This window comes from Diabrotica undecimpunctata, chromosome 9 (assembly GCF_040954645.1).
Source record: "Diabrotica undecimpunctata isolate CICGRU chromosome 9, icDiaUnde3, whole genome shotgun sequence".
NCBI lineage: Eukaryota > Metazoa > Arthropoda > Insecta > Coleoptera > Chrysomelidae > Diabrotica > Diabrotica undecimpunctata.
The window spans coordinates 120894316-120955722 of NC_092811.1; the positions used below are offsets into that span (position 1 = coordinate 120894316).

The following is a 61407-nucleotide window of genomic DNA, read 5'->3' on the forward strand; positions in this document are numbered from 1 at the left end:
AGGTGGGCAAATCATTTTGAAGAACTGCTTAGCGACAGTCGTGAAGAAGACCAAATAGAAATTACTTTGCCTGAAATGGATGAAAACGTTTAAGAGTCGCCCCCCACCGAAAAAAAAATTAAAGAATCCATTTCAAAACTGAAAAATAACAAAGCCCCCGGTTTGGACAATTTTCCTGTCGAACTCTTTAAAAATGGTGGTAACACCCTTTTTGCATAAATTAGTAACTGAAATCTGGCAACGGGAGGAAACGCCCGCGGACTGGAAATTAGGTGTAATACACCCTCTTCACAAAAAAGGAGATATGATGGTATGTAATAATTATAGAGGCATCACCCTACTGTACTGGATCAGGCAACCAGAGACCTAGACTATTAATTGATGATCTGGAACTGGAAGGTGTAGACACTTTCGTCTACCTGGGCTCGCTGCCGAATAAAGACAACAATGTCTTTATTCAGCGAAGAAATTAAAAAAAGAATAGTGCTTGCCAATAAGTGCTATTATGGCTTGAGAAAACAGATGGCCCCAAAATTACCCAGAAAAATTAAAGTTACCATATATAAAACACTAATAAGGCCAGTGTTAACATACGGGTCAGAAACGTGGTCACTTACACAGAACGACCAAGAATTGCTTAAACGTTTCGACAGAAAAATTCTAAGGAAAATATATGGAGGAGTCCAAGAAATTTGTGGCGTAGGCGCTACAACTTTGAGTTATACAGAAATTTTGGGGAACCTGAAGTTGTAAAATGTATTAATGATAGGACATGTAATTAGTCGAGATGAAGATGCAACGATCAGAAAAATTTTCGACCGAAGAGGACCAGTGGGAAGACGAGCCAGGAGAAGACCAAAACTTAGGTATCAAGATAACATAGAGGATGATCTAAAATCCATAGGAGTTAAAGCATGGAGAAGAGTTGCCAGAGACAGCGGCGAATGGAAGGTTGTTCTGAAGAAGGCTTTGGCTCATAACGAGCTGTAATGCCACTGATGATGATTAGGGAAATGAGCAGAGCCAGAAAATCTAGATACCAAGAAGACAGACACACGGTAAACAAAAATCCACTGACAAATTAAACAAGAACTACAAATTCACAAATCTTAGGCTTAGAACAACCATATAAAAGAAATAGAAGAGCATTCCCTAAATATGCAGAACATATAGAAATATAAAAACACCAAAAAACTCTTCAGACCGAAGGAAAACCTATATCCTCACTGGACGGAGAAAACGGAGTATTGTACACCACGGAAAACGCAATTGCTTCAACAGAAAACGTTGGAAATTAGGATGCGAAAAACGGCGCCAGCTGAGGAAGACTCGCCTATTATATATACCATGAAAGAAGGGACTGAAGACAAATCAAAGAATAAGAATAATTATGGTTTACCTTATTTATTTACATTTAACAGGACCTTTTCTAAACTACTTTCATTTGTACGCTACTGTAGAAAACATGTTACAAAATAAAATATTAATATTTAAATATGACAAATATAATTTTCAATACTATAAAAAAATACTTATTAATATGGTATTTGTAAATATGTATGTATTATCGGTTATTGACAGAATTATAACAGTATTTATTTTGTGTAATATTCATTTGATCCCACATTAAAAAACTACTTTCATTATTTGTTTGTATTAATATTTTTGCCCCCAGTAAATAGAAGCCCAGGGCATTTATTTATTCTGTATATTGTCATAAGAATAATTATATATAATCTACAATATATTGTTACCAGTTTAATATCTTATAATTTATTGTTAAAATGTTCTAACACATAGTTTATTTAATCTTTATTTATTTAATTCAGATACAGTCTTACACTAATTTATTTACACTTATTTTAATTTATATTACAATTCCCGACAATAGAAGCTTTACAATTTAGACTCGCTCGATACAATATTCTTTTTAGACTAACTGTTTAGAATAAAGAGTTCTCTATATATTCAATTAACCGTTATCTGAAGTTCCCTTGAATGTACTAGAATCGGAGCGTCTGCCTGCTCGGTGGTGAACCTTCGTGAACCTTCTCGAATGCTGTGGAACCCAGACAGGATTGACGGCAGGGACCTGGCTTTAGTCGTCTGTTCTCAAAGCAGGTAGTTTACCGTTAAGCCGAACTCAAACGAGTCGTGTACTTGGCGAATAATCGTCACTTGCGTATACTTGCCATGTTGTGTGAGTGGGTTACTCGTACAATTATTTGTCACTCGTTGCCACTTGTTAGTTTTCCATATTCTTCTTATGGTGCCTATCCGTTACGGATGTTGGACACTAACATAGCTATTCTGACTTTGTTGACTGCTTCCCTAAAAAGTCCGGTAGTGGTTAAGTTAAACCATTTTCGCAGGTTATGCAGCCAGGATATTCTTCTTCGTCCTGGACCTCTTTTCCCATGCACTTTACCTTGAAGTATGGTCCGAAGTAGTTTGTATCGTTATTCATTGCGCATTATATGGCCCAGGTATTCTAGTTTGCGACGTTTTATGGTTATGACTAGTTCGCGCTCTTTACCCATTCTATGTAGTACTTCTTCGTTGGTAACTCTGCCTATCCAAGAAATCCTCAACATGCGTCTATAGCATCACATCTCAAATGCTTCGAGTCTCTTCAGTGATGCTTCAGTTAAGGTCCATGACTCCACGCCATATAAAAGAACGGAGAATACGTAGCATTTTAGTAAACGAACTTTTATTTCCCATTTTATATCGTGGCTGTTAAAGATTTTTTTCATTTTGACGAAAGCTGATCTTGCATTCTCGATCCTTATCTTAATTTCCGTCGATTGGTCCCACTGTTCATTTAAGTTTGCACCCAGATAATAAAAGTTGGTGATTTGTGTTATAGGTTGCTGGTTAACTAGTAATTGACCAGGTGGTATCCTATTTTTGCTTATAACCATGTATTTGGTTTTTTTGATGTTAAAATCAAGCCCAAACCTGCTACTTACTTCTGCCACCCTGGAGAGAAGTGTCTGCAGACCTTTAAGACTGTCTGCAAAAATGACAGTATCATCAGCGTATCTTATGCTGTTCAATCGTTCTCCGTTTATAAGTATTCCCTCATCTATGTCCGTTAGCTCTAGGTTCATAAGGTGTTCATAAAGTTTTCCATATGTTGTCGATAAAAATGATGCGAGTCAAAGGGATCACGATTATTCGTACACTTGCGAAGTAAGGGAAAAGAGGAATGCTTCGTGCCCTCCAATTAAAATTGGCAGGACCCTGGTCTTCCTGGCCTTTCGGCATACGACCGTTAACGAATCCACTGCCCCTACGAGTCCGACACCTAAATGAAGGTGCCACGCCACGTATACCAGAAACGTTTCGTGGGGCTTCACCTTCCCCGTAGTACCTGTGTTGCGATTACCTCACCTACCCGTTATCCCACCCACGGGCGGATAGGTGACGCAGGCAGAGGAATTTCCACCTCGCACGTAGACAGGTCGCCGCCGAAGATCTCTCCTCTACCACTCTTAAATCTCCTGACGGGTACGTGCCGGGGCACCAACACCACGCTTGATACAAGGCCAAGAGAGGTGTGTACGGGCCCAGCTCGTTCAACCTCGCCAGGTTCTCTTGGAATGAGAGTAGAGTGGTCCCACGAGAGTCTCGTCTCGGATACTAGGAATGTAGGCCGGTGACCTGTAGGTCAAATTGTTAAAATATTAAAAGAACCGCATGTTACAAGAGGGCGTCATTTTTTGTTAATTTAGTAACTGATATCATTTCTTAAAGTATGTATGAATGATCCAAAACGTGTTTTTCTTCTCTTTTCTTCTCTACTTCTAACGAGTTAAAAGAAATATTTCCTAATTTATTTGTTGCTCTTAGAATATTTTTAACTATGCCAGTCAATGTAGATCATGGGGAGCGATCATTTTCAAAATTTAAATTATTAATAAAAAACTACCTAAGATCTACCATGAGCCAATCCAGGCTTACAAATTTAGCTATAATAAGTATCGAGGAAGATATTTGTTTTAATTTAGATGTGACTGACCTAGTTAGGAGATTTGCTATTAAAAAGGCAAGAAAAGTCGATTTTAGTATTTAGACATGTATAGCTACCTAGTGTTTTATTTTTTTTTTCTTTATTTTACTTTATTTTTCGTAAAATAACTAAATATAAATAAATTTTTGTATTTTGGTTATACCAAATTATATTTATGTACATAATGTGTTGTATAAGTTCATATTTATATGATAGACATGTATCTATTCGTTGACTTAATAAATATATTTTTATGATATAAATGTTCAAATGTTCAATGTTTTCTTATACACGTTTTCCAAAACTGCTGATGAGGCGGAAAATTTGGTTCTTGCACCCGGGCGGCAAAACCTCTAGGCTCGGCCCTGGATAACTGAAAGAGTAAATTCTTCTTCTTCTTCTTCTAGTTCCATGACCGTTATCGATCTTTGGATATCATGTTGGCTACCATATTCGCTATCGTGACTTTATTGACAGCCGCTCTAAATAACGATGTAGTTGATTTTCCATACCATTGCCTTAGATTTTTCAGCCATGATGTTCTTCTTCTACCAGGACCACGATTACCTTGGATCTTTCCCTGAATGATCAGATGTAAAAGATGTGATCATAAAAGATCAGGGTGTGTCATAATGTGACCGAAGTATTTCAGCTTGCGTTTCTTTATTATATTGACCAGTTTTGTTGTTTGATTCAGCCGTCTAAGGACCTCCTCATTTCTAACTCTGTCGACCCAGCTTATTTTCAGTAGTCGTCTGTATACCCACATCTCAAAGGCTGTCAAGCGTCTAAGGATAGCCTCAGTTAGAGTCCATGCTTCCACTCCATACAGCAGGACAGGAAAGATGTAGCAAGATGTCATTCAAATTCTAAGGTCAATGCTAAAATCTTGACTGCAAAGTACGTTTCTCATTTTTACAAAGGCGGCTCGGACTGCTAAAAAGTTGGAAGCATTTGAAATGTGGGTGTATAGAAGAATCCTGAAGATATCATGGACCGAGCATGTAACAAACAACGAAGTCATGAGAAGAATCAACAAAAGAATGGAAGTATTGGAAACCATCAAGACACGAAAGCTGCAATACCTGGGGCATGTTATGCGTAATGAAAGATACAACCTACATCAATTGATTATACAAGGAAAAATCCAGGGCAAGAGAAGTGTAGGAAGAAGAAGAATTTCATGGTTGCGTAACTTGAGGGAATGGTACGGATGCACATCAATTGAACTATTCAGAGAAGCAGCATCTAAGATCATAATAGCCATGATGATTGCCAACCTCCGTCGCGGAGATGGCACGTGAAGAAGAAGAAGCTCGGGCTTGTTCTATTCGGCTTTTAATTTCTGTGGTTGGATCCCAGCTCTCATTGATATTACTGCCGAGATACACGAGTTTCTCTACTCTGTCCAGTGTGGCATCTCCGACTTTTATACCGTCATCCTGTATATAATTTTGTTTGCTAACTATCATATATTTAGTTTTCTTAACATTGAGTTTTAATCCATACTGATCACAAGTCTGTTTTATTTTATTCATTAGATGTTAATCTTCTCCGCAATTAGCAAGCACTAAGGTATCGTCGGCATATCTAATATTGTTGACGGTTACTCCATTCACAATAATACCTTCGGTTGTCTCCATTAAGGCTTCCTTAAATATTTCCTCCGAATATAAGTTAAAAAGTAAAGGCGACAATATACAGCCTTGTCTCACTCCTCTTTTTATATTTATTTCATCCGACAGTTCTTGTTCAACCTTTATTCTTGCCACTTGATGCCAGTATAGATTTGTAATTATTCGTAGATCTTTATCGTCCAATCCGGCTGTTTCCAATATTTCTAGCATTTTGTTATGTCGGACTTTGTCAAAAGCCTTTTCAAAATCGATTGCACAAATGTACACATTTTGATTTATATCTCTGCATCTCTGTACTAGCACCTGTATACTAAACAAGGCTTCTCTTGTACCTGAGCCACTCCTCAACCCAAATTGAGTATTGCTAATTATGTCCTCTAACAGCGTGTAAATTCTGCTGTGTATTACTCGCAGGAAGATCTTCAAAACGTGACTCATCAGACTTATTTTCCGATAATCACCGCATATCTTTGGACGATGTTTCTTAGGTATTGTGACAAATGTCGACTTTAACCAATCAGTTGGTAATATCCCAGTGTCATAAATTCTATTAAAGAGATTACACAGAGCTTTAATTCCATGTTCTCCCAAAAACTTTAGTATTTCAGCACTTACTTTATCGGTGCCAAGTGCTTTTCCATTTTTTGCCGTTTGTATTGAACGTGTAACCTCACTTATTGTTATGGATGGGCCTGATATAGCAATCGGTGTATAGTGTTCTCATCTTCAAATAATTCAGAAATGTAGTTTTCCCATTCTTTTAACTGTTCATTGATGTCTAATATTCTGTGTCCGTTTCTGTCTTCTAAACTTTGGGATACTTGTTTCCGTTTGTTTCCAGTGACCTCATTTAATTTCTTGTGCAGATGAAATGTCTCGTGTTTCTTTTCATATTGTTCAATTTCATTACATTCTTTACTATGAAATTGTGTTTTCGCGTGTCTTATCTTCTGCCTGATTATTGCGTGGATCCTTTTGTATTCGTTTTTTTCTTTATTTCTGACTTCTTTTCTTTGATCCATAAGTCTCAGTATTTCTTCTGTCATCCACCCTTGTTTTTTTCTTGCTTTTAGCGCACTCAATTTTGTTTCTTGAACAGTCTTTAAGATGTCTTTAATTCTCGTCCAGTTTTCCTCAGTACTTTCCTCTTTGCTTGATGTTAACTTCATTTTTTGTTCTAATATACTAGTTATTTCTTGTTTTACAGTATCATTTAACATCTTTTCTCTCTCAATAGTAACTGTTTGCTTATTCGTCCTTGCAACACTTTTTAATCTCAGTCTTATTTTTCCTTCTAAAATAAAGAGTAAATTACAATATGTAAACCAGTAATTATATCTGTTATAACCTACAAAGCAGAGACAATGTATCTGACTAGAAGAGACAAAGAAAAGCTAAAAATAATAAAAAGGAAGATGCTCAGAAAAATGCTGGGCCTATTGGTCCTAAAAAACCTATTGGCCATATTAACCAATGTATTGTTGCTCATACCCATATCCCGTCACTAGAAGACACATGCTTTATATGGGATAGTAGTTTCTTCTATTAGAGTTATTCATACATGTTTATATAAAATTGTAGTGAGTTCCTCTTAGACCCCTAAACCAATTGGATACATATTGAGTTTGCAAGATAATACAACAGTTTTATTAAAAAAAACTATTTATTTCGTTTCATAATTAAGCGTGTAAATTAAAAATACAAACAATTCTTGATAATTTATTACGAGCGTGAAAATATTAAATTCATAGACGGTACAAGATATTTTTTCAAGAACGCAGATTCCATCTCCCGAAACGCACAGTCTTTGGCAAAATCCAAAAGCAATAGCCGTGACCCCGGTTGATGTAAAATAAATTCAAAATATAGAAAATCCTATTTATCGAGAAGGCGAATTCCGCAAGAATGCTTCTATAAAATAAAGCGGCAGAATACTTGAGGTTCTATTTTATATCGCATTCCAAACGCAACGGAGGAGCTAAATTCTAAAACTCAAGGAATTGCAGATTTTCCAGGTAATTCTGTATAGATTTGTGCCTGCTGCTTTCTAATAATTCACAGAGAACCGTCTATTCGAGAGGCGCATCCCTGAAGACTTGTAGATATTCGGAAAATACTCCCTTAGTGAAGAAGAAAATCACTAAGGAATCGCATCCAGGCATCCAAGAATTTCCAAATAGGTCGTATCAGGAGAGATTAAAGGGGGTAAAAATCATAGACGTATCAAAAATGTGTAAAAAAAATTATTAGATCTAATAAAGCAATGTAATGATTTTAAATATAATTAAAAACGATGATCGGACTCAAGTATCTAAACTAGTTAATACTGTTCACCGGTCTCTTACCCTGCTATTTTCAATAGTTGTGAAAATTGAGTTATCTAATGAGTGCATTTTGTCCTCCTCCTTCCATAAGCCCTTGTTAAGGTATAGTGAAGCTAATATTAGTAGTTTGATGAGTCCATTAACAACATATTACGTTAGCCATTGGTCTGACGTCATAAGTAGACGAGAAACAAATAAATGGAGGTGTTGTACGATGGACCAAGCCCATTCCAGAATGGTATAGCCACAGAGTTAGTATTCTGTGGTATAGCTGACGGCACGCCGCTTTCCAGAGTATTTGATGGCGGCCGTGAAACAGGTCGAACGAGAACCTGTTACCTGGAGTTCTGTAGAGGATTCTCGATAACGGAACAAAGCAAATACATAGGGAAATTTTTATTGTAAAAATTTGATCTTAAATAAATATTGTATCGTACAAGTCACAAATAAATTAAGCAGTTGCGTATTAAAATTTCATCTAAAGAACCACTCATAATCATGAGCGATTTTAACGCTAAGGTAGGAGAATAAAGAAATGATAATATCCAAAATGTAGGAAACAAGAATACAAGAATACAAGAACCAAATCGACTACATATTGATAAGAAACAGATGGAAGACATGTTTTACAAACGTAAAAACTAGACCAAGAGCTGAATGTGGATTCGATCATAAATTGTTATCGGCTTGCTTCAAGATGAAGCTAAAAAGAACAATGCCGCACCAAAATCAAAACAGGCTGGAGATTTCAAATCCGAAAACATTTAGAGATGCAATAAAAGAGACTAGTATGTTAAACACATAAGACAACCCAGAAGAAATATGGAAAAGCTTCAGAAATGCCATAGAAATCTATGTAGAAAGAACCAGAACCGAAAAAAAGATCATCAAGAGAAAACACTGGATGACAGACAGAACGCTGAAACTTCTCGAATAGCGAAGGAGAATCAAATCTCTCATATATCAAAACGACAGCAACAAAAACGAATTAGCAAGGTTAAATAGAGAAATTAAAAGAGCATGTAGGGATGATAAAAATAAACATATAAATGAAGAATGCGAAGAACTAGAGAGACATGCAAACCGGTATGAATCCCATGAGCTATATGACAAAGTCCGATATCTATCTAGGGAATATAAACCAATCACACAAACAATAATGTATCAAAACCAACATATTATAAATGACGAGAAAGTGATTGCGGAGGTATGGAGAAAATATTGTCAAAGTCTTTATGCAGATGATCCACAGAATGCAAATCACGACGAATTTACTGCATAGAGGAAACCAAATATTCTAAAGTGAGAGGTAGAAAAAGCAATCAAAAAGTTAAAAAATAGAAAATCTAGCTCAAACCAGATCACCGCAGAAATTTTAAAAGAGACTGGAGATGTTGGAGTAAATGTTATGCATATGATCTGCAAAAAGATTTGGGAAACCGGAGAGTAGCCCAACGACTGGACAACATCCATTTTTATCCCTATATTCAAAAAAGGAACTCCGCTAGATTGCAGCAACTACAGAACGGTAACCCTAATTGGATTTACAGCTAACCGCAAAGCATTTCCAACAATTGATGGAATGTTATAAATTGTCGTTGTAACTCCTGGTCGAGTCTTCTTCCAGCCATCCATCTGACTGCTAATAAATGTTTTTAATGATCCAAACATCGATCTGTCCAAAGGTTGCAATCGATGAGAGCAATGCGGAGGCAAAGTCAAGAGTGCAATGCCATTTTCCTTGCAATAATCTATTACCACAACCGACAAATGGGAATCGTGATTGTCCTGTATTAATAATACTGGACTTTCCTTAGAACATTTAATATTCTTAGGAAAATGTTTCACATAAACTAAGAATTACACTTTCGTCATCAATCCAGAAGGATTGCTCGTTCCTATACATCCTGGTGGTCAACTGGAAACAGTATGTTTCCGATAATTTTTCCACGGAAAAATAAACATTGGCGGCACTGAGTTTCCACTGGCATTCACTGCCAGATACACTGTCACCAGTGTTCCTCTTTTCTCCGAAGTGACCGCCACCGCTTGCTTCACACCTTTTAATGCTATTATTTTTGCAGGTTTTTGAACTGTAGTTACCCCAGTTATACCAAGTTGTAAATATCGTTTGCTCCAAGATTGTGCTTATTTAATACATTGGACAAAAAATCCAATAAAATAAATAAAATTGGTTTGTCAAAGGATAAATTTACATTGTGCCTACTTAAGCTTGTGGCTCGCCCTAAGCTCGTAGCCTGAGGGGTACGGATGGATAACTCATTGTGGCGTTTTAAAAAAAATTGTTAGCCAGTCAGCAGATGCAGTCTCAAATTTGGTCCAGTTATCAGGAACAGTTACGTTATTTTTTAAAGCAAATTGAAAAGCAAGCTGTTTAAGATCTTTTAGGGAAAGACCATGATATATCTTTGAACATTCAGTAACATAAGAAGGTAATTCATTTTCTTGTAGATTAGAGATCTTCCAATTTTTTAAATGCATGGTATTAATATTTGAAAAAAAAACAAATTTTGATGAGGCATGTGCTATATATGTGTTCATAGAAAAAAATTTCTTTCTCAGAAATCATTCTCAGAGAGATTGATGATGATTTAATTGCAGACATTCTCTAAAAAAGATAAACATTGTACAAATATATGCACCAACTGCCGACAAAGATGAGACCGAGATAGAGAGGTTCTACATGCAATTGAACGAAATCATAAGATCCACAAAAAAAGATGATATATTGTTGATGATGGGAGATTTCAACGCCAAGGTTGGAAAAGGAAAAGTGGATGGATGTGTGGGGGAATTTGGCTTGGGAGAAAGAAATGAAAGAGGGGACAGACTTGTCAAATTCTGCCAAAGCGAGGAGATGGTAATAATGAATACAAATTTTAAATTACCTAAAAGAAGACTTTATACTTGGAAATCACCTGCGGATTCAGAAGACAACATTGTTCGAAACCAGATAGATTACATTTTAATAAAATCTAGATATAAAAACGCTATAAAGTCTCTGAGAACATACCCCGGAGCTGACATAAATTCAGACCATAATCCATTAGTAGGCGTAATGCAGATAAAATTGAAGAAGATCCAAAAACAAACAAATATACCACGGTTTGATGTCTCGAAGATAAAAGAAGAACCTATACGCCAGAGCTTAAAACAAGAAATAAATGATAACTTAAAGAAAATCAAACAAGACGTGATAAAAACAACAGATGTTAATGACAAATGGAACATGGTACAGGAAACTTTAATAAAGGCAGGAGAAAAGCTACTGCAGACAAAAATAAGAAAAAAACAGAGATGGATGACTTCAGAAATCTTAGATCTAATGGAGTAAAGAAGGAAACATAAAGGCAGGAGTAAAGCAAAATACAAGGAACTACAGAGATTGATAGGAAAGAAAATAAAAGAGGCCAAATCCACCTGGCTTGCTAATCAATGCCGTGAAATAGAGGCATATGCTAAACAGTATGATAGCTTTAACATGCATAAGAAAATAAAAGAAATGACAAATACACTGAGAAAAAAGAAAGATGCCCTTCTGAAAGACGCAAATGGAAAAATCATTATAGAAATTAAAGAGAAATTAAAAAAATGGAAGACATACATAACAGATCTGTTTGAGGATAATCGACAAGAACCGGAAGAAATCGACAGCGTAACGGGGAGATCATAATAGAGGAAATCGAACAAGCAATACGAAACGCAAAAAACGGAAAAACTATAGGTCCAGACGAAATACCTGCGGAACTACTGAAATGTCTAGACGATGAAACTCTACCTGTACTTCTGGACCTATTTAATGAAGTATATAAAACTGGAAAAATCCCACAGGAATGGTTGGTGTCCACCTTTGTAGCAATACCAAAAACAGTATATGCCAAAGATTGTTCAGACTATAGGACAATATCACTAATAAGCCATACCCTCAAAATATTTCTAAAGGTGATTCATGGAAGATTATATAGAAAACTAGAAGATGATATGGATGATACTCATTTTGGGTTCCGCAAGGGACTGGGAACGAGAGAGGCATTGTTTGCTTTTAATGTCCTCTCTCAAAGATGCTTAGATATGAACCTAGATATTTATTCCTGTTTCATCGACTTCGAGAAGGCATTCGACAGGGTTCGACATAAAAAACTAATAGAAGTACTCAGAAACAAAGATATACACAGACGAGACTTACGAATCATTATCAATCTGTATTGGAATCAAAAGGCCAATATAAAGATAGAAGAACAAAAGTCCGAAAATATAGATATAAAGAGAGGAGTAAGACAGGGCTGTGTTCTGTCACCATTACTGTTTAACGTGTACAGTGAAGCCATATTCCAGGAAGCGATAGCGGATCTGGGTGATGGAATCTCTGTAAACGGAAGAATAGTAAATAACATAAGATTCGCTGATGTCACCGTTATAATGGCAGACACCCTGGAATCGCTACAAGAATTGGTAAATAGAATTAACGATTATTGCATTAGATACGGACTAAAAATAAATAAGAGAGAAACTAAATTTATGATTGTCTCAAAAACGCAACATGGAAATGAAAGATTAATGATAGAGCAAACCCAAATAGAAAAAGTAGAGACATATAAATATCTGGGAACCTGGGTTGATGACAAAAATGACCAAAGCAGAGAAATCAAAGTCCGAATTGAAACTGCAAGGCAAGCATTTGTGAAAATGAAGACAATGCTTACCAACAGAGACCTTCAGTTGCATCTTAGATTGAGGGCTCTAAGATGTTACATATATTCTATCTTACTATACGGAATGGAAGCTTGGACATTGAAGAAACAACACATAAGAAAAATAGAAGCGTTCGAAATGTGGTGTTACAGAAGAATATTAAAAATCCAGTGGGTTCAAAGGATTACCAATGCTGAGGTACTACGACGTCTAAATAAGGAGTTAGAAATTATGAACAGCATAAAAAGAAGAAAACTAGAATATTTGGGTCACATAACCAGAGGAGAAAAATATGAGCTTCTGAGAATTATTATGCAAGGAAGGATCCAAGGAAGAAGAAGCATAGGAAGAAGACGCATCTCCTGGCTGAAGAACCTTAGAGAATGGTTTAACTGTAGTTCACTACAACTTTTCAGAGCAGCAGCCAACAAAGTGACCATAGCCGTTATGATATCCAACCTCCGATAGGAGATGGAACTTTAAGAAGAAGAAGAAAAAAATTTACGATTTTACTACATTCAATATCAAGCCAAAATCTTTTTGACGTATCTCTGAAGCGTCATAAAATTAATCCCGTATTTATCCGCTACTGGTCTAAGAGGTCTTTCATTTTCTAGTCAATAATGATTTCCTGTGACGTTTCACCACGCTTAGTTTTTTTTTGTAGGTTTTCATTTTGATCTATTAAAAGTTTACATTTTCATTTACAACAAAATCTAGGTTACTAATAAACCTACATACAAATTTCTTGAGGACAGGACAGGTTGTTACAGTAACAAATTGTATCTTGAAAATAGTAACAACCTGTCCCAGGACGCCATATTAAAAATAAATTGTAATTATTCATCAATCGCAAATATTTAATCTTGTACGTATAGACGATAATAAAGCTAACAGTCAATAAAACATTCTGTAAAAACAATAAGTTACCTTACCTTGTAAAAATAGAACCAGCAAAAATTTAAACAATGTCGGAAAAATTACTGAGTGCTACTAAAAACACAAAAATGGTCGGTCTACGTCAGAGCCTCAAACCACACTAACCAAAATTCGTTAAGATGTAGTGAGGTATGCACCGCATTGGCTACGTCGAGTTAAAGGTGCTGCCATCTAGTTAAGTTGATTAAAATGAAATTTAACAACCTGTCCCGTGTAACAACTAAACCCCGGTCTCCCCTACCTTTAACTTGTTCTATTTCTTCCTTCAGATATCTTTGTTGCACTAATCTAATTAGTTGATTAGTGGCATTACTTTGCACCTGAACAAAAAGCATTCCAACTAATCGTTGATTGACTGATTTTAAGTTACCAAAGAATCTAAGAAATTCATCTGATAGAAAAGATAAAAAATAAATCTTCTGTTTTTAGTCCACATTATGTTTGATAGAATCGGGCAAGGAGAATGACCAGTTATCTTCAGTAGTGCAAAGGTACTCCGGACCAACCCACCAAGCAGGGTATTTAGAAAATTCTCAGGAAAAAGTCCACGGGGTTCATGGTCAGCATTATTTATTGAAGAAGGAATATATCGCCAGTGTTTTGAAGCAACACTGTCTTGACTGTAAAAAATTCTGTTACTAACGAAGGTTTTTCACTTATAATAGTCTTCACTATCAACGTGTCAGGATTAAGAACACCATAAGGATCGAATATGCGAGCTATTTGACTTAAAGAGATTTCGTTTTGTAGGGAAGTTTGAGAGGTAGAATTTTGTAAAAGATATCATCAGTTGTTGGATTCCATCCAAGTCCTAATACCTTCAACGAAGATTGATCTGTGAAACAGCGGCGGCCGGACAGGTGAAGTAGGTGAAGGTGAGGTTCACCAAAAAAATATAATTAAATTGAGACAAATAAATAAAAAATCAAAACAACATTATTATATCTAAATTCTGAAATCAATTTATTTATTCTCTTTTAATTAATCTAAAAATTAAAAAAGACAACTAGCTTTATTAGCGGTACGTACTTGACGGTCAAGTCCTGCCTGTGTCACTAGCCGTGTAGGATTCAGGAATTGGTGAATATAATTTTTGAAATGCGAAATCCATCTGCACAAGCATTCACGGTTGCCATGGCAACGTGACGTCGGCCTATCCTTAGTGATAGCTGAGAAAACTGGTGAGTGAAGTTCCGTCTAAAAATACGTTATCCGTCTTCACCCACTGTTGGATGTGTATTTGGTATTCCTATTTTTCGGAAATTTCTCTCAGCGACAATATTTTGAAATTTAGTCTATTATATAGATATTTTTTATATAGTATATTGTATAGTATAGTATTTATTAGTTTAGTTTAGTCACAGTATTAATTTTATTTGTTTAGTGCACTTTATTAATACATTTCTCTGTGGTTTGTTTCGGATTTCGGATATAAAGTGTTCTCGTGGATGTCGTTTGGACAAAAATAATTTTAGACAGACATGAATCCAATTAATGACTTCTTCTTTTTCTTCCTATGCCGTCTACATTAACGGAGGTTTGCGACGACATTTCTAAAAGTTTCTCTGTCTTTTGCAACGTAGAATAATTCGTCTACAGTCATGTTTGTCCTGTCTTGCATGATGACCTGCATGATGACCTGCAGAACACTATATTAAATGGTGACTAAATTAATGACTTGGTATGGAATATATTAGAGACTCCGTTTAGGCATTGGAAAAATGAAGATAAAAGGGATGTTCTTTTACATGGTCGACCAACCAGTATTTTAAACATCTGCGTCTGATCCAGAGTGGTCGGCTGCAATCAGCATCTGACTCAGGGTGGGCGGCTGAATCGGAACTCACCAACCCGTTTTAGCAGGCGTGGTGTTTTAATCGCCAAAAAACCCTCAATGAAATGTCAAGGTTCAGAACTAAAATACCCCAGGCAAGCAGAACGAATCGTATCTAGTATAAGTGCCCTAAAAAACTGTTTTCAAGTTATTAGGGCCCTAAACTCTATACATTTTTTTAACGAATTTTTAATGAGATTTTGGCGCGAAGTAGGTACCAAAACTCCTTTTGGCTCCGGCAAGCTTTCCTCATCTTCACCACTTTTTTAGACCACGAGCCGCCACTGCTGTGAAAAAAACTGTTGCAGAATATTATCCAAAGGAATATTAGCAAGAGGGAATAATTGAAAAGCATTACTTACCCATTTTGCGTAACCCAAATTAACCGCGTTTCAATAAAGGTATTAATTCTTTTATAGCTATAATACTATTGTGTAAAGAATTTCTTCCTGTCACCACATTATCTGCTTAAGTATCATTCAGGAGTATAGATGAGGCTACAGGTAAGTATGTCTCAGTGCCCATTTAATTTCGCCGAATTAGGACTATAACGAAATGCCATTATCCAGTACAGTAATATTAACTACCCACCCTCGGAAAAAGAAACTTTGCCGCGGAACCGGACAGATAAACACAAAAAACAACAAATGCAATGTAAAAGGACTATGAATATCGGAACTTGGAACGTCAAGAGTTGGTACAGACCTGGAGCTGCTATAAATGCTGTGGAGCAACTGGAAAACATACGAATGGATATACCAGCAGTCCAAGAAATAAGATGGCCAGACGATGGAAATATAAAAATAAGTAAATCCACCATCTTCTTCAGCGGTAACAAAAACTGAAGACATGAATTTGGAATGGGCTTTGTGATTAGAGATAGCCTAGTACAGAATATACTAAACTTCAAACCTATAAACGAAAGGATATGCTACATACGAATAAAGGGAGAACGATACAACATTTCGATTATCTCAGCGCAACGGAAGAGAAGGATGAAGATATCAAGGATGACTTCTACGATACCCTAGAAAGAGAGATAGATACGATGCCCAAACAAGATATGCGCATACTCTGCGAGGACTAAATAATAAACTGTCTGGCAGCTTTGAAATCAACAGTGGACTCAAACAGGGTGATGCGTTATCTCCACTACTTTTTAACCTTGTATTAGAGAAAGCCATGAGGTCGGCCGAAATAAAAACAGAATTGCTATCGGTTCAAGGTCCCAAGCTATTACTCGCATATGCAGATGGCATAGATCTCGTTGGAGACTCCATCATGTCCACCAAAGACATCTTCAACAAGGTGGAAGGAGCAACAAGTGAAGTAGAGCTGAAGACTAATGAAGAGAAGACGAAATATATGTGTATAAATAGAACGACACGAAGAGACAGAATAGGACAAAATGTGACAGTCAACACTATAGATAAAGAATATATATTACTGAATAGATAGGAAACTGTGTAGGTTATTTCTGGACAATGCGCCATCTGGTGGCCTTAGGAAAGCAACATCTTTTTAAAAAATCTTCTCGTAATTCTTCAAATATAAAGATTGATATTGAGGGTTTGATTACAAAAATAAAACAAACGTTGGTTCTTTTTCTACTTTATTTTTTTTCTATAAACATTAATTACATGTATTTAAATGTAGTTGGTTAAACAGTGGCTATTCTGTAAATTCTATAAATTACAACAGAGAAACAGAGAAGGAATAGCATTACATTTCAAGGTGGACTTATATCTCGATCCAACATAGCGGGCTTCTGGTCCAAAATAAATTGTGCAAATGCTTTCACACTTTCGAACCCTGTCCATAGGGTGCACCGTCAAGTCGTCTCTGCCAATTTTATTAATCCAAAAATCATAAAGCTAAAAAATAAATAGTTTGTTTTTAATATTTTCTGTGAAATAATGTTACATAGTATATTTCTAGAGGTGCTTTACAAAAGGACAAATAAACAAAAGTTTTGTAGAAAAAGTTCTTAAAACATTGAAGAATTGCCACATTTTTAATGGCGATAATTTTACTTCCTAAAAAACTTTTACCTAATTCTATATCGGCAACAATTCTAATACACATCATAACGTGGAAGGAAAGAAGTTTGGGACAACATCGGACATTTTAAGGCAATTATTAAAAAATAAATAAAATCTTATATCAGCATATTCTACTTACCGCCCTATCCTTTGGAAAAATATGCATTTGAGCATCCTTATTGTAATTATTACAACACTTAACGCAACAGTTAAAAACCGTAATTATTTAAATATGATGGCAAAAAAGCAAACAATTATTTAATCGCAAATAATACAACTCGAAACACTGTGTCGAAACCACAATAAAAATGGCGTCCTTGTTTTGTTGGTTGCGGTATTGCACAGTCACGATAATGCTACGCCCTCTGGTGTCCTTAGGAAATACAAATTTCAGAGGACTGTCACTCCCATAGGAGATACCCGGGCATGGTCAACACCTTTAATTTTGAAAGAGTACAACGTTTTAAGTATCTGGGGGCAGTAATCACAGCTGGCAACAATGTTACTGAAGAAACGAAAGACAGAATCGAATCTGCAAAACGCTGTCTATTCGCACTGGATAAGCTCATAAAATCAAAAAATCTTACAAGAAGTTCAAAGATCAAAATCTATCAATCCATGGTCAGACCTGTAATAACATACGGATGCGAAACGTGGACCATGACCAAAGCAAACGAAGAAAAGCTCAGACGCTTTGAACGAAAAATACTTAGAAAAAAACGGGTGTGGCAGTCCAGTGTGACTGCCGGTGGAAGTTACACTTCTATACACGCATTCGCCGTTAAAAATTTATTTGGGAGTCAATCTACACAATCATTACATATGTAATTCTATAGGTAAGACATAGCAGAAAGAGAAACAGAATTAATAACAACTTACTAACAATGAAGGATTTAATCAATATTTTGATGAAAATGTATATTTTTATTTTGGTATGAAAGGAGTTGAATGCAAAAATTTTTTTACACATACTCTACAGTAAAATTCATTGTTTATTTTGTTATTAATATACCTAATAATACAATACAAATTAAACTGCAATATTCATAAGTATTTAAAAATGACAATAATATACATAAAAAAAATACACTACAATACAATGCAACATAATTCCATATAATAATACAATACAAATTGAAATGCAATATTCATAAGTATTTAAAAATGACAATAATATACATAAAAAAAATACACTACAATACAATGCAACATAATTCCATATAATAATACAATACAAATTGAAATGCAATATCCATAAGTATTTAAAAATGACAATAATGTAATAATATTAATAAGAAAAGTCCTCCCCGACTGGGAATCGAACCCCGGTCTCCCGCGTGACAGGCGGGGATACTGACTACTATACTACCGAGGACATAACACAAACATATTTCAAAATTGACAGTTCTGGATCATACAGTAATTTATTGAGATTATTATTTTGAAATACAAAAGACTAATATAATTATGAACATTTAATAAATAATACAAAACATATCACCTAAATAATAATATTATTAAATATTTTATTATATGTATAATATTATATGTATATATATCTTTATGTAATATATATAATATTAAATTATATATACAAAAGGAACATTTTTATATTCGGGAGAGGAAGAGAGAGAAAATTTATCTTCTGTCTCTCTCTTACTCATTATCTTACATATGTAATGATTTCACAGATTCACTCCCATACAAATTTCCAACGTGGAGCGCGCGTATAGAAGTATAACTTCAAAAATTTTCGGACCTCACCATGACATCACCACAAACCAGTATAAGATCAGAACCAATATCGAATTAAAAGCACTCTACAATGACGCCGATATTGTCCAAGAAATTAAATCACAGCGACTAAGACGGGCAGGCCACGTGCACAGACTGCATAACGAAAGACTTGTAAAACTGATATGGGAGGAGATTCCACAGGCAAAAGACTACTCGGACGTCCCAGAATGCGAGAGAGAGATAAGATCCAAGCAGATCTCCGGAAAATGAACATTCCATTTGACCCTAGGTGGATGGAAGACCAAACAAATTGGAAAAAAATTGTACAGTCAGCCAAGACCCACCCAGGGTTGTAGCGCTACGTGATGATGATGATGAGTACAGTAATATATTCTTGGCATACCGTGCCAAGGCTATATTCCCCGGAGTTCACCAGCTCTATAAAGCATCGCTTAGGTAACACTTTGTCCCATTACAATACATCCCGTGGACACAGTGTTGTTACATATCACGATTAGTCGCAGCAGTGAAAATGAAAAGATGTTCATTGTTGATTGTTACTCAACCTTCGGTTGGAGAAGATACTACAAGAAGAAAAATAAAAACATACCTAACCACTTTCTGGCATTTTATTTGTTCTTTTTTTTTTAGATTTTTATGACCCTTCAGAAATCATTCATGGCTGTCACTGGCTACCATCTAAATAGATCGAAAACGTACTGGCTCCAGAACCAATTTTATTGTTTCTTGGGGAATACTTACTACAAAAGCAAATATGAAATCTTTTACCGGAACATGAAAGACAAAACGAGATAACTTTCATTGCCAGGATATGGGTGGATGATGAGAAAATACAACAATGTGAAATGCTTCTTTTCCTTTGATCTTCGGTGTATTTTTGAAATCACTTCTAACCTTTTCGGGAGAAAATACAAAGCGTTGTATACCTTTCTAATTTATTTCAATTTAATTAAATGCTAAAAAGTTATCAAATATTCTATTGTGAATAAACCACTGTGAGATTATAAATTCTTTATTTGACGTTTTGGATGGAAGGCGTTTTCTAAATATATTTTTAAAGTAAAAAAAATATTTTGAACTTGATATCTATTATAACAATTGATATTTAATTGATATATATTTGATATCTTATTGATGTAAGAAACGATACTATGATGAAACTTTATTAGACAACAGCCAAACATACTGTAGCGAATAAATTTAAGCAAAGAGATGTTAAAGAAAATGAAATGAATTCTACCATGCCATCATTTTCCCATTCATCACTTACGAACAAAACGTAGTAGAGAGTAAAACCTTGTTAATATCCGTGCTATATTTATAAATTAAGAAAGCCTCATTTATAAACTTATTAAAAAAATTAAAAAATTCACACACATTTTCGTAAAAATAACGTAGAAAAAACTGTCGAAATTATGTGGGTATATTTCCACAAAACCAAATTTGAGGCCTTTTTCCTAATTAAATAAATACACTTTCAGAATTAACGGGAGGTCCTTTCATTACGAAAGCTAAAAAAGTCTTCAAAGCACAATTACGCCTGTTATAAGCCCAAATATCTGGAATAATGACAAAAAATGAACCCAATTTTCCCGCCTAATTGTAAGTGATTGCACGCACATTACCGCCTAACGTTTTTCACGACAATCTGCGTATTATCTCACCTAAATAATCTGCACATACAGGTTGTCGCATAAAAGTGATTATGAATGTTGTGTAGTAATAATAAACGGTAGATGATTATTGTGAAATGTCATGAAATTTAAATTTGGCGCATTCGCATTTCCGGATATGTCCGCCATCAGAGGCCACTTTTTTGGTCTCCTTTTCATAACGATTAGATTCCCTCTTTTGTCTTTTTGCTCGATGCCTAAAATACATAGTAACTTGACAAATGACAGTACCTATTTTTAACTAAACACAGAAATACAAATAGTTATTTAATCAACAAGTGTATTAATAAGGGCGGTTAACAAATGAGATATTTTAACGCGTGAGCGAAGCGAGCGCGTTAATGTTCGAAATTGTTAATCGCCATTTTAATTCACGAGTTCGTTACAAAACATTTCCGTCGACCGAACTTTTCAGAAATAAAAATATCTTAGTTTAAATTTGTATTTACTTAACAATAAATAATGACATACAATGACAGACAGTACTTACAGCGGCTATGTCATTTTAAATAATTTTTTAGTGGGAATATAAATAGGTACCCAATGTTTGGTTGCCTACACCACAGGTTACTGCCAATCACAGAGCGTTAAATGTGGTTAAATTAATTTCATCGAGTTAGAATCTATAGAGAGGGCATCACGTGACTAAAAACGACCTCACTTCGGCCATATTGTGTTGCCACTTTTGACAGATCGTATATGTTTATTTACGTTGGTTGTTTTTCGAATATTTTTAGTTTTATAATACTTTTATAGAAACTGTAATAGTATATTGTGATAGTGCATAATAATGATTTCTTGTTCTCAACGTAGTTGCAGTAGCAGAAGCGGTATTAATAAAAAATCTTCAGGAATATCGTTCCACAGGTTAGTATACAAACATGTAAACAAAGGAATGGCCCGTACTTCAGAGAATAAATTAATAGTATTTGACTGTATTAATTTATCTTTATGTATAATATATCGTGTTTTTAGTGTTTACCGAGGGATAAATAAATCATAGTTAATTAAAAATGTTTGCACTGTTTTAGATTATGTTTAAATATTCTGAATAACTAGTCATATTTTTATAGTAGTTTTAATATTATTGAGTCCGGCCATGATCCCACCGCCATATTGGTTTCACAGTTAGCCACGCCTACCTACGCCGTTTTTAATACATACGTTAATATGCTCATAGCTTCTCCATAGATTCTAACTCGATGATTAATTTATACAAGCAATGTATGTTGTGTTGCATATTCATTAATAGGGGTCATTAATCAATGATTTTGAGGGTGTTAAAATTAATCATAAATGGATGGTCGACGGAAAAGTAACAAAACGCAATTCTTCTTATTCTTAAAACATGAATATTTTACAATAAAGAATGTCAATTTTTATATAGTTTACACAATTTAATATTATTGATGTGTTGGGAGGATAAGTGTAAGCTTAAATTGAAGTTTGTGGGGTCAAAATTTTAGGAGCGGCTAAATGTAGCAGACGAATCCAACGTTGCCAAGTTGGCTAGTCACAGAGATTAGCATAACCATAGATACAGTATAGAAAAGATCTTACCGCGCTTTCGATTTTCGATTACAAAGTATATCAATTTATCAATTCTTTATTTTTTTGGTTTATCGTTTATGTGCGGGTTTTTTTTTCGGTTGAAGATAATTATGGTTGTAATGTGCAAAGAATGTTCAAACGTTTATTCAAGCCAGAGTAATCTGAATAGACATTTAAAGGAAATTCATGGCTTAAATGCAATATTTCTTTTAGGCTACGGCTAGAATTAGTACGGTACCTAGAGGATTGTCATAATTTTAAAATGGAACGAGAGATGTACGAATTCTCTACAATTGAAGGTCAGTATGAATCCATTTACGTTCTAAATATCATTAGGTACTTACATTATTATTTTTTTAGACTTTCAGATTTGGTTAAAAAACTTTCAAAGTGTTTCCAACGCAGAATACATTTGTCCTCGTGGTTTAGTTTCTTCAGTTTCCGTTAAAGATGTATATTATGATTGTAGTAGATCAGGTATTCTTGTAAACAAAATAATATTTTTTGTTTGTTTATTTTTAATTTTGCAGGAAAGTTTCCCACATTCGGAAAAGAACAAAGAAGTGTCAAGGATCTAAGAAAATTAATGTTGCTTGTACTAGTCAGATCAAACTTATAAAGAATGAAACTAATTCTAGAGTAAAGGCAATTTTTGATAAGACACATTATGATCATAGCGTTGATATTCAACATTTGTCAATTCCAAAGGAGAAAGAGCCAACATCGCACAAAAGTTAAATAGTGGTGTAAGTGTAACAAGGTAAACTATTTTATTAAATTATTATGTATATGAAGTTAATTGCATACACTTATTATTTTTTAGAATTCTTGATAATAACAGAAATAATTTTAATGATGAAAAACTAAAGCGTATAGATTTGCTTACCAAAAAAGATATACACAATATTAAAAACGCATTTAATATACAAATTCAGGATGGAGTTAGACATGTTCAAGGTACTTTATATTTAGAAATTCTTATGAAATTTAATTATTCTGCTGACATCAACTAAAAATATATTCGTTTGTTACAGATGCGGTTAGTGTTGATATGTATGTACAAGAATGCATGAATTTAGAGCATAATCCAGTTCTATTATATAAAGCACAAGGTGAAGTGGATGAAAACTCTTGCTTAAAAAAAGATGATTTCTGCATTATACTTATGAATGTATCACAACAAAAAATGTTATTGCAGTTCAGCAATATTATATTGGCTATTGATAGTACACACGGTTTAAATGCTTACGATTTCGAATTAACAACTCTTGTAGTTGTCGATGAGTGGGGTTTCCTGGTGCATGTTTATTAACAAATAGAAAAGACACTTTTATATTTGAACTATTTTTTCAAACAATTAAAAATAAAATAGGAGTCTTAACACCAAATGTATTTACGACAGATATAACGCATGTTTTCTATAATGCTTGGAGGTTAATTATGGGTGAAGTTAATATGCAATTGTATTGTGCATGGCACGTAGAAAGAGCTTGGCAATTGAATATGTCCAAAATTAGTAATTTAGAAAAAAGAAAAATAGTATACCAGTCTTTAAAAATTTTACATACTGTAACAGATAAAGAAGAATTTCAGAAACTGTTATCAAATTTTATCGAGCAAACATTTGAAGATGGAGAAACAATAAATTTTGGTGAATATTTCTTGAATACTTATGCTAGAAATTTTCAACTATGGGCTTATTCATACCGTCAAAATGCAGGAATTAATACAAACATGAGATTAGAGAGCATGCATAAAATTATAAAATATGTGTATTTAGATGGTAAAAAGGTTAGACAAAGGACTTGATGCATTTATACAATAAATTCATTAGAGATAAAGTTGTTGAGCGAATCTTAAAAAAGGTAAAAGGAAAAAATTCACCACATATACAGCTTATAAACAAAAGACATAGAACTGCAATAAAAGAAAGTAATCAAATTAAAATAATTGAAAAAATAAATAGTAGTAATATGTGGTATGTATCAGAATTAGGCAGTACTACTTCAAGTATAAAAAGTTATGAAGTGGCAAAAAATAGAGAACCATGCTGTCACCTAACATGCTCTGAATGTCATGTATGTATTCATTCGTTTAGTTGTAATTGTATAGATTTTTTTATAAAACATACAATATGTAAACACATACATAGTGTTGCTTCAACTTTAAGACAGAAGTCGCTTGAACGAAATATAAATTTAGGTATTAGTGACAATGATGATAGTGTAGAAATTATAGACCATTTAAAAACGCTGTCACAAAATAATGATAATATTACTGACAATATTCAACAGTTGAGAAAACATGCTACAATAGAAGTTTCTAAACTACAACACAATATAGAATATGTAAGTACTTACTGTGTGAATGTTGTCTCCTATATTAACAAATAATTAGCATCAGACGATTAAAAATATCTTAATTATAAGCAACTTATTCGCTAAATATGCGAGTAAGTTTATTGGTTTACCACTGATATCAGAAACTTCAATCCTGAATTTTGAAATTCGCGCTATTCTTTTTCTAGCCAACTTGGCAACGTTGGATTCGTATGCTACATTAAAGCTGGATTTTCACAGATCCGATATCCGATGACACGAAATACGAAATTTTTTGTACGAATATATTTGATTGTCGTATCCGAAATTTTTTGACATATATGTCATATACATATATAATGTATCATGTGTCAGATTATTGGATGGATTAATACATAGATAAATAATAGGATAAGATTAATATTTATTTCAATTAACTGTCAATAAATGTTAGCTGTTTTGTTTGATATAATATATATTATACTGAGCTACGTTCTCGTCGTTTTTGCCTCACTGTAGAAGACCCAACTTTATTCATTACATTTATATAATAATTAGGTCTTTGTTCCATTTTAAATATATTTCAAATAGTAAACATAAACACTCCACAAAAGGAAGGTTAAGGTTCAAGTTAGAATGTCAACAATGTCAAAATTCATCCGATTTTCGTGCAAAAGTTAAAATATTCTTCCGATGACTTTTTATTTCGTACGAAAATCCCACCTGTCATTTTTCAACCAATGAAATTCGCTGAAATTTATATCGTATCATCGTACCGTCGGATGTCGGACCTGTGAAAATCCACCTTTAGCCGCTCCTAAAATTTTTATCCCCGGCCGCCATCTTGGAAAAAGAGGGGAAAGAGTTTTCGCGATGTATCTATTATATTCAATAGTATTTGTAACAAATTAAATTATTTATATCTTTATTTTTATCCTAAAATTGAAAATAAAAAAGTTGTAAACAAAAATAACTAAAAATTTTGGAATAAATTTTTTTTTGGGGCCTTAAGTATAACTTTATTTTCTGGTCATTTTGAAATGATATCAGAGTAATATTATAGAAGGTTTTTCATAGAGTAATTTTCACTACAAATTTGTTTAATTTCATTCATTTTCTCAAGGTTTTACAGCGCTGAAAATTATTCTATGAAAAACCCTCTATGATATTGCTTTGATGTTATTATATTGTAAAATTACCAGAAAAAAAGTTGTAACGAACAAATGAAAATTTTTACCAAAGTTTTTACACAGTATAGATAACAACTATACTGTGTTGTTATCTATACTGTGGTTTTTAGTTATTTTTGTTTATAACTGTATAATAATTGTCAATTTTGCGATAAAAAGTAATACGAATAAAGTTATCTTCAAGAGCAATCTCCGCGGCGGAGGTCGGCAATCATCATAGCTATTCGGACTTTTGAGACGGCTGCTCTGAAAAGTTCATTTGGTGTACATCCATACCACTCTCTAAGGTTGCACAAACATGACATTCTACGCCTCCCTATGCTTCTCTTTCCTTGGATCTTTCCCTGTATCATCAGTTGGAGCAAGGTATATTTCTCTCCACGTGTAATATGTCCGAGATATTCCAATTTTCTTGTTTTAATTGTATTTTTAAATTTCCATTTATTCATTCATCCTTCTCAGAACCTCTTTGTTTGTGACGTGTTCTGTCCACAATATTTTCAGAATTCTTCTATACACCTACAGCTCGAATGATTTCAGTTTTTTCATTGATGTCGTATTCAAGGTCCAAGATTCCATTCCATAAAACAAGGTCGAAAAAACATAGCACCTCGCCAACCTAACTCTTACTTCTAATTTTAAATCCCTTGTACTCTATTCTGATTTTGATCTCCTGAATGTAATCATTTGTAGAGTTAATCATTGTTCCCAGATATGCATATGTGTCCACTTGTTCGACGTTGGTTCCGTTTATTAGAAGATTCTCGTTATTTCTTTGCGTTTTCGATATTCTCATAAATTTCGTCTTCTTGACGTTCATTATTAGACCGTACTCTTTTCCATACTCTGCTATTCTGGTCAGCAGTCTCTGAAGATCTTCAATATTTTCGGCTAAGATCACAGTGTCGTTCGCATATCTAAAGTTGTTAATGGGAACTCCATTTACCTTTATTCCAGCTGTTTCACTCTTAAGAGCTTTTTTGGGGATGGAGTAGGCATTAAAAAGAATTGGCGACAATACGCTTCCCTGTCTCACTCCACATCTAATAATACGTACTTTTGCTCGCTGTTTATAGTATCTATAAATTTGATATGATCCTGAGGTCGTTGTAGTCAATCTTCTTTGATTTCAGGACATTCATTAATTGTTCATGTCTTACTTTATCGAATGTTTATATTATTTTCAATTTTACGATAAAAATAAATAGAAATAAAGTTGTAAACAAAACCCTTTGCCCCCATTTTTCCTATATAGCGGCCGGGGGCCAAGGATGGCGACCCCACAAACTTGAACTTAAGTTTATAATAACCACCCCAACACATCAAAAAAAATTAAGCCCTCTTAAAAATGTAATTTTAATGTAACTTTTCAATAGCACTAGGCAACTAAAAGAACTAAAACAACTAAAAGCACAGAAACGTCTATGTGGTCTTGATCTTAATGAAGGAAATTTTTCAAGCAGCACCTCTACGTGATGCAGACGATATGCAGGTAAGTACCTATGACTACAATGTTTTTTTTATTTTTTCTTTATTCTTATTTATTCTTTTATTATCCCTGTTTACGAGTTTCTGTATTTCTATTCGGGGCTTGTGGTTGATTGTTTTTTGACGTACGAAGAAAAGCCCAAAAGGTCACAATACAACACTGAGGTGTTGTATTGTGGTATGAAGAAAAAGAAATAGATAAATAATACAAATTATGATATGTAGAGAAAAGTAAAACTAGGAATGGAGTTGTATAATTTTGCCGATAGAGAAATAAGAGATAACGTAGTAGAAGTTGTAAGAAACAAACAACAAAACACGTCTCATTCAAATAATAAACCATTATTTTTTGTATAAATTATACTTTATAGTTATAGTTTTATTTTATTTTTTGCGATTTTGCAGTCGTTTTTAATGTTTAATAGTTAATTTCAATCTAAATGTTAAAAATCAATATATTATTAATAATATAATAAATTAATATATTGATTTTTGCGAGACTGTCTTTCGGTAGTAATATTGTCGCATCCAGCATCGGTGTCATTCCAACATACTCCTACCTTATTACAGCATACTTCCATCCTTCTTATTACATTACTTCCACCAGCACTGTATAAATAATGATAGAAAAAGACATTTAGAGTTGTGTGTTTAGTGTGAAGTTTGTTTTAACCATATTTATCTTTCATTTGCTATTGTATTGGAAAAGTAAGCTAAATGTTTATGTGCGAAGTAGAATCTCAATGAATCTGATCAATTTTAAACTTAAAATACTTTTTATAGTAGAAAACTATCTTTCAGATATCCCCACTAGTTATACAACCAAGTTTACTTGAAGGAAAATATTCTCATTAATTTGTTGACACTATTTAGCTTAACATCGCGAAAGGTAGGGTTATGATCAATAAAGGAAATAAATGTTTAACAAAATTAGTATAGAGATTAATTAATTATTCTGAACAAATAATTTATTTATCCAATTTATTTATTGATCAAATTTTACCGTTTATACAAGCGTAAAAGCTGTAGTAAAAAGTACCAATTTTTATTAATGGAATGAAGCAACTATTTTGTATATTTTTTAGTTTGTATTTGTTTATTTTTTATATTATTTCATTGATGTTTTTAAATTGCCGCTAGAAATTTCACACATGCGTATTTAAAACACCTCCTACCCTAAATACCGGACATTACAGATTGCAGCAAACGACAGTGGCATCACCATCAAGGAGAGTAGTGTAAGAAAAGGACTTTCCATTTATTTGATTTCGTGAAAATTAGTGTAAAAAATTGTGAAAAAGTGATTAGTGTGGAGACTTTATGGAATGGAAAACTCAAACTCGGAAGGCGTCGTCCTACCGGACATTTCCGAAGCCGAACATCTTGCGAGTGAGCACGATGGCGGCGATAATGGCGATTCTGTTGTCGACTCAAAGAAATCACTCGTGTCGACTGTTTCCGTAAGACATGCTGGTGTTCCAGTTACCCTTCCCGTGGGATCCCTTATCACTAGCACATTTAATGTTATTACCCAGGACCAAATCCCTCATTTTAAGCCTATGATATGCGTGGATAACAGCGGATATTTAGCTGCTGATGGCTCTACTGGGGAACTTAAAACTATTGTTATTCAACAGGAAGATGTTTCAGGGGGCTCATCCGTAAATACTCCCGTGTCTTCCGCTTCAGTGGGAAGTTGGAATGATGCCGCTAATGCTGCTGTTTTACCAGTTCGGTGTAAAAATACTTCTGCTGAACTTCACAAATGCAGATTCGGATCAGGAGGTAGGGGGCGTTGCATAAAACTTGGTAATTCCTGGTATACCCCAAGTGAATTTGAAGCCCTTTGCGGAAGAGCTTCGAGTAAGGACTGGAAAAGAAGTATTAGATTTGGAGGAAGAAGTTTACAAACTTTAATTGACGAAGGTAATCATTAAAAGTTATTGATAACATTGTCATTTACCAGCTGATGTTTTGACATTCACTGTCACTATTTGGCTCCTAAACATCAACTTTTAAGACATAACAGACACACATGTTAAACATTCATTCTAATTTTTAGTGTTACGATTTTATATCATAAAATATATTGCTGTTACTCATTTATTTTGGAAGTATTGATTTTATTCTGGAATTTATAGTCTTTTGTGTGTTCCCTTAGAGACTGGTACATATATACCTGTTGCTTTTCTTCTGCAGGAGATGCAATCTAAGCTTTGAATAGGTTCTAAACATGATTTTGTGGAAAAACAATACTGTGATACTTAATAGAACAGTAAACTGAAGCATTGTCTCAATAAGATTGTTAAGAATGGTGTTCATTGTATTATCAATTACTTCTCCATATTTCTGAGGTTAAAATGTTCTAGAATGTTGCTTCTGATATAAATTAGGAATGAAAACAACTTAAAGACATATATGTGAGGAAATGTTAAAATCTAACATCAGTACAAGTTAGTGGTTTTAGTGGTTTAGTCTTTATATAAATATCCTTCCATTCTCTTACACTACATTAGAGACAATGACCACAAAGATTGAGTATTTTGCAATAGGATTGGATTCAGGTTTGTGTTCTAAGTTTCTCCTTTTTTTTAATCCTTAGGGGTAAAAATGCATGGTTTCTGATATACTTTGTAAAAAAAAATAAAAAAGATGCAATGCACATAGTATAATACTTTTTATTGAAATATGTCAATCTTTGGGTTGAATATTAAAGCAAACCTGATTATTATACTTTGATATACTTGTTTGTGTGTAGAATGTAGAGAAAAATATTTTTAACACCCATATGTTCTAGGTATAATTCTGCCACATGCAACAAGTTGTACATGTGCAGCGTGTTGTGATGATGAAACAGCCACAGGCCCTGTTAGACTCTTTACTCCTTACAAGAGAAAACGAAGAAAAGAAAATGACTCAATCAAAAGATCTAATGGGGAGGACAGTGACCATCAGTGCAAAGAAGAAGCATGGCAAAATTTAGCAGAAGGGCTTGATTCAAATGATTACCAATTAATAGAACCAGTAGGAAATATTGACCCTCAAATGCAGATTAAAAGGCTGGAAGAAATTGCGCTCCAGGTACTGTACTCCTAACTTTTAGGTTCTTTTATGATAGGAGGAAATTATTTATAATCTTTACTAAAATGTTTATTGGATAATAACACATACAATTTGACAAAATGTTTCAATGGTAATTTGATATGTTTCAATTTTGTCCATAACTTGTCTGCTCACATCTTTTTCATTGTTATTATGTCTTAATAATCATATCTTTTGAGACTCAATTAAGCTTCTATAAATTACATTGTCTGTTAACCAAAAAATTCCTGTAGTTCTATAAGAGATCTTTGTTTTGTAGATAAATAGGTTGGCATTGGAGTTCCGAAGAGGAATGGAAGACTTGAAAGATACAATGAACAGGCAGAGTGAAAAGTACCAGAGAGAGAAAGAAGCTGCTATATTGGCCGCAAGAGTGGAAGCTCAAGTAGCTGCTTTGCAACCTGAGGGCAGTTCTGATACCACATTACAACCTTCAATGGATAATGAAAATCATAAGAAGGTAACTTTTTTTAACAGTAGTGTTTTTGATGTTCTTTTGCTATTTCATCTACACTGTACTTCCTAAATTTTTGTGAATATTTCTTTGGTTATTTCACTATTTCTTTGGTTATTAGTCAATCAAAATCTTCTTGCTTTCTCCATTTAGTGTTAGGTAATGGTTCCTTTAATCTTGAATGGTAACTAGCATTGTCCATGACTATTACACAATTATTCAGTAATAAATCTATCATTTGGCTGAAATATTTGTCAAACACATCAGCAGTCATTCCTTCATAGTAGTTGTTCGTAGAATTTGGAATAAAATCTAGCAAGCCTCCATCAAAAAAACCTTTATCTGCTCCAATATGAGTATTAATTAAACAGCTACCTTTACCATTTTGAAATTTTAAGCCTGTAGACAAACCTTCTACAAATGCCTAACAAGCATTTGTAACCAGTTTATCTTGTCAAACTTTTTTTACAAAATGTCCTTCATTTATCCATGTTTCATCTAAATAAAAAATATTTTTGCCCTTTATCCTCAATTTTTTGAATTTCCCTTAAATATTGTCTCCACCATCAAATAATTTCTTCTTTTTCTTTGTGCAAAGATTTTCTATTGTTATTCTCATAAATGAATCCTAATTGACTTAAAGTTTTCCACAACTAATCTCTTTTAATGTTTGGGCAAAGATTCATCTTCATTAATGTCTACTAAAAGTTTATCCAAAGTAGGAATCTTTTTTTGTAGGTAGTAGTAGGCTCTATTCATTTTTTTGTTGTTGTATATTGTATTTGTTCCCCCCAATTCAGGTTCTGGTCAATATGCAGACCAAGAAATTTAACTGATCTAGCAGGTTCCCTGTTTTGTGATATAAAATTGTCTATATCTGAGTATTGTTCACATTAACAGCTTACATTAAAAATATATAGAAAAGTATCTATATCACAACCTCTATATATCAAAAATATGTTTGTAGAAAACTCAAACTACTAGTACTCAAGATAGTACAAAGTACTGTCTTTGGTTGTTATATGACTAAAACTCAAAATTTAAGAATTTATATTATATATATATATATATATATATATATATATATATATATATATATATATATATATATATATATATATATATATATTGTGACGATTGGGGTTTATAGAAAATAATTTATAAGTTATATACTACATAATATTAGATATAAAAAAGTATTTGATTATTTTAAGAAGTTATATACTAGAGAATTTAAAAAAAATATATTTATGTGAGGGCATTTTTAATAAATTAGCATATAATAATTGTAAAAAGTTGTATTTTAATGTTGTAAATATATTTAAGTGAGCCATGTGCATAGGCAACCAACTATACAGTGAGTGATAGACAGATATACTTACTCTCCAAGTGACATTTTAGGAAATAATTGGGAATATAAAGTGGGGTTATAATAATATATTGTTTGAATTGTGTATTTTATTAAATTAGAGTGTTAGTTACTAATTTGAATGTTTATTCTGATCTGAAAAGCCTAAATGTCAACAAAATTATCAATGGAACATTAACGAATTCTCCAGAGTGCAGAGTGTGACCATTGTTTACGGTCGAACATTCTGGAATAATGATTATGTCGGTGGATGGAACAGATATTTTTTCGAGAACATCCATATCGAAGAAATAGAACGAAATCGAACATGATTTCTTACCAGATGATTCTAGAGCATCCAAAAAGATATAAATACCCGTGATTTGGATTCAAGATGGAGTTGTTAGTCAGAAGTCAGGCCAGTTCATTATGAAAGTTAGTAGACACATTTAGTTAGTGAAGTAAATTGTTCAGAATTTTCAAGAAGTCAGTCAGAAAAGTTTAGTAAGAAATATGAAAGTTAGTTGGAGTCAGTGAATCAAGTACAAATAGTCCAATAGTTTAATATAGTGAGTTAAATGAAGATTAAAAATTATGCCTATATTTAATGCATATTTATAATTATACACAAATAATTATTGAAGATTATAAAAGTATATTAGAAGAATATTGGATGGACATTGGAAGGAATTAAAATTATATTATGATTGGAGATTAGTATAAATCAACTTATAATAATTGGATATTGGTATATTGAAAAGAAGAATAAATGTAAATGGTGTTTGCTGGTTTGCTTGGTGGTGTATAAATGCTGGTGAAGAAAACTATATCTTAAATTGGTAGAAGCTGATAATTGGAAAAAGTAATTTCACAAAAACAAGGATAACCGAAGTATGAAGACATTTAGTGATGATTAGAATCTATATAGTGGAAAACAGTTCATTTAGGCATTCAGTGGAAGAAAGGTACAAAATTTTGTTAATATAATTTAGTTAGTGTTATAACAATTTCAATTTTGAAGATAGTTTGTTTAAATTTAACATTGTCTATAGAATTTAATTAGTTTTATAAGAACATCAATTTAAAGATAGTTTATTTTAAATTTACATTGGCTAGGTTAGATATATATGTGTGTTTCATAATAGTTATAATAAAGATAATTTAAAAAAGTACTTACAAGCTAATTCTTTGAGAACCGCGATAAAAACCCTATATATTATATTATTAAAAATACTCATTGCTCATCATTCAAACAAACAATACATCATAACAGTATATATATATATATATATATATATATATATATATATATATATATATATATATATATATATATATATATATATATATATATATATATATATATGTTAGATCACTAATCACGTATTTGACTTTTTAAAAAAGAACTTTATTTGTTACAAATTAAATATTAAATAATAGTACAAAATTAAATTAATTTAAAATGACTACAATAACTGGACTGGTCGAAGTTGCAGCTAAGAGTGGTTCCGGCATCTGAGAATGGTAATTTATATGTTTGGTATGAAGTGCTGAATTGCTGTTCCCATGAATATTGGCCAACGGTTCGTACAAAGTTCTAATGCGTGCTCAGCGGTTTCTATGGGAATGGGATGATGAAATCTGAAGTCGGCGAACTTAAGCTAGTTCAAGGTTAATATTTTCTCATATAACAGCTCCCCTTATTAGTGAAAAGTCAATGCCATTGCTTTGACTTTTACAGAGTAATTGGTGTTTCTGCTTCGCTTTCTTGTTGGACATTGGGTCTTCTTCTGAAGGAGGCTAAGCCCTGAAGTTTCTGTCTAATGGAATTTCTGCGTGGTAATGAAGTTGGACGCTGATCCTGGGACAAGGAGATTGCAATTTTTGGGAATATTTTGGTTCGGTATTTGCAGAAAAGGTATAAGATAACTAGGATAATAATCAGGGATAAGGTTGATATAGTGAATAAGGGTAGATGTTCCTCAATGAATGATTGGCTCATAATATGGTCCAGTTCTTCTGAATATTGGTCCAATTTGTGTTGTGCAATATTTAAGTCGTCTACGTTGATCTTACTGAGTTTTAGTGGTTTCAATTTTGATAGGTGACTCTTTGTCTCAAAATGGTCACAGCATCTGTAGGGTACGTTAACTGGGTGACTTCTATACGTGATATTTGTATATTTCTCAATTTGGTCTCTAGCATGAATTCTGGTACTGCCGATGAATGCAATACATTCGGGAATTAATCTTAAGATTGAATTTGTTTTGATTATTTGTGTAGTGACGTCTTTTCTTGCACATTTGATTGTTACTGGTAATGGATCGGAAATGGTTAGTAACCATAAATTTCGGTCAATTTCTTGTACATTGTAACCTTGTGCCAAGAGCATCGACATCTGGCAAGTTTTTGGTAAGTTGCTGAGAGGTTTCAAAAGCTGGGCTTCACATATAGCATCTGTGTCTATGGGATACGGAAGAATGTCTGTACACATTCTTTGGTTTTGACTGATTTGTTTGCAATTTTCGGTGTCCATGGGTAAGACATATGAAATTGAATCATCATCTCGCGCTATGTATTTATGAACAGTTGAAAGTATATGATGAAAACCAGTTTGATTATCTAATATTGGTATTGAATATAATTGATACAAGGTGAATATTTCGGGATCAACTAACGGAATTTCGAGAACGAAAACAATTTTTGAATCAAGCTGATAAGCTTGCAGTTTTATTATGTCAATATACTGAGCTATATTTGACATATAAGTGGGTAGAGGCAATACGTTATTTTGTAATGACTGTGAGATTTCTTTTAATGCGTCCATTAAGTCTATGGGCGAAATAATAGAACTATGTAGAATTTGCAGGCGAGAGAATGTTATAGAATTTAGTATATCATTTAAATAATTTTCTAAAAATACGTAGCTTTCCATTAAGGACTCACATAAATCTAGTATTTGTAATTGTGCTTGGTAAAAGGATATGTCATTATTAATGTCCAGAAGTGTAGTCTCGATAGTTTTTAAGTCTTTGTTAAAAGTTTCTTCGTCTATTTGCAATTTTTGAATTGTAGTGTTGAAAGTTCTTATAACTGAAGTGGTAACAGATATTTGATTTTTTAGGAGATTTTCAATTTGAGTTTCATCGGAATTTATCTTATTTATACATTTATTAAAGTATTCGCCATCAGAGGCGTCTAAATTTCCAGTAATAGATTTCCAGATTGTTCCAATACCATTTACTAAACCGCGTTTTAGGCGTTTATTATAAGGTACTGTGTCAGAGGTTATTTCTTTATATTTTAAATTAACAGAGTTTGAGATTTGTTTTAGCAGACTAACATGTGTCTGTACTTCGGCTTGAAAGGCAAGTTTTCTCGGTGTATCCACGTTAATAAATTTTTCTAACAGGTTTTCCAAAATTCTGTCATTATTGGATATTGTAGTTTTGATAGGTAATAATTCTTTGTAAACAAGTAAAGTCCATTTGTCGTTAGATATTCGTATAGTTCCTTTTTCATGAAAAAATATTCCAATTGTGTTATTAATTGGAGTGAGGAGAATTTGGGATTGGACGATAGAAAGGAGTCCATAGAATCTGTAAAGGAAAATTATTCAAAATAAGGTTTCAGTCTGTCAAAATTTACTTTAGAGGTTTGGTTAGTTTTGGGATTAAGGATAATTGCGGAATTTGTAAAAACTTCTTGAATTTCGAAAGGTCCATTAAAAAGGTTATCCGATTTTGATTTAATTTGGGATTCTTTTACGTAAACCTTGTCACCAATTTTAAAATCAGGTCTTCGTTCTGAAATATTCTCGTCAAATCTTACTTTCGCCTTTTCTTTCTGTCTTTCTGTTTTTGCTCTGGCTACTTTGTAAAAATATTCCATGCGATTATTCAGGTCTCGAATATATTTACTCATTAGTGTTTTTTGATTGTATAGAGTTTCTGGTGGTCGGCCTGCAGTGTGCCCAAATATAAGTTCATATGGTGTGAAACCGTGGGTCTTATTCTTTGTGTTGTTATAGCATATTATTGCATAGGGAAGTATAGTGAAGGGATGATCGTTTGGGTTCTCGGCTTGATTTGCTCTAATCATTTCTGAGAGTGTGGCATGAAACCTTTCTATAGATCCATTAGATTGTGGATGGTTAACGCTAGAAAATGTTAGTTTAATGTCGTATAATTCGCATAGATCTTTGATTATAGCATTCTCGAATTCTCGACCGCAGTCACAATGAATTCTTAGTGGTGTTCCATAGTGTTGAAAAAAGAGTAGGAGTGTCTTGACTACTGTTACTGCCTTTTTGTCTTCCAAAGGATAGGCTTGCGTGAATTTTGTCAATTCGTCACGAATAGTTAAAGCGTAGTTCCTAGTAGGGTATTCGAATATATCCATATTTATTCTTTCGAATGGTGTTTTTGGAGTTTCTGTTATGACTAGTGGTCCACTTAAGTTTTTCCTGCAAATCTTAACTTTTTGGCAAATTTCACATGCTTTTACAAATTTCTCTACATCTTTTGTTAAATTCTTCCAATTGTATTTCTGCTTTATTCTTCTGACAGTTTCGTTTATTCCTCGATGTAGGTTGTTTTTACCGCAATGGTAATGATCTAAAATTTGAGGGATTTCGTCTTCGCTGGCTGTTTTAATTATATTTTGACAGATTCTTAATTTTAATTCTTTGTCAGCAAAAATATAAGAAAATATCTCTAGGATAGGTAGTTCGAGATTATTTTCGACGCAATATATTTTTGATTCATCGAATTGATCTTTATTTGCAAAAAGTACAAGAAACAAGTGTGATATTACTCGTTCGGGATCAAACGGTAATGGTATAATAAAATATTTTCGATCTTTTACAGTTTTGCTGTGTACAATATTAATTCTTCGGTTACTATATTCCATGTTTTCTTCGAATATGTCATTCATTATTTTCTCGTGGAGTTCTTCAAGTTTATTTTGCCAAAAAAATGTAACAATATTTTTGTTGGATTTGTCTAATAAGTCCGTATTCGATGTTTCAATTTTAGAATAATCGATTATTGACTTAGTTCTATACAGTTCGATAAACTTGTCAAGTTCTTCGGACATTTTTTCTATATTTTCTTCATCGTCGTCTTCGTTTTCTTGAGTTTCCGTGTCATCTTCATTCGATGCAAGTAATGAGATTTTTGATTGAAAGTTTGCACAATCCTTGAAATGGTTAATCTTTATCCTTGAGAGGGCATCTGCATTTCTGTTTATTTTTCCTGCGCGATGTTCTATTTTATAATTGTATTCTTCGAGTTTTAGGCGCCAACGCGCTAATCGGCTTCCGGGGTCTTTTATCGAGAAAAGCCATGTAAGGGGTCGATGATCGGTAATCAGGGTGAATTTTCGGCCAAAAAGATATGGTCTAAAATGTTTGACTGCCCATACGATAGCTAATAGTTCTCTCTCTATAGTCGAATATTTTGTTTCGGCACCGCATAAAGTTCTGGAGGCATAAGCTATGGGTAAATCTTTTCCAATAGGACCTTGCGATAGAACAGCTCCAATCGCGAATGCACTAGCGTCAGTTGTTAGTAAAAATGGTTCCTCAAAATTGGGATATATAAGTATTGGATCTGAAGTTAAAATATTTTTGAGTTCGTTAAAGGCTTCTTTGCAATCAGAATTAAAAATAAAAGGTACGTCTTTCTGAAGTAGTTTCGTAAGTGGTTTAGAAATTTTGGCAAAATTTGGAATAAATCTTCTATAGTAACCGGCTAAGCCTAAGAATGACTTTATTTCTTTGGTGTTCTTTGGTTCCGGGAAGTTTTTGATGCAAGATATTTTAGCTGGATTTGTTTTTACACCATTTTCTGTTACAAGGTGGCCCAAATATGCTACTTCTTTTCTTAAAAATTCGCACTTGTCCGGCTGTATTTTTAAATTCGCTTTTCGTAACCTTTTAAAAACTTCTGTTAGTCGTGACATGTGATCATGAATAGTGGGTGAGTAGATAATTATGTCATCCATATACACTAAGCATCTTTCGTTTTGTATTCCTAAGAGGATGTTGTCCATTACTCTCTGGAAAGTAGATGGAGCATTCATTAGTCCGAATGGCATGCGGACAAATTCGTAATGTCCATTTTCGACGGAAAAGGCCGTTTTCTGGATGTCTTGTGGCTCGATTTCAATCTGGTGAAATCCAGACGCTAAATCTAGTGTTGTGAAGTATTGGCATCTTCCTAGTTGGTCCAATAGTTCTGATATTTGTGGTAGAGGATAACGGTCTTGTACTGTGAGTTCGTTGAGTTTTCGATAATCAATAACAACTCGCCATTTTTGTTTTCCTGACGCATCTAATTTCTTCGGTACGACCCAGACTGGACTCGACCAGGGCGAGACGCTTTTCTGGATTATTCCTTCTTCTAACATTTTATTAATTTGCGTCTTTACCTCTTCCTTATGTATTTGAGGATATCTATAGGATTTAGTGAAGACAGGTTTAGCGTTGTTTGTTTCGATTTTGTGCTTGATTTCGTTTGTGAAGGTCAGTTTGTCGCCTTCGACATAAAATATATCTGCGTATTCAGTACATATATCTAGAATTAGTTCTTGTTCTTCGCAATTTAGATGATCAATTCTTAGTTGTTCTTTAATTATTCGTGTTCTATCTACTACGGGTTCTTCAAAATCATTTCCGTTGTAGGATAGGATTGTCTCAGAATTTTTGAAAGGTTCGATTGAAATGTCTGAAAATTCGATTGTCTTCGGCATAGCATTAGCATTTAGTACTGAAGTTAAGAATTCTCCATTTTCATCTACATGGACTAATGCATGAGGTAATCTAACTTTTTCTATTTCTTGAGCTGATAATATGGCATCTGTATTTGATAAGTTGCATTTTAGTCTGCATATTTGTTCGGTCCGGCTGTCAATGGTAATTCTGTTTTTTCCTTTTATTCGTTTTCTCTCTGGTCTTTCAAGATTTTTGTCTTGATCTCGGTTTTTTACGATAGTATATTTTTCATTTATAGGGTTTTGATATTTTAAATTTGATTCCTGTTTAGAATCTGATTTAATTTTTATTTTAGGTTCGTTTTGTGTTGTTTCTGTAGGGTGTGTCGGTGTTTTGTCTTTAGGAGGTGTGTTTGTCTCGTGCCCTACTTTGTGAAGGGTGACAGTTTTAAAATTTGTATGCAACTGTCGGGATTTGAGATCTATTACGCATTCATAATGATCTAGAAAGTCTAGGCCTATTATGCCATCGAAATCAATGTCTAAATTGAAAATAAAGACTTTGTGAGGATTATTGTCAGTGAAGGGAATCAGGACAGATTCTGTTATTAACAATTTTTGATCGGTTATACCTTGAATAGTAACGTTTTCAGGAAATCTATTATGATAATTGCGTGCTGTGTTTTCTTTGAAAACAGTGATTCCAGCACCTGTGTCGATTAAAAGTTTAAAAGTGTTGGTAGCATCGTTAATGTAATATAAATTTTTGGAACTCATTGTATGAAATGGAGTTACATGAATGTCTGTTCGGGAAAATTGAGATCCGGATGAAAGTTGTCTAAGTTGAGTGCTTATATCCGTTGAGGGGTTCGTATGATTGGGAGGATGATTTTGATTCTGAAGTGAAAGAAAATCCTGATAATTTTGTGTGTTATTGGTTTCGTAAATGTTATCAGTTTGTGGATTATTTTCTGTATAATAATCCGTTTCATAGTTTTCATAGGTATCGGTATTATAATAATTATCTGTATAGTAATCGTCTGTATAATAGTTAGTCGTCATTTCATCAGGGTATTCGTTTAAAACATGTGCTCTTTGGAAGTTTGGGTTTCTTTGAATAACAGATGGACGATTTTGATTTTGAGATGAAAAGGAAGGTCTCTGTTGGTTGAAATTTGGATTATTGGACGAATATTGATTCCTATTAGGGTTCTGATTGTTTTGATAGTTGTTAGGTCCATTATTATATTGGTTTTGGTAACCGTGTGGCCTAGAAAAAGTTTGGTTTGGCTGTACGAAACGTGAAGAGCGGCATTCACTATTTAGATGACCAATGCGGCCACAATTTGTACATTTTGTAAACTGAGATGAAGGTCTTCTCATTGGTTGAGAGGGTTTAGGAATAGTTGATCTAGAATTAGATTTTTGTTCTTCAAAATATGACAATTGAAGTTCGCGTCTAATACGATTGCTTGCTTCAATGAGATCTTTTGGATTACTAGCCCTAATAATTTGTCCTAGACGAGGTTCTAAACCGGTTAAAAGTGTGTTTAGGGCCATGGTATCGATTAAGTCACATTGGGCAGTTTTTTGATCTGGGGATAAATTTGCTACTTGGATCGAGGCGTGCATTTTTGCATTCAGAACTTGTAAACGGTTAAAGAAAGTTAGAGGAGATTCGTTAGATAGTTGTTTTAGTCTTTGTAAGTCTTGTATTAAAGAGGTCAGGTCTCTACTGTCTCCGAAATGTAGATTTAGTAATTGTTTTATTTCTGTATAAGAAATTGGTTTTCTAGAATTAATAAGCTGTGCAGCTTTACCTTTAAGTTTATTTTTTACGTGAATCGTTAATAGAACGCGCTGATCGCCTGTGGCCATTTTAAAAGCACAGTCGCACGCATCTAAAAATGTAGAAAGAGAAATCGGATCGCCTTCAAATTCTGGGATAATAGAAAATATTTCCGAAAGCTTGTATGGTTCGATTTCTTGTTGAGTCTGGGAACGTGTCTCAGGCATTTTTCGAGATATTTTTAAACGAAAATGAAAAATAGAAGTATGGAGAAATATAAAATGTATCAGTATGTAGGGGAAAAAAATGTGGTGGTATATAAAGGGCAAAAATGTATCAATATAAAAATATCAAATAATATATCAACAAAAATGTATCAAATATACCAAATAAAATATATCGAGAGAAAATATACCAAAATATAGCAATTAAAAAAAAATATGTCAATAAAATATCAGTATAAAATAGTATGTAAAGAAATATCAATAATTTCAAATATTAGATAATCAACTTGTATTTTCTTTTATGTATCTTGATTAATTGACTTGCAGTATAGTCAATTTCGTAAATTATTATAACAAAATTATTAACGAGATGATTCAAAATCCACTTACATAAAGAAGAACATCGGGACGCCTTGTTCTCTCTGCTCAGCTACCAGGGGCTTCACTAGGTGTTCCTTCCGTAGATTACAGGAGTGAGGTTGTTCGGAGATGCTTTCTTCTTTAAGGGTTGTCTTGTTCTCTCTGCTCGGCTACCAGGGGCTTCACTAGGTGTTCCTTCCGTAGGTCACAGGAGTGAGGACTTCCGTAGATTCTTTGTTCCGTTAAGGGATGAGAATCCGCCGCTGCCAGTGAGTATACACGTGTTCTAGCAACGTTAACCGGATCCTACTGACTTTGCGCCAATTGTTAGATCACTAATCACGTATTTGACTTTTTAAAAAAGAACTTTATTTGTTACAAATTAAATATTAAATAATAGTACAAAATTAAATTAATTTAAAATGACTACAATAACTGGACTGGTCGAAGTTGCAGCTAAGAGTGGTTCCGGCATCTGAGAATGGTAATTTATATGTTTGGTATGAAGTGCTGAATTGCTGTTCCCATGAATATTGGCCAACGGTTCGTACAAAGTTCTAATGCGTGCTCAGCGGTTTCTATGGGAATGGGATGATGAAATCTGAAGTCGGCGAACTTAAGCTAGTTCAAGGTTAATATTTTCTCATATAACATATATATATATATATATATACAAGAAATACTGGATATTATTGACTGTCGATATAAACAAACAACACAGTGTATTAGCATTGTTTAAATAGAACTAGTTAGCCAACGCAATGTATAAATTTGTTTGATTCTAATTGAGACAGTCACTAGATGTCACCACTCTTTCTGTCTCAATAGATTTTAATATACCATTGTTTGTTTGATATACGTTATACTAGATGGTGCTATGTGAAAAAGTTAAAGATTAAACTAAACGTCCATTTTTGATCCCCTGAATTAAATTCACCAGCGTTGCAATATTTCACTGACATAGTAGCAACAGGTTTGCTTACAAATAAAAATTTTACAAAAAACAGACCATGAATCAGTTAAGATTTTGTTTTAAATAGAGTTATTACTATCAACTAGTAAATATCGTGTCAACTAAAATTGTACATAAACGTACTGTGGCTTCTAAATCTTCCTATATCTAAATAAGTTTAAAGAATTTAAATATTTTATTTTATTTGGAAGTGTATTACAAAAATTTGGTCGGAGGTAAGTAAAACATTTTAATTCTATGTGTTTAAAACAAAAAACATTTGTATGAGAAATGAACAAATTAGGTATTTAGAAATAAATTTTAGCGGATAATACATACATTCGATAATATTTGAAAAAAGTGATTTTAAATTAAAATAATGTTACTTCCATAATAAACAAATGGTTTTTTACAGATGGCTGGAAATATTTGTTGTTATTACAATGTGGTTTATCACCATACAAAATTCATGGTTTAAGAATGTTCAGATTTCCGACAAAAAATCTTTCGGCTTGTCAAACATGGATATTACACTCTGGTAAGTAAATAGAAACTTTTTTATATTCTTTTATTTTACACCGTTTCCGTTACGTAATTAACTTAAAAAAATGTTTATTTTTTTTTTCATTCATCATTTGAATTTTACGTTTTCGTTGGTATTATAATTATGATATAATAAACTTCGGAAAAACAAATTAGTGAATAAACATAAACAAAGTATTAGATATTTAAATATGTATTTCTTTAACTACCTATTTTTAGTTATTGTATTGAAAAGTAGAAATAAGTTCATCTTTATCGGAGAACTAATTTATACACCAGTCTATCTGTAAAAAAATCATTGATTACACGTAAAAATCTTATAAAGATATTTGAAGGTTCTAAAAGATATACGAGGGTTGGTTAATAATAAATCTGTGAAGACATACAGGTATTTTGGTTTGTTTTTGTTTAAACAATTTTAAAAAGTGAGAGGTCATTATTTTGCTTATAAAACGTTTTTTATCCAGTTTAGAGAAAAATAGTTAAAATAAAAATTGTAGATCTCAAAAAGTTCTTCCTTTTGTGAGTTTCTAAATTAAAATATATAAAGAATTCACCAAAATAGTTGCAAAAAACCCTTGATTTTGCAGAAATTTATAAATTTTAATAACTTTGTTTTTGCATAATGGTACGTAATGTAACTAATAAAAATAGTGACGATTTGTTTATCATGGAAAGCGATTATTTAAACAACTTTTTGTTGAGCTACCCCAGTTAAAAAAAAATTATGTTTTACATGCCACAGAAGCCAAGATATTGCAAATTTTACAAGCGTGATTTATTTTAAAAAAGTTCAAATCTAAAAAAAAACGGAGCTCAGATGGTTCTCCATTCTACTTTTCCGAAGAGGTATTTTACGAATACCATCATTATAACGGGTTATAAATTTTTACTTCTTTACCGCATATGCCATCTGTAAGCTGGATCGCACAATTCAGATCTTCATTTAGAGTCCCTTCAATTTTCAGCTCTTACTGTTAATAGACAATGGAAGTATGATTTTAAGAATAAAATGCTTTGGTTTTAAATATAAAATGCTCTCTTGGCTCGTAATGGTCATAGAAGATTCTTTTTTTTTTAGAAAGTGTGTTTTTCATCAGTTTTTCGTTAGCCTCTATATAAGTTTGTGCCATAAACGACATCAAAGATATAAATGTTTATAAACAGATTAAATAACCTATAAACTATTTGCTCTGATTGATATTTAGCGCACTGTAATAACTTATTAATTTCCATAATTTCAAGGAGCTATGTTATATGTTTTTGCACAAAAAAGAGTTATTTTAATTTATAAATAACTACAAAAATAAGGTTTTTTGCAACTATTTCGATTAATAGTTTCTTGTATTTTAATTTGGATACTCTCAAAAGTTACATTACTTTTTATGATCTACAACTCTAAAAAAAGCTGAAAAAATCTTAAACAGATATTTAAAGTCTCTAAAAGGTATATGAGGGGTAGCTGATGACAATTATGTGAAAAATTTAGCTAATTTTGCTTTGCTTTTTTTTAAACAATCGTAAAAAGTGAAAAAAGTTTATGCGCATAAAACGTTAAAATAAAAGTTATAGATCATAAAATGTTCTCTAATATTGATATTTTTATAATTAAAATACATAAAGAATTGACCGAGATAATTTAAAAACCCTTATTTTTAAAGTATCATTTATAAATGATAATAACTTTCTTTTTGCATAACGATATGTAATACAACTATTTAAAATTATGGCAGTTAATGAGTTTTTAAAGTGTGCTAAATGTCATACAGAACGACCATACAGTTTATGAGTTATTCAATTTGTTTATCCAGGAGACCGATTATTTAAACAACTGTACCTGTCCAAACAGTCACTCTAGGGATATTTTGTAAATAGCAATCGATTTTTTATGGCTTCGTTTTAAATTATTAAAAAAAAAACATCAAGAATATAATAAATTTGTTTTTAAAAATCAGTTTGAAGAGTAACAAATTTTTAGCATATAAAAATTTTTAATAACTTTGACTTTTTTATGTCACACTTGTATGTAGGCTCAATATAAAGCTAATAAAAAAAACATTAAAAAAAAACCAAAACCTTCTATGGCCCAGAGGAAATCAAATAGCATTTTTTTTCTTGTTTAAGAAATTGCAAATATTTTCATTGTTTATTAACATCAAGAGCTGAAAATTGAACATTGTAAAAGAATATCTAATTTTTATAATTCGATTTATCAATAGCATACACAGTGAAGAAGTAAATTATTTTGAAACATTAAAATAATGGTACTCGTAAAATATCGCCACAGAAAAATGCAAGGGAGATCTGTCCGCTGCAATATCTCAGCTTGTTTCTTGTTAGTGGTTATAGAAAGTTCTGTTTTTTTTTTAATTGTGCTTTTACGCCAGCTTTTCATTGAGCCTACGTACAGCCGTATGACATGAAAAATATCAAAAGTAGTATAAATGTTTAGAAGCTAAAAAGCACTTTTGCAAACCGTTTTTTTTTATAATAAGTTTAATAAAATGTTGAAGTTTATAAATAAAGCTTCAAATAATCGATTCAAAAAACATCAAATAACTGTCAAAGGTTAAACACCCTTTTTAAAGTTCCTAATGGATTTTAAAGATTTAAACAGTGTTAAACAGATAAATTAATTCATCGACGAGTTAACAATACGAAGCGAAGTTCTTTAATCACAATGTGATAAGAAAATGAGTATCAAATTTGGTTTTATATTTCAATAGTCGAATTTAATTGTGGCTATATTGGTTTAATTAAAGAAAACCAGTGAAAATCCCAAGAAATAGGTGAGATCCTTTGTTTCTTTCTTTCCAGTTTGGGAGAGGGTTCTTTAGGTACTCACGTTTAGGTATTGTGTTACGGTCTGGGTAACCAGAACTACACATCATGAACAGCAATTAAATATTTACATTTACACAAAACAACTCCAGTTTCAACCCAAAATCATATGTCGTTGCCGCAGTCTCTAGCCCTCCTTCCCGTTCGTTTTCTAAAAGGGGACAAGTTAGTGTCATGCACTCCATTTTGAATACTGTTTTATTTACTACTACTACTAAGGATTTCCACAGTTTTCACTGTCTTCCTTCACTCAACCGTTTTCTCCAATTTTCCCTGTCATACCAGTCTCCATCTCGCAGGGTTCTTTTCTCCATAGCCTCGTCGATTTCATCTCTGAATGACCTTCGGGGTCTTCCTCTCTTTCTTCTTCCAATCGGGCTCCATTCTGTGATTTTGTTTATCCAGCGTCCTCTGTCCACTGTTCTGACGTGGCCGTACCAGGATAGTGTTTTATTTGAATATATTAAAGAAATTGATAAAATAGTTTATCCAAAAAATATTACTTTTAAATCTCGCATTTCGAATAATCGAATCTACATTTTCCTCACTTCTACCGACATCGTTGATCAACTAATACACCGAACGTCATAATTAATTTCACCGTCATCTTGATCTGCAGGCTTCTTTCTGCGACCAAAAGAATTCTTATTTCAAATGTATCTCCTTCCATCCCGCATTCACTAATCGAACAGTCCCTAAGAAATACGGAACATCAGATGATCAATAGGCATATATCATGAGTTTCCTGCTATATGTATATTTTTACTTCATCTTTTGCCAAATTTAGACACAATATTTAATTAAGTAAGAAAACTTTATGTACTTCAGATACTAGCCCAAGTCTAGTTTGAAAAAAAAAGTTAAAAATAAAAAATAAAAAATAAAAAATAAAAAATAACCTTAAAATATCCAATCCCTTTTTTAATCAAAAGGTTATACTTGATAAAATAAAAGTTTTGGAACAAATCTGGACGTAACCATATATACTCTTTTCTTCCTTCACCCTTTCCTTATTCATCCTTAGTTTCACAAGATACCAATTATCCGAACTCTTCTATAAACTATTTCGGACTAAAAGCTGCACTCAAATCCTATAAAAACACAAAAATTAGGATTTTCTATAATTATCTTGAAAAATTTCTCGAAAATTCCTTAGGCACCAACGACCCTCTAAATGAAGCCAGTAAATTTATCACTGACATACCGCTGACAATCGTTAATGAAAGATCTTGCCCTAATCTATACTAATATAAAAAAAAAATCATTACAAAAAAAAATTTTTGTTAAAATCCATTATAAAAGGTATATAAATTAAAAAACCCAAATGGGCTATGTCATGAAGAATAAAGGTTTTCGGAATCTATATTCCATCATCAGTGTCTAGGTGAACATGTTTTAAGCCGCTAAATATCTGGGTAAAAACCCGTTAAAAGTTATACGTTACAATTTAGTTTACATTATTTAGTCTTATATAGTAGGATGTTAAAGCTACCAGTGGATATAATAACATGGCAAATGTTATCATATCCACTGGTAACTCAACTCTGGTGAGGTCCCAACCTCATATAAACTTATACAAAGTGTAGTAAATCTACTTCAAGATAGATCTAACGAACTAGGATTATCACTTACTGAGAACAAAACCAAATTAGTAAAATTTTCCAGAAGAATTTTCACTCCCTTAACCAAAATTTTATTTAACAATTCTCTACTTTCTGTTGTTTCTTCTTCTTTTTAGAGTGCCATATCCCTACGGAACGTCGGCGACTACCATGCTTACAATATTTTTATACTGATCTCGGTCTTGCGCTACGTGTAGCAATTGGTCCGCTGTCAAACCTGTCCACTGCCGCAAATTCCTCAACCAAGAGAGTTTCTTCCGTCCTATCCATTTCTTTCCTTCGATTTTACCGTTGAGAATTAGCCGAAGGAACTCATATCTTGGTCCTCTGATTATATGTCCAAGATATTCTAGTTTACGCCTCTTAATAATATTTAATAGAGTTCGTTGATGTCCCATTCTTCGAAGAACTTCTTCGTTTCTGGTTCTGCTAGTCCATGGAATTTTTAGTATCCTTCGATACAACCACATCTCAAACGCCTCGATTTTATTCATGATATCGGCGTTTAAAGTCCAAGTTTCACATCCATACAAAAGTACAGACCACACGTAGCATCTTGTAAACTTTTCACGGATTTCCAAATTTAATGAGTTATTGGATAATAGAGGCTTGAATTTTTGAAATGAGTTTCTTGCCTGTTCAATTCTACATCGAATTTCGAAGGATAGATCTAGATTTTGGGTAATCCAACATCCAAGGTATTTGAATCTCTGAACTCTCTGCAGCGGTTGTTGGTTTAATATCAGTTGGGTTGCGCCGATATTCACTTTACTGGTCACCATGTATTTAGTTTTATCAATATTTATCGACAGTCCCCAATTTGTGCATTCCATGTCAACTCTATTGATTAGCTCCTGCAGTTCTGTTGTTAATTAATGTAAAATTCTCGGTTTTATGTTTGACTCCAGATTAAATTGAAAGAATCCAGTCTCTGAACTTAAAATCAATTGTTTTAAAAGGTTGAACATTTTTAAAACCCTCAGTCATCTTTAATGGGGTGCCGATAAAACTACTTCTAGGTCTGAGCGCTTTTCGCTTTAGTCCTATTGAGAGTGTATACCGTGAATCTAATGAACTTTCTCCTACCCTAAGACGATAATCATTTCTACTTTCGTATGCTGCATCAACATCCGCAAATCCATTTAATCCCGTTCATTCCCTAATTGCCACAATGGCGTTTTCTTCCATTAACAATAACCAACACCTTATCATAAAACCTATACCTCAATTAATTTGTCCACTACTTAAAAATATTGACCTTTTTCAGACTAGTTCATTTCCTCTAACTTTACTTCCCCTCTGGGCTAAAGATCTCCCCTCAATATATACCTCACTCACCATTTTTAACAAACTTGAATCTTCTAACCTTCTTATAAAGAAAGCATTTTTAGAATTTAATTCTCTATACAGATGCTTCTAAAACTACCACTGGTATTGGTTGCGCAGTAACCACTAAACATGAACTTGTAAGATCATCTCGGTTACCCGTAATATGCAACGTTTGCACAGGTGAACTATATAGTATTCTGTTGGCTTTTAAATGCATCTCCCATCAAAACAGACATATTGCCCATTTGTTCAGATTAACTTTCATATATCCGTTTAGTCAATACAATTTTCACTGACCACCTATTAGTTCAAAACATTCATAACATATACCAAAATCTCTTTGCTTACGATATAAGTCTCTCTCATATGGCTGCCTTCTCACACCGGAACTACTGGTAATAAAACAGCAGATAATTTTGCCAAAGAAGCTACCAACCATGGGGTGACTGAAGTCACCCCAATTCAACTAGCTAACGAATCTCGAAATTCTTTTTTAAAAAGTCAGTAGAGGATACTTGACAAAACTTATAGCAAAAGAGCAAAACAACTTTTCATAAACTTCAATCTTTTATTGGTCATCTCTCCCTAGACTTCATAACTAGAAGAGAAGCATCGACTATTAGAAGACTACGAATCAACCATACCAAACTTACCGACTGCAAACAATTCACCAACCTGTATAAAGCACTGGACTTGAAACCTTCTCTAAGGAACTAGAGAATCATCTACCTCTTCCTCAACTGTAAATTGTATATGTTGATTATGATTGTTGAAAATGTTGACTATTTCATTAATTTTGTGTTTAGGAAGTGCCAAAACTAAATCATCTACATATCTTTTAATAAAAGGAATGAAAAAAGTGTAATTGTTGATACAATCACTGATAACATCATCCATGACTAGATTCTATAGGACTATCAAAAATTTGTTTTTGGTAGTGATATGGGATCTTTTTTTTTCCTAATATTGTTCTGAAGCTATTTTCTTGTTTCATTTTAAATTAATTACTATTTAAATGGGAATAAGCCACAATTAAAGGTTAAAATACGTTTATTGACGTTTCAATTTCCACTTCGGAAATCGTTCTAAAAAACAAACATGTTTGAGAACGATTTCCGAAGTGGAAATTAAAACGTCAATAAACGTATTTTAACCTTTAATTGTGGCTTATTCCCATTTAAATAGTAATTAATTTCTTTTTTTTCCTATCTAAAAATTTTTTTTCTTACTCTTATATAATATATCTATATATATATATATATATATATATATATATATATATATATATATATATATATATATATATAATTTAATTATAATTAATATATATATATATATATAATTTAATTTAATATATTGTGCAGAAAGTTGCTTTTTTTCAGTTGTGTTAATAATAATATTGTTGTAGGTAATGCTGCATTGGAAAGTCTGGAGCTACCCGATTTAAAAAAAAAATCTATGCAGTAAGCATTTTGACGCAATGCAAAATATTTACCCAGTACTGCTATACCAAAAAAATATAGTGAGGTAGAAGAGGAAGGTTCGTTAACGACACCACGCGTTTTTCATACGTATTCATTAGAAAAACAACCATCAACCAGTGCCAATACTGTTTCGCACAGTGATAATTCTGAACTTGACGATTTTGTTGATGAGCTTTTTAGATATGCCGTTATCACCATTGGTCAAGAAAAAAGATTTCATAATTATCACACACTTTAAACAATGTAAATGTTTTAATGTAAACAATTTTGTTTTGTTTTTTTACCTTGAATTATTATTTTGTTAATATTGTCTATGGTGTAGATATCAGAATTTTGATAAGTGTTATCTAACTATTAAAATAACGCGAATTTAATTTTTGCATAAACAGCCAGATCGTGCGAGTTGATTGAAAAAAACATTTTCATTTATGTAAACAGAAATACAAACATGGTGTGTATATTATAAAATACATAAATAAATAAAATAAAGGGTACTATTTATTAAAGTTTTGTTAATTATTATTCCTTTTATCCCAACACATAGATTAATTTGTCCCTAAATATGTGGTGCCTCTTGTTGTGGCATATCGATCTGTTTATTTGTTTCAAAACCATTATCAAAAAACCATACCCATAAATTTACTATATTTTCAAACTTCATTTTAAATATTAAAAGATTGAAAATTTAATTTTCTCAAAACATACATAAAACCATTGTTTAAAAAGAATTTTTTTTAAACAATGATAAAACTCAAGTCTTGACTAAAAAATAAACCTCCGCATGAGTGTTCTAAGACGATAGCAGTCGAGTCTATTTCAATTAAATATTTAATCCTTTTCTAACAAATCATATAACCAAATTAAATATCTGGTAAACTAATAAAACTTAAAAAAAAAGGCAGCATTTAACTGCTTCATTTAAATAGATTACTAACCGGTTTAGATTTATCAAGTCTCAAAGTAGAAAAACAATTTGAAATATTCGCTCGAAATAGTCAAGTTATCTTTCACAAGACGCATACAACGATAATAACAATAAGCATTTTATTAAAGTCTTATATTTTCTTCACAATCTGGCACCCGTGTACGGGTTTGCATTAGTTACCAGACTGGTAGAAATATACTCGTATAGAATCCTGCTGAGAATTAAGTTTCTGTTAATAGTTTTTTAAATTTATTACTAGAGGCCGCCATATGACGGCAGAAGAAAAGTCAAACGTTTGTTCCATAAGGATTGTCTAACTAGTCCTATTTAAACAATGGTATTAGGGCTGCAGTCAGTCTGACTGCAGCCCTAATAAACTGTGTTGTTTGTATATATATATATATATATATATATATATATATATATATATATATATATATATATATATATATATATATATATATATATATATATATATATTATATATCATATAACATAGAATCTGCACAACTGGTAATATAATGGAAACTAGACTTAAGTTTTTTTTATAATTTTAGTGTGCCAATTGCAACAGAGAAGCGCTAGCAGAATGTTCACTATGTAGACGAACACCTTATTGTTCCACATTTTGTCAAAGGAAAGATTGGGCATCGCATCAGGTGGAATGTGTAAGGGGAGTCGCTGCGGCGACAGGAGAAGCACAGCAGTCAATCATGCTTATTGTTGAAAGCACTGACCAACAGTGATAAATTGTACAATTTTATGTATATCTACATGTTTTCTGGTACCAAATGTTGTGTAAATGTTGTATATAAAAGTTTTTCTTTAAGACTAATGGGTACACTTTATTTAACGAAATTTTTTGTCTACATTTTTTTATAAATTAGTGTTTGGTTTATAATATGGTTGAAGAAATATCTTTATATTATGTAGATGCCATGATTCTAAAAAAAACGACTTTTAAATAAAAGTATAAGTTAATGAATCTCTGAACAAAAAGTGTTTTTGAAATAAAAGGAATATTATAAACAGCTATAGAGTTTTTAGCAATTTTACTTTCTTGAAAGTATATACCAGAGAGCAGCCTATTCTCTTTTCTCAAATATTTTTGTAGAAATGCTTTTTATTTTTATTAAATTATTTAAATATTTATCTTAATCATTCTGGGTATTACTGATGACTTTCTCCTGTCTTCCATTCATTAGATACTTTATATTATGTTCATATGTTATGTTCATTGCATACTTTATATATATTCTCAAGTTCTGAACATTCTTTTAATTTTTTTAACTGAATTTTTTCTTGTCTTTCCTTAAGGCCAAATTATAACCAAAAATTATAAATTCAGTTTCATTATGTACCCTATAGTCAAGCTATAGTGAACTTTATGCCTTTTGTCATAACTTTGACCTCTAACACAGTTTATGTGTTCAAAATATTTGCACCTCAGTGAACACAGCATTCACTGTATTGTAACTTTTGTATTTGTTAACAAATAATTAATTGTAGATATTTAATGGTGATCTTCATTTTTGGAATAAGAACACAGAATTTCGAAATTTGTAAGTAAATTATTTACAAACGTTTTGCCACTGTGATAAATTTATATACAAAATTGTAAAGTCACACAACTTTATTTGTTAACTTAATTTTATTGAATAAATATTAATAAAAGATATTTTTATTACTTTATTTAAGACCTTATTTTCGATCCGAGCGCCTCATTTAAATATTTATCCACATTTTCAGTAGCGCAGTGGTAACTATTCGATGCTGTTAATTATATAAAAAGCATTCACGCCACAAGCGCGACGTGGATCTTCCTATGTGGCGTTTACAATATAATGGTGAATAAAATTCAATTCAAAAAGGTTATGTACATTGTTTACGTGGTGTTCTAAAATTTTAATATTTTTCTTAAATTGTTGTTTAACAATTGTTTGTGCTATTCTATTATATCCTAATCATCGCAAATTGCATGAATATTAAAAAAAAATTGTGTACATTTTCAAATTTACTGGTAAAGTATCTAAAACTAACCTCAAAATGCAAGCCAAATGTTTTAAGTGTTCTGTAAACTGCATTTTTAAAGAGTCTAAATACTCTGGTGAAGTGTTTGGTTACCGATGTGATTTTTGCAAGAGGGTGATGTGCAGGAGCTGAAATTAGTTCAACGGAGATAATATGTTTATTGTTAGCTACCAAAATCATACCTTACTTGTATAAGGATTGTGTACCTGGGATTATGAACGCCCTAAACCTAAACAATCGTGTCAGTGCGCTTGAAAACACTTTGTGAAGTGAAAATTACCAGCACCCAGAATATTATTGAATTAGAGGAGGAAATTGGTAAAATAAGTGTGGAGATGAAAAGTTTTGAAACAATCTATGATGATCTAAAAAAGATCTTAGGATTATTAAACAATCTACCACTGGTAACAAATCAGTAAGTAAGTGGTGCTGGAAATGATAACATTCAAAATTGTACAGATGTCAAGGCTACCGATGCAGTTTTGTGGGGAGATACAGGACAGGACCAGGAGAGCCAAAAATATTATATATAATCTACCTGAAAACCATTCCAGTGAATCTAACATGCGTGCTGAACACAATAGAAATGAGGTCCAAGGAATTCTTAATAAAATAGGTGTAACGAACAACACTTTTAAAGCTTTTCGTCGTGGTCGACTAACACATAAACCAAGACCTCTTAAAGTCGCATTTAATGATTCAGCAATAGTTATCTCATGTTCAAAACATCGTAGATCTTTAATGGGTTCTACTTTGCACATTGGAGCTGATCTTACCCCTTTACAGCATAAGAAAGTGAAGGCAGTTTATCAGGAGTTAGAATTCAGAAAAACACAGGGTGAGAATGACTTGATGATCAAGTACGTTAATGGGGTACCCAAAATCATTGTCAGTAAATCCAATGATTCAAAAAACGATCATTGAGCTTATATTTTCAGAATGTTGGCGGTATGTGCACTAAACTTCAGAATTTCAAACATGCCGTGAGTCTCTCTAGTTATGATATTATTATTATTGAAACATGGCTAACATCTAGAATCTTAGATTGAGTGATATTGAGTGACTTTATTGTGTATAGACATAACAGGGACACTCAAACTAGATCAAAGACTTGTGGTGGTGGTGTTCTTATTGTTGTTCATAAGCACCTTTATTCAATGTTGGTTGGGCCTATCGATTCCTCTGTGGAACATGTTTTTACACAGGAAATGTGTGGCACAAAAAATTTAGTAATTGGTGCAGTGTACTTTCCTCCACGGTCATCTGGGTCAGTATATGAGGAGCATTCCACCTGTATGTGGGACTTAGCGGATAGATTCAGTTATTGTAAATTCTGTATTTGTGGTGACTACAACCTACCTGAGGCATTATGGGATAATCTTAATGAGTGTGGAAATATTTGTACTTGCTACAATTTTCAAAATATGTCACAAGTAAATGCTTTGCCTAACCTTAATAATAAATTTTTAGATCTCGTTCTCTGTACTCAGAGGAATGCAGTTGTGTCGATTTCAACTGATATTCTATTGAATACTTCGCAACATAATTCAGCTTATACTATATTGTTACATGCAGCCAATTTAAATTTGTTGATGTTTCTTAAATAAAATGTAATTATCAAGTTTTAAATGAATATTTAGCCTCAATTCCTTGGAACAAGGTATTAGATGAATCCATGGATGATACGTCCATGGATGAATCAGATATTAATTGCTGCATAGAAAATTTTTACCAAATTTTATATGATGCCATCAATATGTTTGTTCCTATCAAACGGTTTAAATCATTAAACTTTCCAGTTTGGGTTTCGCAAAAATTAATTGAGCTTGTCATACAGAAAAAAATAGTTCACACGAATTTAGTTATTTAGAAAATAGTCAATCAATTTGCCAGTTATTTTTCAGGTACAATAATGATACTGAGTATAATTTACTTAATTTTGAATTGGACTCTAGTGTGGATTTCCAGATTCTGAAGTTTAGTCTGACTGATGTTTTCGAGGGGATTATGAGTTTAAAAACTACATATTCTTCAGGGCCTAGTGGTATACCTGCAGCACTTATTAATAACTGTATTTTTTCCCTTTGTAAACATTTACAGCAAATTTTCAATTTATCATTGTCATCATCTGTATTTCCACAAATGATTACATTCTTCGCCATGATTATGGAATTCTAGCCCTGGGAATAATGAGAAAGGATCGATTAAAAAATTGGGTTTTAGAAGATCTTTTAAAAATTTGTTTTTTTTTTCTGTTTCATAGTCCAGGACTTTGGGGAAAAATTTTATTTCCTGAAAAAGAAAATGTTTTCTGTATTTTACAGTTCGTGGTTTTTTTGTTTTACAAGTAGGAGAAAATAATGATAGGACTTCGTTTCTCCCTGGCTAAGGCCGATTTATTGACTATATAGAACGAAAATATTGTTATGTTATATGAAACTGGAACCTATTTTTATTTGTGGTTTTATTATTGTTTTCTCGAGATGTCCTGTTGAATGTTTGAGATAGGAAGGATACCATCTAAGAAAGCTAGGTTTGCAATACCTGATAAAAATTTTTAAAGGAAATACTGAAAGGGATAAATTTATTTATATTAAATTCAATTGAAAAGCTTACAGAAATGTAGAAAAATGTTACTTATATATTATATAATACTACTTATTAAATAAAATATCTATTGTCTTGGAGTAGACTGTTCATTTCTTGCCGGCCAGGAGTTCTTGAGAGCTTCAATGAACCTATTGTCTGGTGCTCTTTCGAAATCATTGACATCCAAAGCCTCCAAATCCAAGTCGTTTCTATTCAGATGCTTTTTAGTTATAGCACTGACAAGTTTATGTTGGTTGATGTCGAGCAGCATCGTGGGACCTAAAACAATGGCACATAAAAATTTAGCACTTGGTTATAGTATTGGTACACATTATTTCTTTTTCAGTGTTTAGTGCATCATGAATGACATTTCTGTGTCGCAACAGTACAACAGTATAGTATTCTTTTCTATTTGTTTGTAATTCTGTATGTTCCTTTGTGCTTTATACAGGGTGATTGATTAGTCTGATATAGTATTTTTCATATAAAAATGCGTGCACGTTACAATTTATATAAAGTGAAGTCACTTATATTTAAAATTTCCAGAACGTCAACCTTAGAGTTCAAATTTTCCTAACACAGCTAATAATACGAAATCCATACGGAACTGCTTGATCTTTCATAGGCGTCAACATGGTATAATAATCAGAAAAATGTAATCATCATTATATTGGGAATTTTAGAATTATATTGATCAAATAATCAAAAACGTTTGTTATTATTAATAATATAAATTTTATGAAATAACTCTTTAAGTCTAATATTCCACAAAATAATAATTTTAATTAAATATATTAGACAATTGTATGCAACTGACACGGGAATACTTCAAATTTTTTGACAGTTCAGCGTGTGGCAAAATTGTATAAAGTGTTGCCGCTTTTTTAGAGTAAGAATTTTGTTTATGTTTTGATTTCTTACACAATTTGATCATAATATTATATTATATATTAATAAATTGTATTTATAAATACCTATTAAATTTAGATTAATAGCTTTAAAAACTAATTATTGTTGTGTATTGTGATTGTGCTATGCCAAAACAAATAAATAGTCTGTAGAAAGCTGATAAGCTTTCATATAAGATAGATTATTTTGAACAAGAAATAATGGCGGTACGTTTTTATTATTAATGCTGTAAAAGAGGTAAGTTTACAATTTAGAATATATAATTTTATATTAAAATGTTTTCTTATGTATTTTAGTGTGTTGCAGTAATCTTAAAACTAAGTGTATTTACTGTTAATATAGTAGTTTGACAAATAGTTGACATTTTAAAAATTCCTCACTTACTAACTATTCTGATGTTTTGGCAACGCTGTGGGGTTCTGACGTCGTAAATCTTGAATGACGTGCTCGCATTTTTATATGAAAAATACTATAACAAATTTTTCTTCCTAGCCATAAAAAAACGTAAGTTTGGTCTGCCACTATGTTATAGTACACCCTGTATCATTTTAAGTCATTTTGTGATATGAACCTTAAAGTTGGCTACAATTTTTGTTATCAACTTTTATTCCTATCTATTATTATAGTGGATCTACTGAGCTTTAAGCCACTAATCAATCACCCTGTACATAATTAAAAAGAAAAAATATATATTTAAACATAAATAAAAAAATAATATGAAATGACATTCTTTGAGTGTGACACATAGTAGAAAAAGAGTCTGCGCTCGTTTTATGCTGCATATGTAATTAAAATGTGAATTTAGATTAATCAAAACTACTGAATATCCGAGTACTTACCAAGAGTTTGCCCTGTTACTGCACCAGAATTTTCTATGATCAAACTATTAAAAAAATTATTGAAATCGTCTTGTTTGATTTTTTCCTTTGGGAATTTCGGTTCCTCGAACTTATGTGGAGCCAGATAATCCCCATATGGCAATAGGGTCATAGTGAAGCATTTTGGCTTATAGTCCAAATTTGGGATGAGAGCATAAAATTTAAATTTGTTGTTTCTCGCGTGGGCCCTTTTACAAATACCATACTTATTTGATTCAGCCAGAACGTTTACCAAGTGGGTGAATGCTTGGAAAGCTGGAAAGAGAAACAAATAAATATCTTTATTGATTTTTTTTTTTTTTTGGTTTAAACAGCATTTGAATTCAACAATATTTACAGTTGGTGCTGTATTTGGAATTGACAAATTACGAAACTACGAAATAAGGAAAACTTTTAAAGGAGAACATCACCAGAACTATCAAGGCATAAGACAAACAGGAAATAATGAAGGTATATTGTACTCGGATAAAGATGCCAGGATGATGATATTAAAATATTTAAATTCTATTAAAAACATAACTTTCATTGACTATAAAAAAATTACTAACCTTCATTGCTATATTCATCAGGTACAACATAGAAAGTCTCGCCTCCCCTTATGTATGTTTCGGGTATAAATTTTTTATCACTGAATCCGATAATATCAAAGCATCTGTCAGTCACTGATTTAAACATATTGTCGTCTATAACCATAAATTTTCCGTGCCGTGTAATGCCCCTTACAAGTTCATCTTCATTGACTACAACATCTCGATTTTCTGCAAGTGTTTTGATAAAATTTCTTGAGGCTGAAGAAGTCAGTCTCAGTTGGAGGTCATTCCTATATAAGAAAAGTATGCCTATTAATATTAAAAAAAAACTTAAACACTACAAAATTAACAGACAAACTTTAACGGGGTCATAACAGGAACTAATACAACTAAGGACTTGTTGCTTTGTGACCTGTTGCAGGTCAATCGAAGTATTCATAGATATTTTTATCGTACTACTGTTGAATTCCATTTTAATTATAAAATTTTGTATGGCGCTTCCTCTAAACTCAAATCAAACTCTACTGTATCAGAGTGTGGAATGTCTTGCAAAAACCATGATATGTTTGAGCACCACTTGTGAAGATAAAACCCATGTTTATTTAAAACAGTATTATCAGTTCCTCCTAGGATGTCATACATATATGTTTGCTTTAATAAGGCTTTAGATGTGAGAGGTGCATGTGAGTTACTAAGGGCTACATGAAAAATTAACCTAGCTCAAACTTCTGTCCAATCAATGTGCAATATTCAATATTAGCCCCAGAGGATTAATTATATTGAATAATTCACAATATTGGGCAATATAATTGATCATATGATCATATTGATCTTATGATTTTTACTTGCTTTAAAAACTTAAGTTTTAATATCTTGAGACCTCAATTTTGTGACAATTACTGATCAAATTTTAGTTTCCTTGTTGTAACAGACTGACTAGTCGAATTACATGATGAAAGATCAATGATAAATTTCCATTAGAACCTCTTTAGGTTCTTCATTTTTAATTTAGGTTTCCATGAATCTCCAGAAAACAGGAATATTCTTTAATTTCTAAATCACAGATTATTTTCCCTAGCTGCATGACTTTGGTTTTTAATTAAATATTTTCTTTCTTCATATCTTGAAGTTCTCGTAGTGCATACAGCATGAGAGAATCAAATTTACTACTTACTTCAAACTATAAAACTATTGTAAAAGTTTTGTAGACTTACCCGAAACTAAAATATTAGGAAATATCTAAATATAAAATGATTTTTATACCTATATATTTTAAAAGTAGTTGCTGGAATTGAAAACTTGGTTCCAAATGATAATGGTACTCTCCAAGGCAGACCACCTGGTGAGTGTTTGAAACTAAACAAAAGATTAAGACCAATTTTAGTATTACACATAACTCCATTCTTGACACCAGTTACTATCTTTTTGGCAGTGGATAAATTTTGATTACCAGGAGGCTAGAAATAAGGAAAAAGAATTGGAAAATTGTGTGATAAAAAATTCAGAATGTAGTGAATTCAGTTACCCATTAACACATAACTCTCATATTTTACTTATTAAGAAATTATTAAAAAATATATGTATCTAAAGGATTCATTATATACACAGGTCAATAAGTCAACAAAAAAGTGAACATGTACATTAATATGGCCTAGTTGAATCAAAAAGATGCACATATTTAAAAAATGTACATATAATAATTTATAATAGTTTCAAGAAACAAAAAAATTGAAATGCTGATGAGTACACTGATAATTAAATGTAGTTTTACTGTAAATATTGAATTACCAATTGTAGTTCATTCATGCATTTTGGTATGGAATGTGTATGAGTTATAACATATGGTAGTTCTACGTTTGGTCCAATTATGTAGAGAAATATATCATGTTCATTTATTTTATCAATAAGAGAATTTAATTTTGCTGTATCATAATTTAATGGTTTTGTTACATCAAAGGTGGTAAACAATATTAGCTGTAACGTAACCAGGCCCTTCATTGCTATTGCTTGTTGTAAATGATGTACACCCAAAGATAAGGCATCTATCCAATTTGACTCGCCTGGTGCGGCATTTTCTATTGTAGAAAAGACTGCATTTGGTTCAAAGTCTTCTTCTTCACTTGTGTAAATATGGGGATACTTAAAATCGTTAGAAGTTTCCGCCGAGTTTATCAAAATCAAGCGGTATATACTTCTGGAGCTCATATACCGCTTATAAACACAAAATTTCATGAGTCCATTGAGAAGTTCATTTTTCTTCGGAGATGCTACATCGAACAAGATAAGCCCGCAATCTTTTTTTGCTGGAGGTGGCATATTATTTGATTTTTTGACGGATTTATACTAATAATAATAAAAAATATTAAAATAAATTCTAAATCCTAAACAGCTGCAACACCGGCAAACAAAAATGGCATATGACATCACAGTACACTCCCACCTAACAGTGTCAGTCCCATATTAAAAAGTCAAACGACGATTGGGGCATTACCTAGTGCCAGGGTGCGTAACTATATATTAAAGTCCAGTCGCCAAGTTGGCTGGGGCATATTTTGACAGAATCAGGGCTGGAAACCTACAACACAAAAGTTCCTATCTCGCAGTATTAACAGCTTACAGACTCCTTTCATTGAAAAAAGAAGAATTATTAGAAATAGTGGAAGTGTATACTAAACCCATAAAATGTTGGGTAGTATATATTTAAAAAATAAATATATTTCAGTTGTTATAATTAATTTAACATAAATATTCCAGTAAATATTTGTATTAATCATTATGTCATTGTTTGTTACTTCTATTTAGTTCATATTTTAAATTTTATTAATATGGATAGCCAAATTGGTCTATCAACTAATACCATGGTAAGTTTTTCTATATTAAATATGATAAATGTTCTTTAAGAGTTAATATTTTAGATGAGCAAGGATGCACTTAAATTACAAGGCAAACTTGGGTATTCTCCTGTGGATCAGTTAGAAAATCTTGGTCTAATAAAGGAATAAAAAAAGAACTGGTGATGGAATGAGATAAGTAGATAAATATAATGCTTTCTTATACAATTTATTAATTGGATTTACTGACTTAGGTGGCTTTTTTTCTGTTCCAGGTCTTAAGTTACCTACAATCTATATTTTTTTGTAAAGAGCATATTTCCATTGCATATAAAGAATTTGTTTTTATTAGATCGAATTATTTGTGTTGTAGGTACATAATTTTACATACAAACTAAGAGAATAAATTTATAATTTATAAAGGGATCAGTTTTAATTTTTAAATTGGGCTCCAAAAAAAAGACACTATC

At 32.5% G+C, this 61407-nt stretch overlaps 2 protein-coding genes and 1 long non-coding RNA gene across 3 annotated transcripts; 2 read left to right on the top strand and 1 right to left on the bottom strand.

The window, feature by feature from the left end:
- Positions 1-22753: 22753 nt before the first annotated feature.
- Positions 22754-23687, top strand: LOC140449956 (uncharacterized). Its single transcript, XR_011951929.1, has 4 exons — positions 22754-22963; positions 23017-23246; positions 23310-23443; positions 23521-23687. It is a non-coding gene; the product is annotated as an uncharacterized lncRNA (long non-coding RNA).
- A 4968-nt stretch (positions 23688-28655) lies between these two features.
- On the top strand, positions 28656-52847 carry Deaf1 (deformed epidermal autoregulatory factor 1). Its single transcript, XM_072545104.1, has 4 exons — positions 28656-29408; positions 30280-30563; positions 30844-31044; positions 51727-52847. The coding sequence occupies exons 1-4, from the start codon at positions 28808-28810 to the stop codon at positions 51913-51915; spliced, it is 1275 nt and encodes a 424-aa protein (XP_072401205.1). The 5' UTR covers positions 28656-28807; the 3' UTR covers positions 51916-52847.
- A 2907-nt stretch (positions 52848-55754) lies between these two features.
- LOC140451355 (X-ray repair cross-complementing protein 5-like) lies at positions 55755-60545 on the bottom strand. Its single transcript, XM_072545105.1, has 5 exons — positions 59895-60545; positions 59370-59563; positions 58125-58396; positions 57538-57831; positions 55755-56068 (listed from the first exon to the last, which is right to left on the bottom strand). The coding sequence occupies exons 1-5, from the start codon at positions 60420-60422 to the stop codon at positions 55875-55877; spliced, it is 1482 nt and encodes a 493-aa protein (XP_072401206.1). The 5' UTR covers positions 60423-60545; the 3' UTR covers positions 55755-55874.
- Between the last annotated feature and the right edge of the window lie 862 nt (positions 60546-61407).

Bases quoted from the DNA above. Each gene is read 5' to 3' on its own strand.
- Deaf1 (XM_072545104.1), top strand. From the start codon at position 28,808: ATGGAAAACTCAAACTCGGAAGGCGTCGTCCTACCGGACATTTCCGAA. The intron at 30,564-30,843 runs GTACTGTACTCC...TTTGTTTTGTAG, and splicing joins TGGAAGAAATTGCGCTCCAG to ATAAATAGGTTGGCATTGGA. The intron at 31,045-51,726 runs GTAACTTTTTTT...TTATAATTTTAG, and splicing joins ATAATGAAAATCATAAGAAG to TGTGCCAATTGCAACAGAGA.
- LOC140451355 (XM_072545105.1), bottom strand. From the start codon at position 60,422: ATGCCACCTCCAGCAAAAAAAGATTGCGGGCTTATCTTGTTCGATGTA. The intron at 57,832-58,124 runs GTTAGTAATTTT...TTCTCTTTCCAG, and splicing joins TGATGAATATAGCAATGAAG to CTTTCCAAGCATTCACCCAC. The intron at 56,069-57,537 runs GTAAGTACTCGG...CCATTGTTTTAG, and splicing joins AGTAACAGGGCAAACTCTTG to GTCCCACGATGCTGCTCGAC.